The 59,793-nt window shown below is 32.9% G+C and overlaps 4 protein-coding genes across 5 annotated transcripts; 3 read left to right on the plus strand and 1 right to left on the minus strand.

The window, feature by feature from the left end:
• The first annotated feature begins 2,233 nt into the window (after nt 1-2,233).
• Nucleotides 2,234-5,802, plus strand: LOC132610535 (uncharacterized). The gene is made up of 4 exons (XM_060324855.1): nt 2,234-3,415; nt 3,497-3,643; nt 3,940-4,768; nt 5,103-5,802. The coding sequence occupies exons 1-3, from the start codon at nt 2,690-2,692 to the stop codon at nt 4,183-4,185; spliced, it is 1,119 nt and encodes a 372-aa protein (XP_060180838.1). The 5' UTR covers nt 2,234-2,689; the 3' UTR covers nt 4,186-4,768; nt 5,103-5,802.
• A 4,061-nt stretch (nt 5,803-9,863) lies between these two features.
• On the plus strand, nt 9,864-12,562 carry LOC132610766 (early light-induced protein 1, chloroplastic-like). Its single transcript, XM_060325130.1, has 3 exons — nt 9,864-10,172; nt 10,362-10,448; nt 12,087-12,562. The coding sequence occupies exons 1-3, from the start codon at nt 10,029-10,031 to the stop codon at nt 12,441-12,443; spliced, it is 588 nt and encodes a 195-aa protein (XP_060181113.1). The 5' UTR covers nt 9,864-10,028; the 3' UTR covers nt 12,444-12,562.
• Nucleotides 12,563-19,052: 6,490 nt separating this feature from the next.
• On the plus strand, nt 19,053-20,582 carry LOC132609817 (early light-induced protein 1, chloroplastic-like). Its single transcript, XM_060323977.1, has 3 exons — nt 19,053-19,374; nt 19,534-19,605; nt 20,131-20,582. The coding sequence occupies exons 1-3, from the start codon at nt 19,222-19,224 to the stop codon at nt 20,485-20,487; spliced, it is 582 nt and encodes a 193-aa protein (XP_060179960.1). The 5' UTR covers nt 19,053-19,221; the 3' UTR covers nt 20,488-20,582.
• Nucleotides 20,583-21,599: 1,017 nt separating this feature from the next.
• Nucleotides 21,600-31,254, minus strand: LOC132609814 (uncharacterized). 2 transcript variants are annotated; one of them, XM_060323973.1, is made up of 19 exons: nt 30,846-31,254; nt 28,291-28,530; nt 27,274-27,337; nt 27,063-27,192; nt 26,792-26,936; nt 26,257-26,496; nt 26,081-26,165; nt 25,125-25,227; nt 24,528-24,653; nt 24,343-24,456; nt 23,752-23,870; nt 23,579-23,666; nt 23,375-23,467; nt 23,195-23,284; nt 22,933-23,052; nt 22,742-22,833; nt 22,475-22,532; nt 21,966-22,007; nt 21,600-21,855 (listed from the first exon to the last, which is right to left on the minus strand). In XM_060323973.1, the coding sequence occupies exons 1-19, from the start codon at nt 31,030-31,032 to the stop codon at nt 21,775-21,777; spliced, it is 2,217 nt and encodes a 738-aa protein (XP_060179956.1). In that variant the 5' UTR covers nt 31,033-31,254; the 3' UTR covers nt 21,600-21,774. The 2 variants fall into 2 exon arrangements, with proteins under 2 accessions (XP_060179956.1, XP_060179957.1); XM_060323974.1 differs by lacking the exon at nt 21,966-22,007.
• Nucleotides 31,255-59,793: the final 28,539 nt, after the last annotated feature.

The raw sequence follows: 59,793 nt of genomic DNA on the forward strand, positions 1-59,793 counted from the left end.
GTGGCTAGAATTGCAAATCCACCAAAGCTACTTCGGATTGTTGCAAAATCACCAACTCCACCAACAATATTATAATTGCAAAATTAATAATTGAAACTATAATAAGACTTTGTAATATTTATTTGAGAGAAATATAAAGTGATTAATTATTGCAAAGTAACTATAATTGAGAGATTGAGATTTGAGAGAAAGAGAAGAGTGAATTGGTGTGGATTAAAATGAAAATGAATAAGGGTTTATATAGGGGTGGGGGATGGGTTAAAGTGTTAAAAAAAAGTTTGGGGGGTTGGGGGGGCCAAAAATTAAGTTTATGACCGTTTGGCAACGGCCATTTTTGCAAATGGACCGTTGCCAATGGTCCATTAACGGACAAAGCCCAGCCAGCAACGGCTATAATTTTTAAAAAAAATATATTTCACCGGTTTAACCGGTTTTATCTGTCCGGTTCTGATTTAACCGGTTTTACCGGTCCGGTTTCAAAAAAATCGGAACCGAAACCGGTAATATTAGACGATTAACTGGAACCGGTTAACCGGTTCTACCGATTCCGGTTCCGGTTTTACCGGTCTGGTTACCGGTTTGAACCGGTTAAACGGAACCGATTGACGGGTTTATCTATAGGTGTCGCTGCTGCTGCTTCTTCATTAATATCAAGGTAAAGTTTTTGTTTCACTTATTCCAAAAGTTATTTGGTAGAAATTAATGATTTTGGTTGTAGAAAAAGAAGAAGAAGAAGAACATGGGTTTGTCTTTAATGTTGTTTATTTTATTGTTCCTTGTTCGAGAAACCCTTATTTGGGGTACTTGTTTGACTTGTTGGGGGTTTTTGTGTTTGTAAATAGCGTACATTGTTCTCAAATTATGATTTTTTGTGATGTTTTTGTTCTTGTTCTCCTTAAGATTTTGAAAAAATGGCTTGCAATCTTATTGACTTTTTCGAACAGATGAGTAAGTTGCTGCAGCAACTTCAGCACTTGTTTGACAGTTGCAGACATTTGCTGAGGTTGCTTGCTTTAAAAACCTCTATTTAGTGTATTTTGTAGTGAAATATTGTTGTTGGTGTTGGTGTTAATGTTGGTGTTGGTGTTGGTGTTGATGTTGATGTTGGAGTTGGTGTTGGTGTTGGTGTTGATGTTGATGTTGATGTTGATGTTGGTGTTGGTGTTGTCCTGTTATGGTATGGTTTAGGGAAAGAAAGGATAAACAATTATTGCACATACATTTGGTATATTTTGTTTAACTTGTATGATTGTGTGTCTGTGGTAGACAATTTGGTTGTTGTCTTGGAAGTAGATACTTGTTGTTTTGGTTTGGTTAAGTGGAAAAGCTTGGATAAAATCCATCTTGTTGTTGTTATTGTTGTTTTTGTTGTTGTTGTTGTTGTTGTATGTTTGTAGTGAAATAAATGGTTTTTCTTGTTGTTTTCTTGGTATGGTTCAGGGTTTAGGAGTAGATATCCAATAGATGGTTTTTTTGTTCTTGTCCTAGTATTTATCTGGTTCTGTTTATAGAAGCTATGTCCAACAGATTTTTAGTTGTTGCAACTATTTCTACACTTGTGCCAACAAGTAGATAATATGTTGTAACAACTACAAATCTGTTGGACATAGCTTCAGTTTTTTGGTTCTGTTTGTAGAAGATATCCAACAGACTTTTAGTTGTTGCAACAAGTTATACACTTGTTGCAACAAGTATACAATATGTGGCAACAACTACAAATCTGTTGAACATAGCTTTAGTTTTTTGGTTCTATTTGTAGAAGATATCCAACAAATTTTTAGTTGTTGCAACAAGTTATACACTTGTTGCAACTAGTATACAATATGTTGCAACAACTACAAATTTGTTGGACTTAGCTTCAGTTTTTTGGTTCTGTTTGTAGAAGATGTCCAACAGATTTATAGTTGTTGCAACAAGTTATACACTTGTTGCAACAAGTATACAATATGTTACAACAACTATAAATCTGTTGGACATTGCTTCAGTTATTTGGTTGGGTTTGTAGAAGATATACAGCATCTTAATCACTTATTCAACAACTGAAGAATCTGTTGCAACAACCTATTCACTTGTTGCAACAGTTACATCATTTGTTGCAACAAATTCTTCAGTTGTTGGGGAATTCTGTTACTTGTTGTATTTTGTTCGATCAAATGTTGCACTTCTTATTATCTGTTTACTTTGAATGATGCACTAATCAGTTGAAGTTTTTTTTTCTCCTGTGTGTAGATAAATGTCTCCAGCCAAAAGAAAAGTTAAGAAATCAACTGAGGGTCATAGAGATAATAAAAAAGCTAGAGTGCAATCATCATTAGAGAATCTTGCTGATTTAGCAAAATCTATTGTTGAATAAGCAAATATAGAGGAAAGAGACAGCCAAACTGACAATCAATCCTCAGAAAGAGATGAAGTACAGAGCCAAGAAGCAGTAGATACAAATGAACAAAGTGAAGAAGAATTAGATGCTGAAGAACCTGCTGATGGATTAGATGAAGATGATGAAAAGGACAGTGCTTTCGAAAATACAGTTCACTTATCGACGTTCATAGCTGAATTAAGAACAAAGAAGAGAAATAGTGTGAATGCCAATTTAATTGCAGAATCTTCTAGTATATTGGACATAGATCATAACAGACCTTCCGCTGTTGAGGTCGTCAAGGTTTTCAGTATTGAAAAGTATGCCGTGAGGATGCCGTTGAATGAAAATAATGATTTGATCGTTGATCTTACGGTCAAATCAGGCATGGGCAAGAACTTTGATATGTTTAGGCTAATTCTTAAAAAGCAGGGGTTGGAGGATTTCTTTAGGAAAAGCTGTTTGGGGGTGTATCTAGATCTGCCTGAAGAGACCGGTGCACGGTTTCAAATAAAAATGGTATATGGGCTTATGAAGCGTAGAATTCTTTCGGATGCAAAGGATGAGCTTTGGATTAATTATTGTGGCATGCCGGTGTGCTTTGGCTTGAAAGAGTTTGTCATAGTTACTGTCCTTAGATGTCATCCTTGTGAGCTTCCTACTGTTGTATTGAATAAGCCAACCCGGACTAGCAAGACAGCCAAAGAAGCCAAGAAAGTAGGAAAGGGTGGAAAAGATAAGAATGAAACTGGTTTGGTGGAGTTAGTTGGAAAAATCTACAAAGGAGATAAGTTGCTTGTATATTTGCAGTCCAAAACCATGTCAAAAAACCATAAGCAGTCCTTGTGTTTAGTTTGGTTTGTGCACTGTGTTCTTATGGCAAAAGATACAAGTCTGAACATACCACTTGGTTTGGTTAAACTTGCGGAGGACTATGAGGCATTCAACAACCATGGATGGGGCCGGGAAAGCTTCAAGTTGACTGTTGACTATTTATCGAAAGAGCTTAATCCAACAGTGAAAACTGTCAATCTATATGGCTTCCCTTGGGCTTTCATGGTAAAGCATTTGCAATGTCAATTTCTTGTACTTTTTGTATTTCTATCATCATTCTGATTTTGCTGGTATCTTGTTTTCTAGGCTTGGGCATTTGAAGCCATTCCTCACCTCCGACAACAAGTGAAGGACTACCCTTCAGAAGTGTCTTTTCCAAGAATGCTTAGATGGCTGACTGCAAAGAACAACACAAGATTGAGTGTTGATCTTTTTAACCCTCCTTTGGAAGAGGTAAGCCTTAAGACATGTATATAGAATAAACTTGGTCGTCTGTTGGATAATGTCCAACAAGTATGACACCTGTTGCAACAGTTACTAACCTGTTGGACAATGTCCAACAAGTATGACACCTGTTGCAACAAGTTACTAATATGTTGGACAATGTCCAACAAATATGACACCTATTGCAACAAGTTACTAATCTGTTGGACAATGTCCAACAAGTATGACACCTGTTGTAACAACCTAGTCATCTGTTGCATTTCATGATTTAGGACCATTTTAATATATCTACTTTTTTGTTATAGGTTGTGCACCCGTGGCTTGTCCCGACAGTACGGGAGTTGGAGATGACATTCCTTGCTTCCTTTGAGCCCTTACAATCTGTTCCTGATAAAATGATTGAGGGGATGAAATTAGAATTGGCTGGAGTGACAGCCATCAAAAGGGAATCAGTTGTGGTAGATGTTGGTGGTGGTGGTGTTATTACTGGTGGTCAACCTGTTGTTGGTGAAGTTGCGGCAGAAATTGCCGGTGAAAAAAATAATAGATGATGATGTTGATTTTGGTAGACAAACTCCAATTGGTGATGTTGTTGGTGGACAAACTCCAATTGGTGGTGATGTTAGTGGACAAACTCCAATTAATGGAGATGTTAGTTGTGGCGGATTTGGTAGTAGATTTTCCTTTGATGGTGCCGACACATCGAAATGTGCTTGTGAATGCACCTATTGCAAGCGACGAATGGATGATTTGATAAAAAATGTTGAGGAGTTGGTGAACGCACAAAAAGACACAAATTCTGCTTTACAGAGTTTGTTATCCAAGAGGGGTGTCAATCCATCCAAGAAGCTGACCTTACCCTATACTCCTATTCGCATTCGCAAGAAGGGAAAAGCAATTTCCAGGGCATTTGCCGATGTTAGGTCAAAGAAATCTTCTACACCCCACAAGGCAGTTGTTGTTGTTGATCTTAAAAAGGTAAATGTGTATAAGTATGCAGATGCTCAAAAAATGAAAAAACTTGAAAAATTCGTCAATGCCAAGAAGGGCAAGGGTACGATGTATTCATTGCATGAATTTAAGGCCGATGACTTCAGGATAATGACAAGTATGGAAGATTGGCGGCTGGCCAGTGTAAGTTTGAAAACAATAATTATTTTTGTTGAAACAAGTCTTATTTTGGTTGTATTAGTTGCAACAAGTTATATATTTGTTGCAACGAGTGGAACACTTGTTGCAACAAGTATTGGTCTTGTTGCAACAACTCTCCTAGTTGTTGGAGATTGCTTACAGTAGTTGGGTGAAATATACCTAAATGATGTAAGCATTCTCCAACAACTAGGAGAGTTGTTGCAACAAGACTAGTACTTGTTGCAACAAGACCAGTACTTGTTGCAACAAGTGCAACTTGTTGCAACAACTCACTTAGTTGTTCAGGTGACTGACATTCCTTATACTTTTAATGCAGTATGTTGATGAAATTATGCTCTTAATGCGTGTGAGGCAAAGCAGTTTCACTGAGCACTATGCTTCCACAGACATAATCTTGGATCTCAACTTTTACAATATCATGCTCAAGCGATACACAGAGTTGTCGGATGAAAGCACACAGCCGGAAGTTATTCCATTCTATCAAATGCTTGATGATTTTATATGGGATGATGATGTTATCGCTTACTGTAGAGGTACTGTAGCAGCCAAAGGTGGTCGCGAGTGAGTTGTTTTTCCGCATAGCCCTCTTTGTCCACCTTCTTCCGTGTTTGCTAGAACTTAAAAGCTTCACGTCCCTTGGCCACCATTTGCACTTCAGATGTTCACATCTAAAGCAATACACATTTCGCGAATTGAATGACATTCCTTTATAAAAACCTGTTTCATCATCTTGAACATGGCTGGACTGTGAAGATTGTGCAGCACACGGTATATTACTCGCAAGTTCGGGTATAGGGATCGGCTCCCCCCCCCCCCCCCACTTCCATGGGGCTTCGCACTTCTATTATCTGTAATATCCATAATCCACCCCTTCCAATTTATCATTTAATACATCTTGTTGGTCTTGAGATAAATTATGGTTCTCGACCGGGCTTCCAACCACGTATACCCTTAAAATGGGCCTAGCTACATCTTTCAAATAAGTACTCAAACGACTCTGATCTGTTATCTTAAAAGGCAAGACCCTCTGGTTTTCAAAAGAGCTATGCATGTAGGTGATGATATTGTTCCCCTATTATGGTACCTATTATTAATGGTGCCTGAAGATATTTTGTTTTAAGAAAATCAGTCATGACCAGCGCAAGTCAAAGGACACTTAAATTTATGATTAAGTTAATTATTTAGTGATTTTTCTGAAATTTTGGCCCAAAGTAGTTAACTTAATCACAATTTTGAGCGGCCTTTGAGCTTGGATGTTCAAAGCTGTCACAACTAGTAATTACAATGCTTGAATGTCAAGTGTTGAAATTACTCTAGGTGACAGCTTTGACCACCCCAAGCCCAAAGGCCACTTAAATTTATGATTAAGTTCATAATTGAGTGGTTTTTTCCTGTAATTTTGGACCCAAATTAGTTAACTTAATCACAACTTTAAATGACTTCTTGGAACAAATAACTGACTTGTTGCAACAAGTAGGTTACTAGTTGCAACAGCTCGCTTATTTGTTGGAGACAGCTTCAGTTTTTGTCTCTGTCTCATATCAAAACGAAACAACTATATGACTTGTTGGAACAACTAACGTACTTGTTGCAACAAGTATGTAACTTGTTCCAACTACTTGGTAACTTGTTGGAGACAGCTTCAGTTTGTCTGTTTGATAACAAAATGCAACAACTAAGTGACTTGTTGGAACAAATAATTGACTCGTTGCAACAAGTAGGTTACTAGTTGCAACAACTCACTTATTTGTTAGAGACAGCTTCAGTCTCAGTCTCTGTTTCATAACAAAATGGAACAATTATATGAATTGTTAGAACAGCTAACATATTTGTTGCAACAAGTATGTAACCTGTTCCAACTACTTGATTACTTGTTGGAGACAGCTTCAGTTTTTGTCTGTTTCATAACAAAATGCAACAACTAAGTGACTTATTGAAACAAATAACATATTTGTTGCAACAAGTAGGTTACTAGTTACAACAGCTCACTCATTTGTTGGAAACAGCTTTAGTCTCTGTTTCATCCAACAACTGTAAAATATGTCCAACAGCTGCTGTAATTGATACAGCAAGTATCATACTTGTTGCAACAAGTAACTCAGTTATTGGAAAGAGTAGGAGCTCTCCAACAGATTTCACGGTTATTGAATAAAGTACAACATCTGTTGTAAATTATTTATTCACATTTTTTGTAATTGTTGTAACAGATTAGTAAATCTGTTGCAACAACTTCATAATTTATCAACTCTTGCAGAAACACTAGGACTACAACAGCTGATGCAAAAAGTTCAGAAGCTCTTACACAACAGCTTTAGAACTTGCTGCAACAACTATACTGTTTTAACTACGAATCTGGGAAAATCAGCAAATAAGGCAACTATACCCAGATGAACAATTGAAAGAAACAGTATTGTTTAACTTACCCATGGACCCGAAAACACTTATGAAGTAATGCCAGTGCTACACCAATGACATTCAATCAAAAAAATGTAAAATCAGATGTTTTTTTTTCTTGAGCAATGGCGGATGAAGAAGAAGAAGAAGAAGAAGAAGAAGAAGAAGAAGAAGAAGAAGAAGAAAGCAGCACGAAGAACAGATGGGAAGAACAAAAATGGAGGAAACGGCGCTGAAGAGGATTTTTTTTTCCCCGATTTTTGTATTTTAGGGTTTATAGTGATTGGGTCAAAGTGTTAAAAATAAAACTTTGGGGCAAAGTGTTAAAAGTAAAGTTTATGGTCAAAGTGTTAAAAATAAAACTTGAGGGAAAAGTATTAAAAATAAAACAGAGGGCCAAAGTGTCAAAAATGAAACTATTGGGCAAGCTCAAAGCCCCTTAATCACTAATCAAATTTAGTCACATCTACTCAATAATTAAAACTTGAATCACCTCCCTTCAATTTTAAAACTAAAACATCACCTATAATTAAATGGCCCGAGTTTTTTTGCAATTGGTTTACGTATTTGAACTATAAATTCAAATATGTAATTTCATCCTTTTTCCTGATCCATTCTAAATGAAGTTATTCGCACATAGTTTTGACATCAAATTTTTACCATTTAATTATGGTTAAGTAATTTTTTTTTTCACTTTAATTTATAACTTTAAAAGTTCAATTTCTGGATCTTAATCAAGGTAGGGATTTTCCTGATTAATCTTCAACCAATTATATTAGCCAATAAAACTACGCCAACTGTTGAATTCTTTACACGCTTTACATTGCTGGATGAACATTCAATTTCATTGTCCTACGCAAATTCAAATTTAATGTCGGCATGTAAGCATAACGTTTTTCACACTGCAAGAATTACATCCCAATACGTAAAGAACAAACAGTTACACTAGCTGATCATAAGGTTTCATGTCATTATGACAAATATAGTTTTTGCATGCGCATTTTCGAACCGTTAGCATATCGCAAGTTTCGTGCACCCTTATATTAGTGATGAAAGGTAGGATTTATTCTTGATTAAAGGAAAAAAAAATATCATTCGATTTTTTGGATGCTAGATTGCTTAAGAATCTAAGTTATTTATATTATATACACGAAATCAATATAGGTCAACAGTTTACGGGATATTAATTATCTTCTTTCATCAAATTACTAATTTACACTAAATAGAGTTACTGTAAACCGTTACTGATAATTGACTTTAAGCAATCTTACAATATCATCAAATAAACTCCAGAGATAAAGATTTCAAGCATAGCGGTAATTTATTGATTTACCAGACATTTTCCAACATATTGAAATAATATATAGCGCTCTTCGTCTAACGTGTAAGGGTGAATAGAAACCTAAATGCATTTTTAAAAGCTAGGACTAATCGAAGTGTCTTGTGACCAGGAGATCTCAGATTCGAACCGTGGAACTAGCCTATTGCATAAGCATACAATAGATCCTTGTGATCCGGCCCTTCCCTCGAGCACCTGCATAGCTGGAGCTTCTGTCCTTTTTTAGTACCAGTCGAGGTGGAGGCCATCTTTTAGCTATGAGTCCGACATAATTCAATAGCTTTAACTCAAATAATGTATTTGTATTAAATAAAATTTATTTAATATCGTATAAATAATAAATTCATCAGAAAACAAAAATAAATTATGAACCAACACCCATAAATTATAAATGCAGGCTCCACCCCAGCATTTTTATCACAAAATAATGATATATCAATATTTTGTATACAATAATTTAAATCTAAATTTTCTGCGTAGTTCATAATTTACATTGATAAGTGTTACTCACCGTCACAATATATGCATCATACTTTCCTTTTTAGAATGTCCTCAAGAAAATTGTTATACTTTTTTATTTAGAAATAATTTAACTTTAAATTTTTAATTATATTCTTAGTGAGCTAATCTATAGCCACTCAAATATCTACATATTATTTTTCATCCACAATTTTAAAAAATTCTTTATTAAATTTTCTACTTAGACACATATCGTTACATGAATTGAGATGGAGAGACTAGTATACTATAATATCACAACATGATGAATTTAAGAAAGAGGTTGTGGAGAAATAATGGTGGTGCATTACGTACCAAGTATTTACATTTCTAATGTAAGAAAGGACCAATGCCAAAAATCCGGTAAAACACTTACTCGCATTGGGTATTTACACTAAGTAATTAATGTATGATATATGTTTGAATATACAACTATTACGTAATCATAATTAATTAATGATAATATTCACTTCAATAAATTATTTAATCATGATAAATTGCATTAGTTTGTTATAAACACCCCGAGCAGATAAGCTTTACCCAAAAATCCTATAGTCACTTCCCCAATAACCCACATTACTTTTGTCATATACCCCCTTCTTTACCAATTTACCCCTACCCAAATCATGCAATACAAGTTCAAGTTCTAGGAGGTTCTAGACATATACGGGGTGAATTGGCAGGCCACATCACTCTGCTACTTTGGAAAAAGCCCAGTGAATCCACGTTACTTGGTTATCTTTACCGGCCGAAAACTGAATTACGTGGCTCAACAAATATCCACCCTTTTTGTATTCTCTTCTTACCCTTCCATCATGCACCCTATAAATGCCGACCAACCTCGTAGTGCAATTATTATCAAGTGAGTTAATTAGTTTGGTCACTAAAAAACACTACTACATTAGTCTTCCTTCACTTTCTTACTTCCTCAGTATTTTGCTAAGCCCTTAAGTCTCTGTTAAGAGAAGAGTAAAACATTCACTCTATATTTTGAGTTTTAGAGAGGTAAAAATGACAACTTCATTTGGCATGCAATCCATGATTTTGGGAAGTCCAGTCACAAGTTTTTGGCAAAGTAAAAATGGCTGTGTTCCTAGCTGTTACTTGCCACTCCTTCAGAAGAGTTCGCGTCTTCGTGTTAAGTGCATGTCTGAGGTCAGTTCACAAAACTTAAATGTCCTTTTATATTGACATGTACATACGTAGTAACCCATTGATTTTTATACCAAAAATCAATACTTTAGTATGGTTTGACTTTTAAATAATATGATACTGCAAATAAGTTTATTATGATGACTATGTACTCTTGAATAAAGAGATATTAAACGTTTGTTTAAAATCCAGGAGGGTGAGAAATCAGAGCAATCCACAAGCCCTAATTTGACAGATGCTGCTGCTACACCCAAGCCAACACCTCCTCCATCTGCAAAGGTTTGTATCCTTTTTTCAGAAGTTCACATATCTCACGTTAAGCATATTTTTAGGTGGATTTCAGATTTCCATTTCAACTTTTGACAAAACAATAAATTTAAATCTTGGTTATAAGTAAAGTTCGATTATGTAAATTAAATTCATAATAGTACTCCATTCTCAATTGTACATGAAGGAAGACAGATTGTTTACTACTTTTTTTTTCTTTTTTTAAAATGATTGTTTACTACTGTCTAGGAAACAAGTTAGAGAATTACTCCTTTAATTTCTTTAAAAGTTTCCTAAAGTATGTTTCTTATAAACATGAGGGGATGTTGAATCTTGCTAGTAACCTTGGCATGATATATATTTCTAGATTTCATTTTCAATGGAAATTGGATGTTGAGTTTGTATGAGGGGATGTTGAATCTTGCTAGTAACCTTGGCATGATATATATTTCTAGATTTCATTTTCAATGGGAATTGGATGTTGAGTTTGAACTTACTTGATGGACAGTGAATTTTAGCTTGTGATGGCTGGTTAAGCAACTATTTTTCCTAATTGTCTATTCATACTCATTAATAAAAAATAAAAAAAAATATTTAAATGAACTGATTGTGTAAATCATATAGAATTTGATTTTCACCCTCAACTTTACTTTAAAAATTAAACTCCCTCTTAACTCTGAACAATAGTCATTCTTTCCTCTTTATCCTAATTGACTTTTTTAAATTCTTATGTTACCCTTACATTATCAACTTATCTTTTGTACTTTCATTTTTTTTAAATCATGATTTTTTTTAATCTATGTAACAAATTTTGAATAAAAATTAAATATTAATTTCGAGATGGAAATAGTGAAAAATACTGGTTGAGTATATAACTTGTTGACGTTCTATAATGAAATAAATGAGAAGAAAAAGAGTTTTTTTATATTAGTAATAATTATCAAAACTCTGATATCTATTTAGAAAAGTGAAAATAATAGATAGTAATAACTTTATAGATATCTTTCAATGCAAGTAATACCAAAAAATTAATTAAAAAAAGAGGTATATTCTACAACAGATTCCTAAAAGATTATCTATTTATTATAAATAAATTTTAAATTATAAGTTAAAGTATTTCATTAATGACAATCAAAACTCATTTATATATTGACAATAGAAAATAAGAGAAGTGAAACTCAAATTTACAAATAATAGGTAATGTGTGCGTGTGTGTGTTTGTGTCTTAAAATATCAATCATAAAAGTAACATTAGATTTATACTTTTAGATTTTGTGATAAATTTATAAAAGGATTATTCTACTTATAATATGAATTTAAATAAAAATTTATAAATATCTATGTTAAAAATTTAAATTTTATCTAATATAACAAGGTATTACATAGATGGAAGATTAAAAATGTTAAGGATAAAATAAACATTACATAGGATAAAGGGGGAAGAATGTCTGTTGTGGAAAGTTTGATTTTTAAAATAAAGTTGGGAGTGAAAATGATTTTCACCCTATAAAACTTTAGCTCCAGAAAAAATAACTTTATCCATTTTTGTAGGAACTCCTACATTTCTCATTATGTAAGTAGCTGTGTTTAATTTTGATCGATGTGTACATTAATTTAACATTATTTTCTACTTGTGTATTTATGTAACAGCCAAAGCCTAGCACCAATTTCACCGATGTATTCTCATTCAGTGGGCCAGCACCTGAGAGGATCAACGGTAGGCTAGCAATGATCGGATTTGTAGCAGCTATGGGTGTAGAACTTGCCAACGGTGCAGATTTATCAGTTCAGTTATCAAGTGGTGGACTTTCATGGTTTTTGGGGACAAGTGCTTTGCTAACTTTGGCTTCACTTATCCCATTGTTCCAAGGAGTTAGTGCTGAATCCAAATCTGGTGGGATAATGAGTGCTAATGCTGAGATTTGGAATGGAAGATTTGCGATGTTGGGATTAGTTGCTTTAGCTTTTACTGAATATGTTAAAGGAGCTGGCCTCTTCCAAGTCTGAATGTATATAAATTTTGCTCGAGCTTATTTGTTGTTTTTGGATTTTTGATGTAAAGATTATATCAATGCAAGTATCTTCAGTAATGAGAATTATAATTCAGAAATATATTTTTGAGTGAATCTTCTGTTTCCTAGAATTATAATTATAATAGATAACGATGTCACAAACTGTTCTCTCTAGTCTATTCTTATGTCCTAGAGATCGAGAAACGTATGTTCACTTGTTATTGCATAAAATAAAATAAAAGGCAGTAGTGCATGGTGAAAAATTGTATAGTTGTTCCTTCGGATCAAAAAAAGAGTTCATTTTGTCATTTGTACATTCTTTAAGAAAATATTAACTTTTAGATAAAAATAGGTAATTTAATTAAATTATTTCTAATTAAATAGGCATTAGGATGTGATCATATAATAATTAATAGGGATAAATATAAAAAAAATAAGGTTAATTTTTTTTTATTTGCTAAGTGGATTTTTTTTTATCCATAAAAAAAAAAAGGCTAAGCGAATTTTATTTTTTTTAATCCGGAGGGAGTACTGTTTAAATCAAACAACAATAATTTCCGGGAACAATAATTTCCGGAAAAAAAGAATTGAAAAAGTTTTTTTTGTGGGGTATCAATTATAATCGTAGAAAATTGCATCAGGCATTCACTTTGAGTACTCCTAGACGCAATATATCCAAAATTTAAAATTATTTAAAGTTAAGTCAGAAAAAACATGTTACTACTTGAATGAAGATCCGAAATTGATGTGCTCTAAAATCTGAAAAGCTTCCTTTTAAATGGACCTTTGACAGCACTTAATAACAAAACAGAGTGAAGGCAAGTCCAGAAAAGAAACTTTGAGCCTTAATTTTGTTAAAATTGTTAAGTTAGGCAAGTCACTGTCAAAAAGTGTTCAATCTTAGCTAGTTCCTCGATCTAGCGGGGTTAATCTTTTTAAACACTCATACATAATGTTTAAACCAATTTTGTGAATATAAAATTAGAATTTTTATGTATAAACTTTTACCACTTAATTATGATTAAAGAATTATATTTTATTTTAGTTTATAACATTAAAGATTTAATTACTTGACGCTACTCCATCTAGCGGGGTTAATCTTTTTAAACACTCATACATAAATGTTTAAACCAATTTTGTGAATATAAATTAGAATTTTTATGTATAAAATTTTACCACTTAATTATGATTAAAGAATTATATTTACTTTAGTTTAAAACATTAAAGATTTAATTACTTGACTTGATGTAAGTACTTAATGCAAAATTAGGCAAGAAAACTGTGCCAAGTGTCGAGCTCATCGCACGGGGCTTGCTTAGTGCGGATTATCTCTCCTGTGCGGTTTGTCATCTATTGCACAGGAGCTGGGTGTACCTTGTGTGTACCCAAAGGATAGCGACTGCGGGTCTCCTATCATAAAAAAAAAAAAAAAAAAAAAAAAAAAAAAACTGTGCCAAGTGTCTGACTCTTATTATATGTACTGATCAATGGTAATGTTGCTGAAAGAACATTCAATTTCATTGTGTTACGCCAAACCATTAATAGAGCCAAACATGTTGGCATAACGTTTTACACTGCAACACGTAAATCCCGATATGTAAAGCGGACAAATATTTAGTCATAAGATTCCCTGTCATTCTAGTTCTTGCATGTTTGAACGGTTAGCTTAGCAAGTCTAGACCCATCCTTATATTTAGGGGTGGGCATTTCGGGCCGTGGGATTGGATATGAAAATTTCGATTTGAAGTTTCGATTTTTGGATTGAAGAAATTACAATCCAAATAAGCTCGGATTGGATTGGTTTTTTTAAATTCGATTTCGGGTTAATCGGTTTGGATATTTCGGATTTTTTGTTTTGACTTTTGAGCCTTTAGGGCAGGCTTATTAGAAATGAAATTAATGTGCGTCAGTTACCAAGTTACAAGTCTTAGCATAATGTAAAACTAAATATGTGGATCAATAGAGAGTTGTTATGACTAAACCAAAAGGTATCAAGTCACATGTTTCAGTTCTACATTATTCTCTCCGTTTCATTGGAAGTTTCCTTATGCTAAATGAATAAAATAAAAAATTTAAAAAAATACGAGCAATTACATGGAACCATAAGAAGTAAATGTTGGGAATGAGAAGAAAGGAAATGAAGTATAAATACTATAAAAAGAAAAATATATTTTAAAAAATAAAAATAATTAAAAAGTAAAAATAAAAAATAAATTAAATAATAGAAATAAAAAATAAATTAGAAAAGAAAAGAAATTAAAATAAAATTAAAAATAGAAATTAAAAATAAATTAAAAAAGAAAAGAAATTAAAATAAAATTAAAAAGAAATAAACTAAAAGGTAATCCTGTAATTACAGGGTATAATTACACCCAATTCTCAGCGCCCCTCCCCCCCCCCCCCCCCCCCCTCGAGAATTGGAGAATATAATTACACCCTCTCAATTACATTCAATTTCCATCTAACTGTGTAATTACCTGATCAAATAAACATGTTAAACTGTGTAATTACACTCAATTTCAATTACCTGGGTGGCTTTCCAAACTGGCCCTTAGTCATAAGGTTCCATGTCACTATAGCTTGCATTTATGAACCGTTAGCCTGTCAAGTCTAGACCACCTTATATTAGTGAAACGTGGTCTTTTTCTTCATTAAAGAGAAAGATCATTTGATTTATCTTGGATGATAGATTTCTTAAGAATCTATGTTATGTATTATAATGTAGCTTAACAGATTATAGCATATATTAATTATACTAACATACACTTGTGGAATTATTGTAAACCGTTAATAATTGGTTTTAAGTGATCTGGCAATATCATGAAATAAAATAAAAGATTACAAGTTTACAACATAGCGGTATTTTATTGATTTACACAACAGTTTCGAAATTGAAATTATACATCGTATAAGGGTGAATAGAACCTAACTATTGAACAAATGCATTTTTAACTTTTTAAAAGTTAGTACTCTCTCGGATTTAGGGTTTGATCTATTTGGGGAGTCAAACAATCTTTTTTTTTACTCAATTTAAAACATAGATTTTTTGACTATTTTATAATAAAATTTATATATTTAAAAAATATATAAAAAGTATTATGTCTTCATAATTAGTAATTCACAATGAAAAGGGTTGGAGAAAATTACAGTTAAAAAGAGTTGTTTGACTTCCTGATACGATTCGAATTGTGAAACACCGAATCAAACAATCAAAATGCGGAAATTAAGATAGATATAATTTAGAAACGAGAATAGAAGAAAAGGAGATGAGATTTAGAAGAAAGAAGGGAATTAATCAACTACAATTGTGACTAATCAACATAGGAAATGAAACCTACACCTATTAATCAACAATCTAAGATGAATTCATTCCAAGGAAGAAGAGACTTAAACTCATACATGAAAATCTAATCCTTGATTATCCAAGAGAGATTCAAGGTAAGAGTTAAGGAAATCCACCCACTAATCCTAGCTAAACCTAACTCCATCAAGGAGAAAACTACTCTCAATGAGTTTCTTCAACAACTAAGGAATGAAAATAGGCTAGGGCAAGCTTATATAGGTTTGTCTTTACATGCATAGCCACAATTATTAAACTACTAGCCACATTTGGCATTTAACTACTAAGCCCTATTACGACAAACGCCCAAAAGTGACCTTTGCAGAAATATCCTACATGGACCCTTCTTCACTTGAATTGCAATCCTAACCTCGAGTTTTTACTCCTAGCCAAAAATTGCACTTCTAGTCATGTTTGCACTTCTAACCACAAAATCAATGGGCCTTCATCTCCCTGTCTCTTCCAAGCAATCATCCATACCTTTGTGGATTCAATGGCCTCTAAAGGCCTCATCTTCCTCTTCCAAGGGTGTGTGGCATGGAATTGCACATCCAAAGCTCTAACACGGGTTTTAGTCTTCATAATCGTCCATGAGCTTCCTAGGATAATATCACTTCCCAAATAAGTCAATTGTCGTATAAATTAGGATGGAAGGAGTATATATTTATACCAAGTCAGTACTTAGTATTACAAATATGATGATATACTATCAATATTATATACAAAATAATTTAAAATTCTAAATTTTCCGCATAATCCCAATTCCCATAGTTTGCATTCATAGATGTTATACTTTATCATAACATGAAATGGTTGTGGAGAAATAATAGTGGTGTAGCATGTGTCAAGTACAGCCAGACCTTTCTATAACAACATTCGCATATAACAACACTTTTCTATAAAAGTCAAGTTTTTTCGAAACCGATTTTTTATGCTATATTTTAGTTCTCTATAATAACATTTTGCCTATAACAACAACATCTAATTTTATAACAGTATGCTCTTTATAAAATTATCCCTTATATAGCAGCTATATTCTTTTTTTGGTAATATAATAATTATCATCTTTATAAAAATAGAATATCTATGATTATCAAATAGAGATTTTGATCAAATATTTGATTCTTTAATAGATTATTTATGACAAAGAATATATATATATATATATATATATATATATATATATATATATATATATAGAGAGAGAGAGAGAGAGAGAGAGAGAGGGAGAGGCTAAAGGTGTACCTGTGACGTACATTAGGGTGATCAAGGACATGTATGAGGGAGCCAAAACTAGGGTAAGGACAGTAGGAGGAGACTCAGAGCACTTTCCAGTTGTAATGGGGTTGCATCAAGGATCAGCTCTTAGTCCGTTTTTATTTGCCTTGGTGATGGATGGATTGACGCGGCAAATTCAAGGTGAGGTGCCATGGTGTATGCTTTTCACGAATGACATAGTCCTGATCGACGAGACTCGTAGCGGAGTTAACGCTAAGCTGGAGGATTGGAGATAAACTCTGGAGTCTAAAGGGTTTAAGTTGAGTAGGACCAAGACAGAGTACTTAGAGTGTAAGTTTAGTGAAGCACCTCAGGAGGCTGGCTTGGAAGTGAGGCTTGGTACCCAAGCCATCTAGAAGAAAAGTAGTTTCAAGTATCTTAGGTCTATTATGCAAGGCAGCGGGGAGATTGATGATGATATCACACATCGTATTGGGGCAGGGTGGATGAAATGGAGGCTTGCTTCCGGAGTGCTATGTGACAAGAAGGTGCCACCACAACTTAAGGGCAAGTTCTACAAAATGGTGGTTAGACCGACTATGTTGTATGGGGCGGAGTGTTGGCCAGTTAAGATTTCTCACGTTCAAAAGCTGAAAGTTGCTGAGATGAGAATGTTGAGATGGATGTGTGGCCACACCATGAGTGACAGGATTAGGAATGAGGATATTCGGGACAAGGTGGGAGTGGCCTCGGTGGAAGACAAGACTCGAGAAGCGAGATTGAGATGGTTTGGGCATATGAAGAGGAGAGACACAGATGCCCCAGTGCGGAGGTGTGAGAGGTTGGCCATGGATGGTTTCAGACGAGGTAGGGGTAGGCCAAAGAAGTATTGGGGAGAGGTAATTAGACATGACATGGCGCAGTTACAGCTTACCGAGGACATGACCTTAGATAGGAGGGTTTGGAGGACCCACATTAGGGTAGAAGGCTAGTAGATAGTCTCATTATCCTGTCTTATTAGTAGTAGCATTATCGTAGTATAATTTCTTGTGCTCTGATTTATGCTATTATCTGTTATTTCATGTGCTTTGATTATTCTATGTTATTTGTGTCGCTTGCGTTACTTCATTTCCATATCGCTTTGAATCTCTTAGCCTTATCTGACCTCTTTTTATGTTTTTTATTGAGCCGAGGGTCTTTCGGAAACAGCCGTCCTACCATGGTAGGAGTAAGGTCTGCGTACACTCTACCCTCCTCAGACCCCACCTTGTGGGATTTCACTGGATTGTTGTTGTTGTTGTTGTGTGTGTGTATATATATATATATATATATATATATATATATATATATATATCATTAATAAATTTTCTTTCGTTATACAAAGATTAAGCTTAAAAGTTGACAATTTAAAATAAAAAATTAGATTTTATGTATCTTTTTTGCCTATAACAGCGAAATATTATTTAAATGTCAACGTTGTTATAAGTGTATAACAGTCATTCTCTATAACAGTAAAAAAAAGTCAGATCCAACAATGCTGTTATAGAGAAATTTGATTGTGTTACGTTTCTAATGTAAGAAGGGGACCAATGCCCAATTATTACACACAATTCCGTATTCAACTAAAACTAATTATACATTCTATATTTTCCGAAACGAATCGTGTCAAATATCTCACATTTTCTATAATTATCTCTATTTCTGATTATTAAATTTTATTTCTGCAATAAGAAGGTGATTATCTTTTGGCAAGACTCACAAATAGCGGTTATTATTCAATTACAAATTCGAAAAATGGATAGCCGTGCAATTTTTACATTCATTACTATTTACCCTTACCCCAAAACATTCTAGGAGGTTCTAGACATATATGGGGTGAATGGTTAGGCCACGTCACTCTGTTACTTTTGCAAAAAGCCCAATAAGTGCACGTGACTTGAGTATCTTTTAGAGGCCCAAAACTGAATTACGTGGCTCAACAAATATCCACCCCTTTTGTATTCTCCTTACCCTTCCACCATGCACACTATAAACGCCCGCCAACCTTGCACTGCAATTATATCAAGTGAATTAATTAGTTTGGTCACTATAACTCTACTCCACTAGTCTTGCTTCACTTTCGTACTTCCTCACCGTTTTGCTAAGCCCTTAGTCTCTGCTAAGAGAGGAGTAAAGCGTTTTCTCTATTTTTTGAGTTTTAGCTAGAGAGGTAAAAATGACAACTTCATTTGCCATGCAATCCACGATTTGGGGAAGTCCAGCCACAAGTTTTTCAAAAAGTAAAAATGGCTTGAGTCAGTATGTTCCTAGCTGTTACTTGCCACGCCTTGAGAAGAGTTCGCGTTTTCGTGTTAAGTGCATGTCTGAGGTCGGTGCAAAGAACTTAAAACTCTTTTTATATTGATTTGTACATACCTAAGTAGCCATTGTTTTTGTATGGTTTGACTTTTCTATGATACTTCAAATAGTTAATATTAAGATCATGTACTCTCTATAAAGAGATATTAAACTATGTTGAAAAATGCAGGAGGGTGAGAAATTAGAGCAATCCACAAGCCCTTTGACTGATGCTGCTCCAACACCTCCTCCTATTGCAAAGGTTGGTATCTTTTCAGAAGTACACATATCTCACATTAAGCATATATTTTAGGTGGATTTCAGATTTCCATTTCAACTTTTGACAAAAAAATAAATTTAGGTCTTGGTTATAAGTAAAGTTCGATTATGTAAAATAAATTTATGTAAAAGTACTCGATCCAATATGTAGTACATGAAGGAAGACAGATTGTTTACTACTCTCTTGGAAACAAATTAATGGATCACTCCTTTAATTCAACGGGAACAGGATGTTGAGTTTGAACTTACTTAGTGGTCAGTAAATTATAACTTATGATGGCGGGTTAGCTATAAGTTTATCAATAATGCTTATATATTAAGAGATTTTCTGTACTCTACCTAATAAGTGATATGATTGTGTAAATATATTTTGCACAACACCCGCGTAGAACTTTTAACTCTAAAAAATTAGAAAGAACTCTATCTAGTGGAAGATGTTGTGTTCTGAACTATTCGTGCATTAATTTAACATTCTTTTTTCCACTCGTGTGTTTATGATATGTAACAGCCAAAGCCAAGCACCAATTTCATCGACGTATTCTCATTCAGTGGGCCAGCACCTGAGAGGATCAACGGTAGGCTAGCAATGATCGGATTTGTAGCAGCTATGGGTGTAGAACTTGCCAACGGTGCAGATTTATCAGCTCAGTTATCCAGTGGTGGATTTTCATGGTTTTTGGGAACAAGTGCTTTGCTAACTTTGGCTTCACTTATCCCATTGTTCCAAGGAGTTAGTGCTGAATCAAAATCTGGTGGGATTATGAGTGCTAATGCTGAGATTTGGAATGGAAGATTTGCGATGTTGGGATTAGTTGCTTTAGCTTTTACTGAATATGTTAAAGGAGCTGGCCTCTTCCAAGTCTGAGTATACAAATCGACTAATATAACGCTAATGTTATTTTTTATGCTTATTTCTGATGTAAACAATATATTAAAATAGCAGACAAATTGATTCACGTATTTGTTGGTCTCTTATATTCGTTTTCTTAACTGTGCTTGTCGGTCTTATGAGTCGAGGAATGTTGATACTTATAAAAGTTCTCAAAATATTTTTTAAAAAAAATTGTTTAACATACAAAATTTTCGAAAATCAATTATGATTATTTTTGTGAGTTCACTGTTATGCAGCATAAGAAACATGGCAGCAACAATTCGCCCGGCCAGAAGGAGAAAAATAGGTGAAGCTTGTATGGGCAGGTATCAGTACATCTCTTCTGTTTACCTAATAAAAAATGAATACAAATATAATAATCTCTAACAAAGTACAGTGCGAACTTGGATCTTGGCATGCTGGTAGTAATATTCTAAATGCTCAACCAAAATAAACATTTTAAGGGACGTAAATAGTCCGGAACAGATTTGTAATTCAACTATAAGCAACAGATGAAGTGATAATGCCTGCTGTGCAGACACGAATTAAAAAGTTATTCGTATATTTGGCGAACGGAGAATGGTAGATAGGAGCAGAAAGTCTTTTGCCCTGCTCCAGCGCAGGCACACCTTGTCGATCCGAAAGAGAACCATTTTAACGAAGCACTAGAAGATATAAACGTGATTTTATGAGAATTTCTCTTGAGTACCAACTGCTGGATCGTGATGAAGCTTCACTTTATGAGGAGCCAATTACACAAGTCATATCTTCATGATGGAATGATCTTCAACTCTCACGTAAAATCTACTCGTCTCAATATCAGTTACTGGTCAGATCATCCAATATGTTCGGCAAAATGCAAAAGAAAATATCATATGCTTACATTTGTCACATATTTACATGCTTACATTTTCACATATTGAAGGGAAAAATATTCTGACTCCAGGGTACTATTGACAACCCCCAACTCTTTGATAGTAGTAAAAACTGCTTTCTTCAACAGGCAGTTCATATTGATCACTCGACCAAAAATGTAAGCAGATATCGTAGTTGCATCTTCAAAATTGACAAAAATGGGAGCTGTTTTAAGTAATAGAACTATATCATAAGCCTAAACTGGACCAAATACCTTTATTTATTATACTGGTGATACTTCAATTCACTCGGCTGTATGTAAAAGTCCTCTACTCTTAAGCTATGAACAAAAAAGAATAACAAGAATACATATCTATGGATACATGTATGTATATACACAACGTAGTCTTCTGGGATCACAATCCGTCAAACTGGTACCTCTATCTTTAGCTCATTTCCTTTCATGTCACCTTTCTGAAGCTTTTCAGCCGCCTCTTCTACATTATCCTGTTTCAGACACGGAACAATTCAGAGAATGATTCCTCAGAGACTACGATAATCAAAAACTAGTTACCAGTAAAACACACTTTAAAAACTTCAACCCTTCCAGAACTTACACAAGCATGCTCAACATTTGTGTCAAGTAAATTTGAATGATACTGAAAAGAAACCAAACAAATAATTTCAAAATGCAATCCTGAACAAACCCTCCAGGAATCATAAAAGGATCCTGAGGAAACATAAAATTTTACAGGTACCGTATATGTGAAATTCCACAACGACAAGCTTGTGTCGTCATTTGTGGACGTGGGATTTTAATCATGCTGACTGACAGTTTCTAAGAGCAGGAAAGCATACAAGAGTAGGCTTTAGACAGGTAGATTAACAACCACAAACAGAGAGAGAGACTTGGAAATACAAAAGAAAAGGCAACAAACAGAGAAAGTCGGTGCACATAAATCCAGGCCCAACAAACCATATTAATTCAGTCAAAAAATAAACCGTATTAAAGAAAACCTTCTAACTTAGTCAAGAAAATATCCTGACATCCATCAAAATCCCCCAACCCAATCATAGACCACACATAAGATTCGGTCGAATCAAGAACAGAAGCAAGCATACTTACTTGGAGAGGAAGGTCAACTGGGAAAAGATTTATGCTGCTAGGTGAAAAGTTGAGACCGCTGTCGAAAACAAAGAATACAAATGAATTACAGATTGGTGAATCTACATTCAGTACCACAAATAAAATAGGTATAACAGGATGATTCCACTTGTATGGTATAAGGTTCAATTGGCAAATGGTAGATTATTACATGTTCCAAAACTTGGAAAAGCACACGGCATTAAATGATACCTAACAAAGAGCATGTGTTTTACTATAAAAACCAACCTTCGAGACAACACCAGCTGCCACACATATGGAATGAAGAACTCCTCGGGATGGCTCTCTTGTTCATATGTGAAACGCAATTGGGTAAACATCTGGTCCCAACAAAATGTATGTCAGAATGTAATCATCAGATACAATCAATTCATCATAAGTTGTCATAACTACTAGATGAATTAGCATTCTACTTCTACCTTTAGTCCGTCAACTCTCCAAGCTCGGCAATTAACAATAATCACTTGCAGTACTTTCTCCACAGACCATTCCCCGTCCATCTTTTGGGAATCCATGCGACTGTTGAAGAAGTCCAAAACCTTGAAATAACATCAGAAAATCATAATGTCTTCCAGACTACACTACCGAACTGTTCACAATGAGTAGAAAGTAAGTTCCGCTTTCAGGGAACTCCTTTTCAAAAACATATGTACTGCAAAATGCACAAATGAATAGGCTCACCATAAATATGTTGTCAAGCAGTTCATTGAATCGCGGATGACTTTTGAACGGCTGAAAGACTTCCTGCCTATGCATAATTGCATAAACAACCTGCCAGTTTTGGAATGCAATTAATAAAAGCTGCAACAAGCAAATAATTCTCATGAACAAACAAAGATAGAAGATTGAAAGTACTCATACCTCCGGATTCCGCGGCAAGGAGTAGGTCAGAATTGCATTTAATATCTCAAGAACAATTCTTAAGAAGTCGGTATATATATGCAGCTCAGCTGCCTGCAAAAATATTTGAAGAACTTCAATGCTAACAAGTACCAATTATGCAAGATGAGAACAATTAATAAAGAGTCAATGATGCTGAAGGACTGAAGGCCAAGTGCGAAATACCATGTCTTCTTGGAGACTATCTACTTCCTTTGATTCACCATTGGGCACATGCATCTTATCATTTTTCATCTCTGCCAATTTGTTGTACCTAATTATAGATCAAGCTCAAAATAACAATCAATCGACCAGAAGACTCTAAACTCACTAGTAGACACAAGGAACAAGAAACTTACTTGCGTGCAAGCATATCAAATAGGCTGACCAAACGTTGCGATGCATAACCACTTAGGCGATGGACATGAGGTGCCATATTTGCTAAAGTTGCAAGGCAATTTGTATGAAGGTAGACATCCTGTTGAATGTATCAGAAAACACATGCTTGAAGTCGGATTTCAGGGTTTGATCAACTTCATCATGTAACATCAACAAATTACCAATCACAGGAAAAACTTTATTGGTAAACAGGAGCAACATTAATTATGCACCCCATGCTCAAACAGAAGTCTAAGGGTCCATTCCATGTTAGTTGTATTGCTCATTTGATGTACCCAAATTGCACATTATAGCAATTCAAGTTGATGTGTCAGTAGATCACTAAATATACAGCCTCATGACAGTATATTCTGATGAGGATATACGTCACAGTTAGACTTTTTCTGTAAAATAAATATATGGTGGAACTGCCAGAAAAATTAAAAGATAAACTTCCCGCCCAAGGAGAAAAAAAAGATATAAGGAACAGAAGAGAGAGAGAGAGAGAGAGAGAGAGAGAGCCCTAAATAGAAAAAGTGCAATAATGAACCAACAGACATTTTATATCATACCCGCAACTTAGATAGATTGTATTTCACTGTCCTCGTCAAAATTATGACCATAAGAGAACCAAGAGAGGTCTGATGAAGAACCCGTTCTTGGTACCATGGAACACTCGGCAGCACCTGCAGAAAGATGTGGAATCAAGATAGTCCATGGCTTACATATCAAAAAGCCAGAGATATTCATTATTTACCAGTTTATGAATGCTGGCGTTAAATGAGGAATCTTGGCTAAGTATAAGAAGGATAATCAGCACCATATATATCTGATTGGATGTCCTCCTTGGTGCATTATACAGTGTTTCGAGCAAAGGCATCAACTGTTGATTTATTCAAAAACAGACTGTAAGATTCTAAGTTGTAACCGAGGGGGAGAACCAAAGTACAAAGTTCAGAGGCAAGAACTTCTATTTATCAACGCGAGAAAGTTGGAAAGTGAAATTCTCAAAAATGAACAGTTGGAAACTAAATAAGAAAAAAAAAAGTGGAAAAATTTCAGTATCTGCTAAATGGATAACCAAGTATCTGCTAATGGATAACTAAGGATCATAGCTCCGATAATTATTGTTAAGACCTCAAATCCATAAATACAGCAACTTGTTGCGCAAGCAGTTGCAAGAGATCAAACTACATCTAGCTACACTTTTATTGCTTAATACTCTTCTTATCTATCGTGTCTTCTCTTGAGAACCTTGATTTCCTTACACAGTGATTGGTGGGGTTGATATCCACAAGCAACAGCCATTATTCAGTCAAGAAATAAGAATATAGCATAAACCATCACATCTTACCAGTGTATCCAGATCAGTCCGCACCAACACATACTCAAGAAAATCTGAGTTCCCGTGAATGAGTGAATAAAGCAGAAGTACAGAAGTCTCATCAGCCAAGCACCTGGAAACATAGTTACAAGCCCACTCACTCATTACCAACAATTGTATCATCAAATACACAACACATACTCTGTGCTATCAGATCATAATGTGGAAGTAGGCAAAATGCAAGTTTTAACACGGACAGATTTGCAACAAAGAGGGCTGATCATTTGTACTAGACGCCCTTCTGTGAAGAGAAGCCAGAAGACACAAATCTTCTTTTTGCATTGAGAAATTACTGCACAATTATGGGACATGTTTTTCAACATTTTGGGTTTAAAGTGGATAATGCCAACAGCCACATAGGAGCTTTTACAAGGTTGGCAAAAAAGAGGTCTGAGGGGTATACATTCCAGAGTTTGGAATGCAACATCTGCGACAATTTGGCGGATAATATGAAAGAGAAGAAACTCAAGAATTTTTTAAAACAAGGACGATGTATCTAGTCTTATGTAATTGTATTTCTTTCCTTATGTTTTGGACCAGCATGGCAGATGTATATGATTGTTACAATGTAAAGGTCATTATCGACTTTATTAGTTCTCTACATAATCTGTGAGACTATGTTTGTGCTACTCAATTGTTCATAGCAGCATACCCTTTATGCTGAAAAATTTATAAAAATTCACCTTACTTATCCAGAAAAAAAAACAAAGAGATCATAATGTGGAAGTAGTTTTAAGGGTATTTCACTATGAAGAGACCAAAAGCCAAACAACAAGACACCTTCTCTACCACGGGGATGGAAAAGGTCACAAATAAACTCCTCATGCGTAGCCAATTTTCGTAACAAAATAGGAGCTACTTTTTTTTTTTTTTGAGAACATTTAGTTTTCACCGTAGATCAACAAGTGAGATAGATTAACACTTACATGCCAAGGGTATCGAAAAGAGAAGCAAAGGATAATCTCACAACCGGACCACTAGGTGCATTCCCTTCAACATCAACACGATCAACTGCTTGAGAGAACACAAAGAAGCTTAGAATCATGAACGAAATTCATGAAGTAGCAAAAGGGACACCAGGATGAAAAAAAATAATTCTAACATTCAATATCCCGAGCATTCTCAAGGGCCTTGCAGTAAGGATTCTCAAAGATCGATTCTTCCTTTGGTAGCAAATCTGGACTGCTGTAATCTAATTTATCTTTCAAGTGGTCCACGCCAAGACTCTTGCGGTAATGAACAAGGATGAGTAAAATATTAAGACTGTTGTCTGCCAATGGGCTTCTGGAAGCTTCATTACTTGAACTGGCAAAGAAATTCAATGGCAGTAGCACGAGATTTGCTGCAAGTCAATGGAAAAGGCAGAAGTACCAATGAGAATAATAGAACAGCACAGTGACTAAACAAGAGGCAAAATAAGTGAATAAATTGGGAATGGAGGGATTCAATAATTCTAGGATCACCTTTTGACGACGAAATGCTGCATGCATGAGCAAAGGAACAAGGATAAAATTTTATAGAATGGATATTTGGAGATGCGGCAATACATAGCTATACACTAGAAAAACGGAAGAGAGAGAGAGTGTGTGTGTAAGGAGGGGAAGGGGGGGTTGATGCAATAAATCACTTCATCCTACCCGCAACAGAGCTAACTCTTTGTAGAACTCCAGGCTGATATCCTTCAGAAAATATATAATAAGATGAAGCCTTCAAAGGGAAACGTGGCCGTGTGATATAGTTAAGAAGCAGCTTACGAATAGCCAGATTGACCAAAGAAGTTGGCTGCAGACAAAAATACATTCAGAAGCGGCTCATGACTTGCCAAGGAATTTGGCAGCAAATACAAAAGAAAATTGATAAAATTCCAATAGTTTTAAGAGATATCTACTGAGAGAAACAGATGATGACCTGAGCCATTGCTGCATCAAAGAAAGGATGAATATCATCGGCTCCAAGTGATGGCCCAGAAAGAAGCTGAGTTGATAATGCGATGAGCATGAAATTAAGCAACTCATAGTGTAGAAGATATGTATCCGAGCTGTCAGAAGAAACAAACAGTATTAGGCAAACAACTGGCAAGCCATGTGATAAGATATGTATTACAAAGAGCTCAACATACCTCACATCTACCCTGCCAAGAAAATTAAGCACACTATTCACAACAAGATGCTCAATACTCTGTTCTGTAAAAGAAAATGAAAGAGGTAATGGCGGTAAGAGTTAGGAAGTAATGGACTTGGACTCCCAGACGGAGCTGAATATAAAGTTAAAGATTAAGTGAGAAGTTTAAACAACATAGATTTCCAAATGTTGTAGACCCAATCAGGACAAATCTTTAAAAGAATAACTTATGAAAGCTATCCCACAGATATAAGCTCTATAAGAGATACAACAACAACAACAACAACCCAGTGAAATCCCACATCTTGGGGTCTGGGGAGGGTATAATGTACGCAGACCTTACTCCTACCAAGGTAGGATGGCTGTTTCCGAGAGACCCTCTATAAGAGATACGAGTTAGAATCTAAAAGAATCCGTCGGTCATTACAAAGCTATGGCTCAATTTCAACAACTTGTGAAAGCTATCTCACTGAAGTCAGCTATACAAGAGATGTGAGTTAGAATCTCACAAGAATCATTTGGTCATTAGTCATTACAAATGATTACTCAATTTCATCCATAAATAAGTAACAGGAAATTTCTTAATTTACCGTAATGTTTGTCCAGAAGTGATTGTAATAACTTATTTTGAAACAGAAGTGATTGTAGTATGATCAGAGACAACCAATCAAGTTTCTCATAAATTAGACTACACACTGTCTTGAACTATGAAATGATGTTGAGGAGCAAGGACAAAGTTAGATCTACCTTACAAAATAAAATAAAAAGGGAATCCACAATTAGATCTTCGAACAAATAACATATACATTCACTTTGTTTCAGTCATAGTGGTCGAAACAGAGCAGTGATCACGTAAATGCTACGTACTCCAATCGCCCTCCCCACACAAAAGAAAAAAAGAAGAAGATTTATTTAAAAGAGAGAACGAAACTGTAAATGAAATAGGAATATAAATAAGAAAATCAGAAAAGTCCCACTAAACAAAAATGAATAAACCATGTTGTAAATGCATTACCTTTTGGGACATTACTTGGAATTTCCTCACTCTCATTCAGAGACATGTACAGATCTTCAAAGTTGTCAGTTTTGGCATTCTCAATGAGGTGCTTCAGAAAAACAGATGAGACGTACACTGCATTGAGAGCTTTCACATAAGCTGATGAAGATGCATCGGACGTAGAAACACACTCTTGCAAGCACCAAGACAGGTGAATTAAAATTTTGGCAAGATGCCTGGTGTAACAGTTGTTCTGAGCTGCAATAAACAACAGATCGTATTAGAAGATCATACCAGTGGGCTCATCATATCCCCAAAAGAAAAAAAAAAAGGAAAAAAAGATGGAATAAACATCAAAAATAAATTATTCCCATTCATGAGGTTCTAGAAAAATTAAACAGGGAAGTTACAGAAAGAAAAGATACAATAGGATGGTCAGATAAAGAGTTTATACGGATAGGGCCAATTGCCTGTTGACATGACATAAAAGAAGTAAGAGCAACATCTTGCAACCACTGCAGCTATGTCGTTATAACTAATAATTATATATCAGTAAGAAAATACTTGCAACCCAACATACATAGCACGAGGCTTAGAAACATGAAAAGTAGAACGAGTACCATGTTTCACCCTATGCTTTACCTAATTCTTTCATGATTGCATCACTTTATCAGAAACAAACATCTTAGCCTTAAATCATGTTACATGGAAATTAGTACTAAGTTCAATTTTTCCCCAAAGCAACCCTCCGCATAATAATGAAGCAGAAGAATGCATAAAAGAGAGTACAATTTTACTTACACAACATTCGCAGGAAGTTAACACTCTCCATAACTTGGGACCCAAGTAGCATTACCTAATTTTCGCACTACTCTTCAATAAGAAAAAGATTTATCAACTTAAATAATTAAGCAATTTGCATGAATCTGCTCAAAATTTCCGGAGTAGAAGTTCTTGTTTCATTAAATAACTCCAGGGGGAAAAAATTATGGGAAGCGCAAATGGACCAAAATCTCGGAACCGACAGACTATTGCGTTTAAAAAGCTCTACAAGATCAACTGAGGCGATCAACTTTTTTTTTTTAAGAACTAAGGGGATCAATTGAATAGAACATTTTTCTTTTGACATCTGCCATTGTGACTCTAGTTTTAGGATTGCGAGACAACTAGGCTAGTTTCGACATTAAATAGAGTATGCAGGAGCACAAGAATACTCGGTGTAGAGCTCCACCAAGTTGCAAATTTGATGGATGGCTTCAGACTTAACTGCCTAAACAAGTAGTATAGACACTAAACCTTTGCCAAATCGTTAAAAGGAGCCAACTACCACACAGCAGATAGTCTGCAAAAATCACATTTCTGTATGAGCCATATTTACTCATTTTATTCTAAATCTGTACCATTTTTTTGAAAGAATGTTTTTTAATCTGCACTTTGGAACACAAAACCATAACATTCAGCTAACGAGACAAATGAGAAGTCGGGCGAATTTGAAAAACAGTGGTATGAATCACATGTACACTGATTTTTCTCCTTTCCCATTTCTATTGGTTTAGGTATTCTCAAACCTGACAAAGTACCTCAACAACTGTGACAGCCACAATTCACTCGCTCAATTTCCCCAATCTACATACTTAACTAGCAGACTACCACGGAAGCTGCAGAACAACTCAACCTAACATGTGAATATTCTAGTATCTTCTTGAGATAATGGTCAAAATACACCTAAAGTATTACTTTTTTGCGTTTCTACCTGAACTATAAGGTGTTTGCGTTTCCTAACTACATTTCCTATCTGAACTATCACCAACTATTCATCAAAACACACCTCGACTAGTATCTGAAGGTGTGTGGCGTACACTCTTTTTTCTTCTAAAATGGTGCCAAATGGCACTCTACTCGGATAATTAAAGGATTAATTGGAAAAATAAATTAAAAACATTACTTCCTCCGTCCCAATTTATGTGATATAGTTTGACTAGGCACATAGTTTAAGAAAGAAGTGAAGACTTTTGAAACTTAGTGATCTAAAACAAGTCATAGATATTTGTGTGAGGTAAAAGGGGAAGTTTTAAGTTAAATTATTTCTCAATATAGAAATGTATCATTCTTTTTTGGACAGACTAAAAGGGAAAGTGTATCACATAAATAGGGAGAGAGGGAGTAAAAGATAATGGTCAAAAGAACACCTGAAGTTTTTGACCATTATCTCTGTCTTCTAATCATCAACTAGAATAATCAATAACAGTTTCTACACCACATTTCAGATACGACCTAACTTTACAATTTAACTACAGAACTTTTTTCTTTTCTTCAACAAAACTCGATTAATAATCAAGCAAATGAACAATTTAAGTATCTTCTAATCATCAACTAGAATAATCAATAACAGTTTCTACACAACTTTTCATAAACTCGTCGACACCAATTAACAGAACCTAACATATGCGAGCTAAATTTACAATTTGACAACATAACTAACAAAACTCCACAAATAATCAAGGAAATGAACAATTTAAGATATACCAAAAAGGCGTGTAAAGTAAAAACAAAATAGAGATAGTTAGGTTTACCAAAGTGGATGCAAGCTTGTTGAACACGATGAGAGGACCAATGAAGATTAAGAGGAAGTTCTAGAAGCTTCTGCCAGTAATCAGAAGCAACTGGAAACGATTTCTCTCCTATAAATGCTCCTATTAAATACTCCGCCGTTTCATGTGGCCGTGCCGCACCACCTTGCGTTGACGGTACTCCCCCCATTCAACACTACTACAATTAAACGGTAACGGCGTTATATATTATCGAGAATCTTCTAGTAGGACCTTCAGGAAGTGCGAATTTACGAGATCGTAGAGAGAGTATTATAGAGAAGTTTTTTGAATGGCATTTTGCGATGAGAAATTTGTTGGAGGTGTGGATCTGAGAGTGGCTTAGGAAGGAAGGAGAGAGACAATAATGAGGCCTTTTCATAGCAATCTCTTTGGTTTCATTATTCTTATTAGTTGGATGAAGAAAAAACTTGAAATTTCACCTGATTTTACAAAATTGCCCTCCACATTTCTCCATTCGACAAACGTCGATCAGAAATAGTTTAAATATTTTAACCATACCTCTCGTTATAATTTCGATCTAAGTATACCCCTCCTATTGTACTTTGACACAAATTTGCCTTTAATTTTAACGGAGATGCACATGTCAAGCTCAAAATCTAATGACCCACTTTCCATTTTAAGTATCCAATTTCTTTAGAAACCTACTTGTTTAACTCAATCAGATCCATTCTCTCCCCCAAATTTGTGTTAAAGTACAATGGGAGGGATATGTTTGGATCGAATGTATAACTGAAGGGGTATAATTAGAACTAAAGTGTAACGAGGGTGTATTTAAACTATTGTTGATAGTACAGGGGTATATATTTGACCCTTTACCGCTCTTTAATTTTAATAGTATTTTTCATTCAATGAATTTGTGTTTGGGAGACTTTGTTTCACAAGGGAAAGGTTTTGGAATGTTAATTTTTGTCAACATTAACTGAGCTTAGTTAAATGACACCGAGTCTATAAATCATTGTGTCACGAGTTTAAATTATTTAATTTTTTTCTCGTCTAGAAAAAACATGATGATACAAGGAGGATTAATGGATTAAAAATAAGTTGTAAAGCTTCTAGTTTTCAAATTTAATTATAACCCGTTGCATTTAAGCCTAAGTCAGAAAATATTTCCAAAATTAACAAGAAAATGCCATTATAGTTTTATTTTAATGTTCACTGTGAGAGAATATTGATTGATATTAAATATCTAGTTGCAAAAACTCATTTAGCATGAAATTTTTAATATTGGTAATAAATACAGATTAATCATGTTTGATCGCACGTGTTGTCATTTAGATTTTACGAAAATAGAAAGTCAAACGCAAAACTTTAATTTGTCCGAAGATAAATATGAAAATCTCTACCAGTATTTTACAATAACTTTTAGTTATATAACTATCTTCGCAGATATTCTCATTATTTTGGTGTATTCACTTCTCAAATGAAGAAAAAGAAGGTATTGGATGGATAAGATTTGTTAAGTCAATTTCAAACTCAAGTTAAAATTTGCTATCTAAATTTTCATTGACCTTTATAGCTCCATACCAAACTCATTATCATGTCGTCTTTTTTTTTTTTTTTTTTTGAAATATACAATTATCGGTACAAAACCATGCAATCAGATTGAAAATCTACATGAAGTAATTAAACAACATATGTTCCTTCCCCTTTGCCCCCTTTTGAATTCAAATAACTTTGAGTGTTTAACAATGAATCTAAACAAAACCTGCCAAGACAAAATCATTAAATTTTCTTCTTAGTTTAAAAACATGCCTACTTTTGTAACTTGACACTATCTACTTATAATTAAAATTTGCATCCAGCATTACTAATGCATTTCCCCCTTCAAACATCCCAACGCAAGCAAATTCTTTTAATCTAGTTTATTTCTCATTTGATTAACTTTACATTTTTCTTGTTTCCTTAAAATTATCAATATTTCCTTTTAGATAATAAACAACATTTTGTGCCTTTCCATTTCTCAAAAAAACATAATTTAATAATTGACTTGGCTAATAACTTTCATATTAAGGCTCATCTTTAATTTTAAAGTCAATAGATGAAAGTACTACTATTTACTAAACCTAAATATATGTTATTTCAATTTTAGCACTGCCTTAAAAGCAATAGTACCGTATCTCATACTTTCTTTGCCCATAGATGGTTCTAAGAAATGAGATTGATTTTGATGGTTTTTGACAAATTAAAGGACTTCATTAAGACAAAAGAAAAGGACAAATGAAAGGGCTAATTGGTCAATGCAATTAAGTAGGTGGAGTTTCACTTTGAGTTATATAGGAGAATTTGTGGGTTTTGTTGTCAGTTATAGGTTTGTAGCTGGTTTTAAATTTCGTCGGCGTGGTAGTCCACGTGGCTATATATGAGCTTATTCATAGACTTGATGCGATCAATTGGGGATTAATCCCTCCCTCCCATATTACTTGACTGCGTTATTAAAAATATATATTTCAAAGTATTTATTTATTTATAAAATTAAGATATAATTAATTATTTTTTACTTATTTTATTCTTAATATTAATTATTTTTCAAAATAATTAATATTAATTAGAGTGTAATTTGTTAGAAATAAAGATAATATAATAAAATATATTTTCATTTATGATTTTTAAAGGGCGTGTAAAAGCGAAAGTGGTCAATTAATATGAGACGGAGGGAGTATTAAAAACTTAAAAGAGCATTTTAGAAATTTGTTGAACTTGAAACACGCGTCCTAGATACATTTAATTAGGGTTTCAATATTCTCATATCGTGCTCTAGACTTTGAAAATAAAATACATCGTGCCCTTGACTTTGTCATAATTCATTTAGGTAAAAATTTGTCTACGTTCAATATTTATACTAAATGAAGTTATTTTATCATGATTAATTAATCAATAAAATAAAATACATTTAGATTAATTATGATAAGTGATTAAAAAAAAATATGCAGAATATACATGTCATGTAATCAGATTAGTGTAAACTCCATGAGGATAAATTTTTACTATTACTAATATTGGTGCCATGAATTTCACCCTGAAAACTCATAGCTCACACATTTTTTACTTACTAAGGGTTCCATATATATAATTTCTAGAACTAAATCGCACTTCATTATTTGTTTTTCTATATCAAAATTTAGATTTTGAAAAGTTATGTTAAAAGCACCATAAATCACAAGTTTTATATCAAAAAACAGTTTTTTAAGATGTCGTCAAAAAATCAGCAAATAGCAATATAATATGAAGATTGATAAATATTGTGAGGCTGCTAATATCTTTTTTTTTTTTTTTTTTTGCCTCAACAAATATTCTTTTTTTTTTTTTTTTTTTGGGGGGGGGGGGGGGGGGGGGGGGGGTTGGCATGACCCCTACCTTGTATATTCCTTCATATCGACAAGAGGGCTGGAGGAGGACAAGGGCCAAAGCCTCCACGATTACATGTGAAAGAGAGATCAACCTAAGATCACAACAAAAAGAAACATGAAGGGGACAGTGGTAGCTTGTACAAAAAAATATATATCCCTTCATGCTAGCTAATCAACTTCTAACTAACGAAAAAATTGGCTTTATCAACTCTACTCCTCAAACTTGGAAGTTGCCAGGAATCCATGGAGAATGGTCCTTTGATATTTCCAGGCAGTTGAGTATATGAGTTGTATTGTGAAGAAATATCAAAGTTAGCTGCAGATTTGGCCAGTAGATCAGCTACCTGGTTTGCCTCTCTGTAGCAGTGGGTGACTTTGACTTCAACGTGCTCCATCAATTTTGCGGTGTTGAGAATGATTCCTTTTAGCTTAAGATTGTTGGTGGTTCTAGCATTCAACATATCGACAATAATTTGTGAGTCCGATTCCAGATGGATTTCTTTGTATCCCAATCGTAAGCACTGTTGAATTCCCTCCATTGCGGTTGTGGCTTCAGCGATATTATGAGAGCTGCATTGAATGGATTTGGCAAAGGCAAAGATCATATTCCCTGAGCTTGTTCTAATAATTCCACCTATTTCAGCTTTGCCATTTTGGAGAAAACTGCCATCTGAGTTGATTTTCACCCAGCCCTCCTTTAGTTTGTCCCATTTAACGTGAAAAAATGTTGTTTTTGGTTTCCACCTCTCGACTTCATGGCAGAGATTGTACCATGGCCAATTGAACTTGGAATTTGGAAAAGCTTTAGCTAAAGCAGCATCAATGGTCCAGCTAACTTGGTGCCTCATTTTCCTAACGTAGAATCTGTCTTGCTCGCCATATTTGCAAGCTGTCCAGCTTCTCCAGATTTCCCAGCATATTGCCAAGGGGACAATGTTAACTAGTAGCTTTTGTACACTGTTGTGTGTCGTTGTATCTCGCCAGAGCTTGAAGATTCTTCTAATGGGCCATTTTCTGTGTCTAATACCAAGAGGCGACCCAAATGACACCCAAAGATATTTGGCAGCTTGTCCCTCTACCAAAGTGTGTTGCATGCTGTCTCTAATAGGCGTGTCGCAGCATCTACAATTGGAGTTGTCGACTATGCCCAATCTAGCCAGATTCTCGTTGAAAGGAAGTTTGGATAAACAAGCCCTCCAACGTAAGAAAGAGATCTTGAGGGGAATGCAATTATGCCATAGACTGCTGAGAGTTTCATCATCTTGTTTCCTGCATCTGTTAACCTGAAAAGCAGAAGAGTTAATGTATTGCCCATCACTGGTAGGTTTCCAAATAATGAAATCTTCTAGTGATGGGTCTCCAATATCAATGTTAGCAAATATGTTATGATTCCTATCCCCAAAACCAAGAGTAATCTTAGAGGAGTCCCAAGCACCATTAATAATGTAGCTACTAATCGTAGTATGCCTGTTATGGTGATGGTCTGGAAAAAGATTGGCTAAAGCCCCTTTATCCGACCAATTGTCCCACCACAGACTACAATTACCAACATTGATCTTCCAAAGCATATTATTCTCTACTTTATCTCTTATTTGTAGCATGTGTTTCCAAGCATGTGAATTACCAGAGACCCATTTTTTTGCAACCGGATGGGACCTGCTACAGTATTTAGCTCTCATAAAGGTACCCCACAAAATGGTATTAGTTCGGAACCTCCACCACCTTTTCATAGCAAGAGTATCATTTATCTCCCTCATACTCCTTATACCAAGTCCCCCCTCATTAGTAGGATAGCATAGGTTCTTCCAGGCACTCCAGTGATATTTATTTTTTTCATTTGAAGTGCCCCAAAAGAACCTAGCAAAATACTTCTCAATGAGAGTTAGAGTTCCTTTCGGGGGGCTCATAGCAGAATGGGTGTAAATGGGGAGTGATTGTAATACATTTTTTATCATAATCATTTTTCCACCAAAGGTGAGCATGTTGCCTTGCCAACTATTGAGTCTATTGGCCACTTTCATGGCCATATACTCAAAGTAGATTAACTTCTTTCTTCCAATATAAAGAGAGCAGCCAAGATAGGTGAAAGGAAAACTTTTTTCCATGAAGCCAGTACAATTTCTCATTCTATTGATTCTTTGTGCACTAGCTTTTGGATCTGTTATAAAGAAGCTTTTTTCTCCATTAATCTTTTGGCTAGAAGCATTTTCATACTTCCCAATGTGACTCATCACAAGATTGATAGAGCTTTGCTTGCCACTGCAAAAAATAATAATATCGTCAGCATAGGCAAGATGGTTAATTTGTGGGCCTCTTTTATCCATATGGAAAGGAATAAAATCAGGCTCATTGTTGAGGCTATTTAAAGATCTAGTTAGAACTTCAGCTGCAATAATGAAAAGAGAAGGGGATAGAGGATCCCCTTGTTTCAAACCTTGAGAAGAGGTGAAAAAACCTCTTCTTACGCCATTAATGACAATGGAGTACCAAACTTCCGAGATAAGACCCCATATTAGATCAATCCAAATTTCCGAGAATCCAAACTTCCTCAGGACCGAAATCAGAAAATCCCATGATAGCCTATCATAGGCTTTTGCCATATCCAATTTGATGACTATGTTCCCACCTCTGTTATCCTTTCTGATACCCTGAATGATTTCCTGAGCTAACATCACATTTTCAGTAATCAGTCTCCCCTGGACAAATCCACTCTGATTCTCTGAAATAATCAATGGTAGAAGAGTATTAAGTCTGCTGGATAGGATCTTGGAAATGATTTTTGTGGTAAAGTTTGTGAGGCTAATGGGTCTTATTTGAGAGAAGCTAGTCGGGGAAATGGTTTTAGGAATAAGAACGAGGCAGGTGTGATTGTAGAATTTGGTGAGGTTCCTTCCGTTGAAATATTCTTGAACGAAGTCTATAACTTCACTTTTAATGATATCCCAACACCTCTGGAAAAAAGTGCCATTGAAACCATCGGGCCCTGCAGTGCTCTCAGAACTAAGATTGAAAATGGCATCCTTGATCTCATCTTCCTCCGGGATTTTAGTCAACATGTTATTGTTTTCCTCAGTAATAAGGTGAGGGATATGGTTCAAGACTGTGCTATCTGTAGTGGGAATTTTTAGATTGAAAAGTTTCTCAAAGTGGTGAACAACAGCTTTCCCTATTTTATCCTCTCCTTGGATCCAGTTTCCTCTGTGATTCTTGATCCTAGATATGTGCAGTCTTCTCCTTTTATCCCTCATAACACTGTGAAAGTATCTGCTATTGTAATCCCCTTCTTGAAACCATTTTATTTGAGATTTTTGCCTAAGCAAATTGTCTTGGATGCCTAGCCACTTGACATATTCTGCATTGGCTTTGTTGAGTTCCTGTCTACTATGCTCATTATTGTTCTGCAGGTCCATTTCCTCGAGTACCTGGACTTTAGCCTCCCAGGAATTAAATTGTTCATTAATGTCTCCTATGCTTTCTTTAGACCACTGGCTGAGTTTTTTCCCTACTGCTTGGAGTTTACTTTTGAGCCTCCACATTGCATTCCCCTGCACATGTAAGTTCCAAGTATCCTGCACAATAGAAAGAAAATCAGGTTGTGTAGTCCAAAGATTTAGAAACTTGAAATACCTGATGATATCTTGTTGCTCATTATGGCACTTTAAGAGCAATGGCCTGTGATCCGACCCAGTTCTTGACAGATTTCTAACATAGTTGTGTTGATAGTGTTGAAGCCATTGGTCATTGACACATATTCTATCCAATCTCTTCCATATCCTTCTGCCCGGCCCTCTATTATTGCACCAAGTAAATTTAGGGCCTACAAAACCCAAATTTGTTAACCCACAGGCTTCCATTGAGCTGATGAAGTCGAGACTCTTGGATGCCCTGTGGGGTCTACCTCCTATTTTTTCCTCACTGTTCATGATAACATTAAAGTCACCACCAACACACCAAGGACCATTAATACTACTGGCAAGATCAATAAGACTATCCCACAGTTCTCTTCTATCGTTCGAGCAACATTTAGCATAAACAATAGAGACATATAAGACCTCATTTCTACAATTATCAGTGATCTCAAAGGTGATATGTTGATTATTACTCTCCAAAACAGTAGCTTGAATATGATTTTTCCAAAAACACCAAATTTGATCATTATTATTAGAAAGACAGTGATGGTAACCCAGAAATCTTTTATAGCCTTCAATCTTATTGTTATTTATAAAAGGTTCGGAAATTGCCACAAAGTCAGATTTGTTGATATTCGCTAATCTTTTAAGCCTATGAATAGCTTTTTTGGATCTTACCCCTCTGATATTCCATATGATTGCACTAATCATGGAAAACCAGTTTTTTATTGTCATTTTTGTTCCCCTTCCCGTCATGTTCAGGGGAGTTGTTGGATTTACCTTTCTTATTCTTGTTCTTCTGCTTGTTTTTACCTTTGAGACTCTACACTGACGGGGAAAATAAAACATTTTATTTTTAAAGTTAATTTATTTTTTATTTTTATATATTACTAATATTATAGACCAATGCCAGACACGTTATGTTATATTGTAGACCAGTGCCAAACTTGAATAAGAATATGCTTTCTTCATTAACCACTTGTTATTTGAACTACTTTGATTGTGATATTATTTCATAATCCGACAGGTGAAATTTAAAACACTTTAACCAAAAAAAGAAATTTAAAACACGCTCCTCAATTGAAATTTATAAAACTTGAGCGAGGTAACAAATTAAAAAGATCAAATAACGGATGAATTCACAAAGTTCCGTGCCAAGTTTTAAAATATCGACCATTCATATACGATACTTTAGTTTATATTTCCACAAAGGTAGCTTCCTAATTAATTAAGTTTTGATCCAAAATTATAAAGACAGAGATGACGCATCTAATTATTCGTAATGCACTGGGTCTTTGCTACCAACCGTTAACTAGTATTTGTTATCAAATTAACCCAATAGGAACGAACTACGATTCGATTTAAAAATAAAATAAAAACTCCAATCAGACGTGCAAATACACATGGTATGTTGAATTTGCCCTTAGATTTTGTTTGAACCTTAGCACTTAACTTGAGTTTACTCTCCTCGGTAATATGTACGCATCTGTAAAAAATTTGAGGGATTTGACCCCAAATATCTCAACTTCATATGCTAAAATCCTTTATCCTTCTGTATACCTAGGACTAGAAAAACAGATATCAAGTTGCAGTTTATTTTCACATTTTGTTTTCGATTCTTTTCAAGTGAAACATGAAAAGATATTCGTTGACAATTTTTTGAAATTTGAAACCGTCTACTGAACATGTCTCCATCCGAATGGTCCATCACGTAGGAGTAATATATAAAATCCTTGTGGTTAAAGTTACATTCTACTCCTTAACAACAACAAAAAAAAAATGAAATCGTTTATAAATAAATATTATCAAATGAATTATAAAAAAAAAAAACTTAATTATAGTAAGATACAATTATAAAGTTATTAGTCAATTCAAATGGAGGCTCCCTAGCAACATCAATAAGACTGGTCAGTGAAATAAATTTCTTATTATTCCTCAGCATCCAATTGAAAGAGAGAGTGAGAAGACCCCTTGGGGCAGTGGCGGAGCCAGGATTTTCATCCAGGGGGTTCAAAAATTCTAAAAAGTAAATACAGGAACAAGTCAGGGGGTTCAACATCTACTATATATATATATAGCAAAATAATTTTAACTTTAAAAATACACTGTAATTTTTCGCCAAAGGGGTTCGGATGAACCTCCTGAAGCTAACATGGCTTCGCCCCTGCCTTGGGGGGGGGGGGGGGGGAAGGAAATGAAAACAAACATTCAATATAATGAAGAATTTGGTCCATGAAGCCTATTTTTTCTTGGATGAAAAGCAAGTGAGAGAACGCTTATCTCCATTTGGGAAAAAGATAGAAGAGGAGGAGTTGCTAGGGGGTGAGCACGGTACGGTATATACCGATATTAAAAATTTTAATATCGCAGTTTCGGTATTATGGTATTTGGTACGGTATTTAGTATGCATTTTTAAAAAGTTTGGTATTTGATACGGTATTCGGTATTAATAAAGAAAATACCGAAATACCGAATATCATACCAAAGTATTCCATATAGTTACATATACAATTCATATATATATAATACTAACAAATATATAATTAGTATTAGTACAAACTAATTGTTTAGACGTTGGAATTGCTTGTACTTTCTTTTGAATATTTTTACATATGTAAGATTTTAGTATGATATGATAGAAATGCCCTTTTTGTGTACCAAAGTATATATATCTTGATTGAAATGCCCTTTTTGTGTAATTGATTAACGAAGGACATTGTTTATACTTTCTTTTAAATATTTTTATACGTGTAAGGTGTTAGTATAATATAATTGAGACGTTTCTTGAATAGCCGAAGTCATAATTCTTTATTATACATATATATGTAAGTCGTGGTCGAACAAACTATGGTTACCGAATTACCGTACTGCAAAATACCGAAACCGAACTTAAAAATACCGAACCATACCGAATTAATTTGGTATGGTAATGGTATAGTATTTTTAAATACCGAAAATCAAAATTACCGAACTGAAGTTTCAAATACCGTACCATGCCCACCCCTAGGAGTTGCTCTTCCTATTACTGCAACATTGTGGGCATGGGAAGAAGAGTTGATGTATAGAAAGAGATAAAGCTGAACTGGTTAGAGAAAGGAATTTGGGTGCAAAGGCATCGATGTGCCGATGTTTTCTCTAAGGGGTATTAGGTCGTGGGTCATGGGTCGAGTAGTAGTAGAAGAATTGGTAGGGAGGGGTGGGGTTTTATTATCGACCAATACGAAGGCGCCACATAATAAATAATAATAAAAAAAAGGAGAGGGTTGTTAAGTTTAAGGGTATAAGCGAGTCAAAATAGGTTGATGAAGGGTATTTTTAGATCAATAGATGGATGAAGGGTATTTTTAAACTTTTTGGGATAATCCAGGGGCATTTTTGGACGTTTTTCGTTAAATTTATACTATTAAATGCAAAGGATGTGGTACAAAAGATGACAGTATCTTGGGAAATAGATACCATCAGCGAGGATATATGGAGAATAATGAGTTTCTTTTGAAGAGATCAACTTTGTCTACATCTCTTGCGCATGGAATATGCTAGCCCATAGTATAGCTAAATTCTCACTTCCGCTTTCACGTAGGATTTCTTGGGATTCTGATTTTCCAAGTTGGATTACTAATGATGCGTTGGTATCTTATGAACATATAAAGCATTACGAGGTAATATAACGCAGTTGTTGACGGAAATAAAAAGATCACTAATTAACTTTTAGCCATCATTTCAAAATTATTTAGCTGCATTCTAATGTGAAAAGAAAATTTTGACAAAAGTACATTTAGTTAAAACACACAAAAAAAAAAAAACTTCAAAAAACTTTTGCTGAAGTTCAAATATTGATCGGTTCAAATTTCATGAATTATTTCTGGAGTTGCATTGAATAAATTTAAATTTCATGAATCGATCATAGAGTTCCATTTCAATCTTCGAACTCTGGCACCATGTGCTGGAGTTATTAGGTGTTTTAGCTCGAATATTTTTGTCCAAATTAATTTTCAATTTTAAAAGTATTTACTTTTCAATTAAATTTGAAACGGTTGCTAAATTTTGATTATTGTCGGCTCAAAAATTGATCATCCAACTTAATTCTTATCAAAATTGAAAAAATATGGGCCCATTATTGACGTGGGCTTGGGCTGTTTGAACCTCGAACTTCCAGAATCTTTTTGAGTATTGGCCCACTTGATGTTTTGCAAAATGGACTTTAATTTTGTAGTCGTCATGGTCAAGAGGCTGCATTTTGGTGAATCATGGCCTCAGCAATCAGACTCCTTGTTTATAGTAGTGAAAAAAATGAGGAGAGTAAAATTGCCATATCGATCCTGAAAGTATCATTTAAGTTGTGATAGCCACAGTAAAATATTTGGTAGATGAAACTGGGAGAAACATTCACATACTTATGCAAGGAATTAATAAATTAATAAATAATCAATTGGCGAAACAACCTTCTTATTCATACGTCAAACTCAGACCTGCCCTTGTTTAATTTAATATTTTAAGATTAAAAGCTTTGACCCGCCCATTCTACTTACCCTATTTATAGCTTGTTTGACCAAATTTATTTTTTCCCCAAAAGTATTTATTTTTTAATAAGTGCTTATTTTAAAAAAAGTAAAGTGTTTGACCAAGCTTTTGGAAGAAAATAAGTGTTTTTGGGGAGTAGCAGAAACATTTTTTTAGAAGCTAAAAAAAATAGTTTTTTGCTCAAAAGCACTTTTTTGAAAAATAATTTTGAAAAAAACACACATAGAAGCACTTTTTAAAAGCTTAGCCAAACACTAATTGCTGCTCAAAAGTACTTTTTAAATCAATTGGCCAAAAACAAATTTACTTTTAGCCAAAAAATACTTTTTAAAATAAGTTATTTTTAGAAGTTTGGCCAAACAGGCTATTACACCATTATCTTGTCCTGTTTAACCTTTGTCCTGCCCAGCCTTGTCCCGCCTCGTTTCTGCACATTTTCATCCCTAGATACATATCCATCAGGAAATGTTAGAACAGGATCGTGTACAACACAAGCAAGGAAAGACATCAATCTAAGTGCACTGCTACGCAAGCGCTAATGTGAGACTTTATTTGTAAGAGTCAAGACTTAGGAAAATCGTACTATCTTAGCCTAAAGTAGATAATTTCACAGCATATTTAAAGTAATTTTAACTTGTTTTAGCTCAATAAAATTCTAGGAGCATTTAGTGTAATTGATCCTTAATTCTATTTGTTTTTCAAACCTCTGGAGACAGCATATAAAGAGTAAAAGCAAAAATATCTTCAAATAATTGGACCCGTTAATTAATTCTAATAAAAAACCCAAGTGAATTCACTGAATAGTTATCCAATTATAAGTATGGAAAAATCTATTTGGCAAAATCACTTTTGGGCAAAACTGTCAAAAATGGGGGTATATTAGTCATTTCATAAGGAATTTTGAAGAATCTTTGCTTTTTAATATTTTATTGTAATGTGCTTTTACATCACTGCCCTTTCTGATAAAATGAGACTCTCTCTCGTATAGGCTAATCATGGGCTATGTTTTCCATGCTCTTTTCCATTTTTTTAATGTTTTTTTTATTATTATTATTTTTACATTAGCTGTATTGTATATACATAAGATAGGTGTAGGGTGTATTTCTTTTTTTATTCACTTATTGTGTATGCATATGGTGAGCCCAGGGTGTATTTCCTTTTTTCTTCTTTTTCTTTTTGTTTACTTATTGTGTATGCATACGGTGGGCCTAGGTGTACTCATTTCCTTTTTTCTTTTTTTTTTCTTTTTGTTTTGGCATTCGAATTTTTTTTCTTGTAAATAAAGTGTTATTTATTAGCTATATACGTACGGTATTTAGCCTAGAGTGTATTTTTTTATTCTTTTTCTTTTTTGTTTTGGAATCTGAAAGTGTTTTTATTTTTCCCGTAAATTTATTATATATTGTCTATATACATACGGTATTTGACCTGGAGTGTATTTTTTCTTCTTTTTCTAATTCTTTTTCATGTTTTTATTTTTGTTATGGTATGTGTGTGTGTGTGTGTGTATATATATATATATATATATATATATATATATATATATATATATATATATATATATATATATGGTATTTGGTTCCCGTTAGACGTTATATATTGAAGAGTGGAATAATTTGAGTGAATGATTAATTTCTATTGTTTAATTTATTTATTTTTTTGTTCATGTTGTTTAATTTTGTATTATTTTTTGTTGAGCTCAAATGTTGCTATTTCTTGTGAATGCAGTATCAAATCATTATTTATTAATATCATAAAGAATCAAGTCACTATTAGTGTTGAAATAACTATGAACTAAAATTACGTATGACCTTATTATAAAATGCTTCCAATTTGATTATGAAAATGCAACAAACCAATATTTTGCATTGAATTTCCTGTTAAATATTGAAAACTCATTTATTTTACCATTTTGCTCTATTAAAAAATGCAGATAAGTAATTTTCCGTTCAAAAAAATGTCGAGTGCTATTGCAGCGAAATTGGTCAAGGTCCGCGTTTAGAACCCTTAGGTCCCGAGTTCAAGTCTAGGTGCGCGCATTTAGCCTAATAGTTTTTTTTTTCATTTTTTGTTTCACTTATATGATCACCAAACTCAAAAAAATCAAGTATTAATGTACTTTAATCCTTCTAAACGCCAAAACTCACTTAGTATTGCTATTTGATTGAGAAAACACTAAGCCTTTGAACGAAATGTCATATCACATACTCGTTTGTTTGAAGATAGCACATTAACATATCTAATACTTTGAATGCAGTGGCAACTCATTATCTCTTAACATAATGCATCAAGTCACTTTTGGTGTTGAAACAACTATGAAATAATGAGTTATAACCTTGTTATAAATGAGCTCACAATTACCGATCTGTAATGTAAAATAACGACGAGAATCCTAACGATTGTCATGTACACAAATTCGTAACGTAAAAAACCCACACAAAACATGAATATCATTATTTACATTTCAATTTGATTGTGAGAGTGCAACAAACCTATATTTTGCATTGAATTTCCTATTAAATATTGAAAAGTCATTTATTTTACCATTTTACTCTATTAAAAAAGGCAGCTAAATAAATATTCGTTCCAATAAATGACGAATGTTATTGCAGCAAAATTGGTCAAGGTTCGCGTTTAGAACCCTTAGGTCTTATGTTCGAGTCTAGGTGCGCGCATACAGTGAAAAGTTTTTTTTTCCAATTTTTCTTTTACTTTGATATTGGGTTGCATTTCTCCTCTTCTGCTGAATATATGGATTGTGATTGTTTGGGCCCAACTTCTTTGAGCAGCCTAATGCCCATGCATCTTTATGTTCACAACAAACAGTCTACAAAATAAAATTTGTCCACTAAAATATAATGCTCCAATTCATACGATATAAATTTGTGATAAACAATGCACAAAGATCCATTTCATTGGTATTTTTACAACATGATTTTTTGGATATATCGAAAAAATTGGTAAAATGAATGACGTTTCAATATTTAATAGGAAATTCAATGCAAAATATTGGTTCGTTTCAATCAAATTCAACCATAGTGTCGACTACTTGTTAAATCCACTATTTTAGACAAAATGAATTTAATGGAATCAAAACTTGTTATTTTAACAAGTCTAAATCTATTTCTACAATTTAGCTAAGTATTATCTTTTGAATAGAGCAAAACGTAAAAAAAATAACTTTTCAATATTTAATAGAAAATTCAATGCAAAATATTGTTACCATAGTTAAATTTATATATTTATATAAGAATTTGATCCAATTGAATCAACACTTAGCGGACCTTTTACTGAATCTTAATTAATACTTAGCTAAACTGATTGCATTACCTGGAAGTTTTTTTATTTTTTTTGTAAATAGAGTGTTATATATTGGCTATTTACATATGATATTTGGCCTAAAGTGTTTTTTAGTTTTTTTTTTTTTTTTTTTTTTTGGGAATTTGATAGTGTTTTTAATTTTCCTGTAAATAGAGTATTATATATTGGCTATATACATACGGTATTTGGTTTCTATTGGATGTTATATATTGAAGAGTCGAATAATTTGAATGAATGGTTAATTTTTTTTATTTATATATTGGCTATATACATACAATATTATTTTTTGTTGAACTCCATATTGCTATTTCTTGTTAATGCAGTGTCAAATCATTATTTTTTAACATAACGAAGTAAGTCACTTTTAGTATTGAAGTAACTATAAGCTATAATTAGTTATAACCTTATTATAAATGAGCTCACAATTATCAATCATTAATGTAAAACAATGAGGAGAAGCGTTACCTCATAGCATTAGGCTACAGGATTGTTTCTACAATTTTTAATTCCAGGTTGTTCATATTTTGAAAATCTCAACAAAAAAAAATCCAAAAAAAAAAAAACGAAAATTGGTGTTGTTGTTTGATTTGTGTGAATTGGAGTGTAGATTTGAGTTCCTAGAGGTCAAATCTACCTAGATCTAAAGTTTCAAGTCATTTGGAGGAGTTTTAGATAGTTTCACCATTGTTGGCCTTCAAAACTTGAAAACAAGTTGATGAGTTTCAAAGATTAGGTCAAATTTGAAGGTTCAAACCAATTGGTCTTTTTTTTTTTTTTCTAGTGAAAGAGGTAAAGAATCCGAAGTTTGGAAGAATTTCAAGTTGATTTGAAGAGTTCACCATTGTTGGGTTTGAAGAACTTGAAGAACTAGCAATTTGGGGGTTGATTGATTTCAATTTGTATTGAGTTTTGTTCTCTATGACGAGGAAGAGCTAGATATAAAATTTGGAGTAATTGGACTTATTTTGAAGAAATTACAAATTTCAAGTTCATGGTGTTCTTGAAGATCTTCATATGTGTTTTTGGAAAAGCTTATAAACTAATAAATGGATTTAATTGATTTCTTATTTGTTTGACAAAATTGATGGGTGGGGATTGTTCTAGTTGGTATAGAGGAGCTTTGTTTCGAGTTTTGGGGTTGATTTGACTTAATTTGAAGAATTTATGACCAAAAAACTTTGAAGCAATTTTGAAGAACAATATGAAGGTGGTGAAGAAGATGATAAAAGTGTAGTTTTTTGCATAAATAGCCATTGATTTGTTGTTTTTCATAATTTTGCACAGAAATTGCAGAAATGACCAGATTTTGTAGAAATAAGTCTACCATAGTGTTGATTATTTGTTAAATTCACCATTTAAAAAAATGAATTTAATGGAATCAAAACAATTTAGCTAAGTATTATCTTTTGAATAGAGCAAAATGGTAGAACAAATGACTTTTCAATATTTAATAGGAAATTCAATGCAAAATAGTGTTATCATAGTTACATTCACATATTTATATAAAAATTTGTTGAAATTGAATGAGCACTTAGCAGACCTGTTACTAATCTTAACTAATACTTAGGTAAACTGATTGAATTAGATCTAAACTTGCTAATTGTTACTCAATACTAGTTAATACTTAATTAATTGAAGCAATTCAGGTTAAATTCACTATTTTCGTTTATATTGACTGAATTAGATTTAAACTTACTAATTGCTTCGCAATTATATCTAATTAGTGTTCACTTAGCTAAATTGAGACTATTCAATGTCTCATTTAAAGTCAACCATAAAGTTGACTACCTATTAAATACACTATTTTTGTTTAAATTGATTGAATTAGATCTAAACTTACATGTTAAAAATATACGCTTCTTCGTTTCTTAGTTATTTGTTTTGAAAATATGAATATAACCATTATAACTTTATTTTAGTTAGTTTACTATTGTTTAACATAATAAATTTGTTTTATTTATTTACAACTACACAAGAAAAACATAAATTGTTGTGTCAAGCTATTTGCATCACATATTTCAATTTGGGCAATTAGCAGTAATGCCCTTATTTTGGGGTGGTCTTTAAATTTTGCCCATCAAAATGAAAGTATTTAACTTTTGTCCTTCGCCTAAAACATCAAGGTCTCAGGTTCGAGCCCCTGCTCAGGCAAAAACTAAAACAAAATCACTAGGCAGAAGTTGGGTTCGCAAGGCAGAGTTTTGAAGGCAAAACTCTGTATTAAAGGCAAAATTTTGCAAGTTTTGCCCTTGCAAACTCTGCCTTAAAGGCAGAAGTTGCAAATTCTGCCCCTAATTTGCAAGGGCAGAATTTGCAACTTCTGCCTTGCAAACCCAAACTTTTGTCTTGCGAAAATTAATCTTTTTTTTTTACGTAATTGGGGTTCGAACCCAAAACCTCAGGGTGTCAGGCGAAGGGCAAAATTTAAAGATCACCAATTTGAAAGACAAAAGTTAAAGACCACCCCAAATGAAGGACAATCTGCGCAATTTTTTGTTTCAATTTCGACCACCTGGAAAAATTTATAAAACGTAATATTACATTCCATGACCTTTTCTGACTTATAAAGTCAATTAAAAGTCAGCTAAAAGAAAGGGAATGTTGCTTGGATCCAAATAATGAAATTATCACAGTAGCAATTAGTAAGTTTAGATCTAATTCGATTAATTTAAACAAAATTATTAGATTTAACAAGTAGTCAACATATGGTTGACTTTAATTGAAACATGAATTCCTTCAATTTAGCTAAGTACTATATAAGATTGAGTAACTGTTAGCAACTTTTATTTAATTTAATCATTTTAAAAGAAAAATAGATATATCAAGTAGTTAATTGTCACGCCCCGAACCATGGCCTGGGCGTAACACGGCACTCGGTGCCTTATTGCATGTGACCGAATGAACCACATGGCTTGCTGAATCATCATGAGGCATAACACGAGCGGAATACAACGTGAATGCATGATGAGCCTTTATAAAATGCAACAAGTCATAATACTTAATCAAAATACTTATTTAAACATGAGTGCGGAAAATAACATGAATGAGCCAAAATGGCTATACGACTCCGAAAGTGTGACATGACATAACTGACTTGTCCAGTCTATGAAACCTCTAACATAAGTCTGAACATGAAAAACATACTCGCTGGGACAAGGCCCCTAACATACCTTAGATGCATAGTTAATATAAAACAAAGAGTTGACTAAACCCCGAATTAGATGGGGCTCACCAATAAGCTGATACGAATGCTGTCCTACTGAGCAGATGCATCGTCCTGTAAATCAGTACCTGCATAGTGAAATGCAGGCCCCCGGGCAATAAAAGAGGACGTCAACATATTGAATGTACTGGTATGTAAAGCAACAGAATGAAATAACATGGGACATGAAATAACATGATAAGAACTGAAACTGAAAACCTGGACATGAACATGAGCATGAGCATGCGTACATATATATATATATAACATAAGTAAAACATGATAAATAGGGAGAGCATTTCATAAACCGACCATGTGATATCACCACGTGGGTACGTGGAGTTTGGTACCTTGCCGGACCAGCAGAGCCCCCATACCTTGCCAGGGTATAAGGTAGTAACGTGCCTGATGGATCCATTCAGTTTAAAATTAAAGAATCATTCTAACTGGGGGGAGCGAGCCTTGTCCTACGGTGGCTACTTAGTTTCGGGCTATCTAAGCCTCTCGGTAATTCGTGCAACTCCCAAAAACATGAACATGATATAATTGGCTAAGGAGCCCATGATTTTCGTGAATTAACTTGTACTTGACTTGTAATCATGATTTCATGAAATAACTTGTAAACATGGTTTCATGAAATAACTTGTATTTAGCATGTATGTATCTTGTATCATGGCTTGAAAGTAATTATATAATATAGTTGCATGAAAACTTGTAGACATGTAGGATATTCATGAAATAATCGTTTTAGCTAAAATATGCATGCAAGAACCCATGGAACACAAGATATGGGTTTTCATGGATTACAGACTGATTCTCAATAATCATATGGAGTTATTAAGAACACAATGATAGAATAATAGCAATTCATACATAATATAATCATGGACATGGACCTAGGGTTGTCATGAGCATGGTATAGAAAACCCTAGTATTCGTAGAGAATCATAATTTATGGATTATGAGGCGTGGGGAAGAACAATGATGTTCCCGCACGTAGATAGTAACTCTACATACCTGGTAATGCTCCAAAACTTGAATTAAAGAGTTGAACTTTGAAGAAGATTTCCAAAATCTTGAATCTTGAACCTTGAGATGGATTTTCTTGAAAACCCTAGTTTAGGAATGATGATTTCTTGTTTAGATTACAAGGATATGTATTAGAATTGACTTGGAATAATTAGAGTAGGCTTACCTTGGTGTTCTTGATGATGAAAGAGGGTAGGAGGTCGTTCTAGGGCTTGAAGAAATGAAAAATAATGATTTGAACTGATATGGACGAATATATACTGTTCTGGAAAATTAAATTTCCGCCCAGTTAAATACTGACCGTATTTTGAAAGACGGGCCGTATTTTGAAATACGGTCCGTATTCCGTATGGACTGCACTGCGTCTATTCAGTAAAATGGCCATAACTCTTTGCACAGATGTCCATTTGACCCCCATAATATACCGTTGGAAAGGTATTTTAAAGCTCTACAACTTTCATCAGGAAGTTTTCCCAAATTCCAAATAAGTTTTGAAATACGGGCCGTATTTAACAATGTAACATCCAAATGCTAAATTCCAGAATGCTCAGAAATCCTTGGTACCAGTTTACGACTTGAAATACGCCCGTATACTAAAATACGGTCACTGTTCATGGGCGTAAACCTCCATCTTACAACTGAAGAGGAAATTTGAAATTCCCACATTCTTTATCTGATTTTCTATGTCTAGGATCATGGTCAAAGCTTAGGTTAAAGGTACGGGGTGTTACATTAATATTATTATTGACTTTAATTGAAACATTGAATTATCTCAATTAGTTAAATATTAAATAAAATTGAGTAGCATTTACCAAGTTTAGTGTCATGACCCAATTTAGGACCATGACCGGCGCTATGGGGTAGGATTCCTAAAGCAAGCCTTAACGAGAATTTACAGAAAATCGGACAAAGTTTCCCCTATTTTTATGACTATCCAAAATTTTCCTGTCTCAAAATCAACAACAGAAACATTCAATCTCAACCAACTAAATGCAATCAACCCGTTTTCAACGTAATGATACTAAAACATCTCTGAAATTCGAGAAAAACATCTAATACTAGTCACCAGTCTATAATGAATAAAGAATACTCATGGAATAAATCAAATGACTATGGAGCAACTCTAAGAGTTCAAAAGAAAAGACCATCATAAATAATATAAATCTTGGCCCACGCGGACAAGTGCGGGGCTCACCAGGAACTTTCAACTCGTGCTCTCTAGTTACCGTAACCCTCACCAACGTCACTTGCGGTCTCTGTAAAAAAAATAGCGAGGAGTGAGACGCTTGCTCAGTGAGTAATAACACTTAACCACAACCGTTTTTATTGGGGACAAGTCAGAAAACATGCTTATATAATATTCATAAAATATCACGAAATAAATGCCCTTTTTGCAAAAAGGGTAGCAATAACCAATCTTGTCTATTTTCATGTAAGCAGACATCATTTAACAATTCAATAATAAAGTTTGTAAATACTGTCATATCAACTCTTATATTCGGGAGGTTTCCAAGAAAGGATCATGTAATCTATATCATATGGATCCCTTCGTAAAAGGAGTCAAATAAAACTGTAGGTCCCTACTCGAGGGAAAACTATGCATGTATGCTAGTTCTACCTTCCCACTAGCGAGGACTGTAACTGTAATCTGTAAATACAAGGTGCACCAGGTCTAACGAACCCGCCGTTAGCTACGAGATCCTTCAAAGTATCCTCCCATTAATACTTTTCTTTATAAATAATAAATACTCATATGAAAGCATTTTCAAACAATACAGGGCATTTCAATTCTTATCAAATCATGTAATTTCATTTCAGAAACGGTAATCATATCTCAAGTAACGGTAAAACATATCTAGTAAAGGTGAAAACAATTAGAATAACCGGTAACCATCTCAAGTAAACTGTTCGGTACTATATCAAGTAAAGGACTTGTCCCACATGCAATTTCAAAGAATCGGTAACACATTTTATTTTCAAAATCATGTATAAACCATGAAGGTTATGAAAATACAAATTGTGGTAAGATTACTACTCACAGTACTCGTGTCGAAACACCAGACTCGTCACTATGCAAATCCGTACCACTTCCTTCGATCAATCTATAATCACATCATATCAATCTCGTGTTAATTCCCTTATTTTGGCTAACTAGTAACTAAATTAGTATACCCCTCCCTCAGGATTCCTGTTAAAATTTCAGTCAATCTAATTATTTATATTTTCTCACGCTTTGAGTAATTCAATTAGGCCACGATCTACCAATTTTGGATTAACAACTAGAACAACCTTACTTTCCAACTTACTTTTCCTATGGTATATACTGAAATTCAAAATTTTCAGTCCAATTATATCTGTATTCACTCAATTCTTGAAAATTAATGAATTTCCCGGTTTCTTCGATTCCCGGTTTCTTCGACCTATGTCTCTTCAACTCTCAATCCCACTTCTTTAAAAATATGAATTAAATCTATAAACTAAGGTTAGAAATTTACCTTTCTCTTCTCCTCATATCTTTATTATTTATCTATGCTTGAATTCCCTTTGTGCTCCTTCACTTGAAAGTGGCAGAACCCTCACGTTTTTTTTCTCTAAAGTGGCTAGCAGAACCTATTTTCAGCCTATGGCTCTGCTTATTTACGTTCTACTGGGCTGAGGCCCAACATGCCCTTTATTCCTTTTTTTTTTTTAAGTTTAATTAATTAAATACCTACACTTAAATATGGGATATTACATTTAGATCTAATTTTATCAATTTAAATAAAATTGTAAATTTAACGAGCAATCAGCCCCATGGTTAATTTTAATTGAAACATTAAATTGGTGCAATTTATCTAAGTTTTATACAGGATTGAGTAACAATTAGCATCTTTTGATTTAATTCAATAATTTTTAAAAAGATGTAACAAGTAGTCAATACTATAGTTGACTTTAATTGAAACATGAAAGTATCTCAATTAGTTAAGTATTAAATATAATTGAGTAGTATTCAGTAAGTTTAGATCTAATTCAATTAGTTTAAACAAAAATAGTAGATTTAATAAGTAGTCAACACTATGATTGATTTTAATTGAAACATTGAATTGCTGCAATTTAGCTAAGTATTAATAGGATTGAATAATAATTAGCAACTTTTGATTTAATTCGATTAATTCAAAAAAAAAAAAAAATACAACAAGTAGTCAATACCATGGTTGATTTTAATTAAAACATGAAATTATCTCAATTAGTTAAGTATTAAATAGAATTGAGTAATATTTAGCAAGTTTAGATCTAATTTAACCAATTTAATTAAAAATGGTGGATATAACAAATAGTCAACTCCATGGTTGACTTTAATTGAAACATTGAATTCCTTTAATTTAGTTAAGTATTATATAAGATTGAATAACTATTATCAACCTTCAATTTAATTTAATCATTTTTTTTTAAAGGTAGATGCAACATGTAGTTAATACTATGGTTGACTTCAATTGAAACAAGAAAATATCTCAATTAGTTAGGTATTAAATATAATTGAGTAGTATTCAACAAGTTTATATCTAATTCAATCAGTTTAAACAAAAATAGTAGATTTAACAAGTAGTCAATACTATGATTGATTTTAATTGAAACATTGAATTACTGCAATTTAGCTAAGTATTATATAGGATTGAATAACAATTAGCAACATTTGATTTAATTCAATCAATTTTAAAAAAAAATATATGTGACAAATAGTCAGTACTATGGTTGATTTTAATTGAAACATGAAATTATCTCAATTAATTAAGTATTAAATAGAATGAAGTTGCATTTAGCAAGTTTAGATCTAATTCAATCAATATAAACAAAAATAGTGAATGTAACAAATAGTCAACACTATGGTTGACTTGAATTGAAACATTTGAATTCTTTCAATTTAGCTAAATATTATATACGATTGAGTAACAATTAATAACTTTTGATTTAATTCAATCAATTTTAAAAAACAATACGTGACAAGTAGTCAATACTATAGTTGACTTTAATTGAAACATGAAATTATCTGAATTAGTTAAGTATTAAATAGAATTGAGTTGCATTTAGTAAGTTTAGATCTAATTCAATCAACATGAATTAAAATAGTGAATGTAACAAATAGTCAACACGATGATTGACTTTAATTGAAACACTTGAATTCTTTCAATTTAGCTAAGTATTATATAGGATTGAGTAACAATTAGCAACTTTTGATTTAACTTTTTAAATAGATGTAACACAGAGTCAATACTATGATTGAGTTTAATTGAAACATGAAATTATCTCAATTAGTTAAGTATTAAATATAATTGAGTAGTATTCAACAAATTTAGATCTAATTCAATTAGGTTACACAAAATAGTAGATTTAACAGGTAGTCAACACTATGGTTGATTTTAATTAAAACATTGAATAGCCGCAATTTAGCTAAGTATTATATAGGATTGAATAATAATTAGCAGCTTTTGATTTAATTCAATCAATTTTTTAAAAAAATATATGCAACAAGTAGTCAATACTATGGTTTATTTTAATTAAAACATGAAATTATCTCAATTAGTTAAGTATTAAATAGAATTGAGTAACATTTAGCAAGTTTAGATCTAATTTAAACAAAAATAGTGGATATAACAAATAGTCAACACTATAGTTGACTTTAATTGAAACATTGAATTTCTTTAATTTAGCTAAGTATTATATAAGATTGAGTAACTATTAACAACTTTCAATTTAATTCAATGATTTTTTTTTTTTAAAGGTAGATGCAACATGTAGTCAATACTATGATTGACTTTAATTGAAACATGAAAGTATCTCAATTAGTTAAGTATTAAATATAACTGAGTAGTATTCAGTAAGTTTATATCTAGTTCAATTAGCTTAAACAAAATTAATAGATTTAACAAGTAGTCAACACTATAATTGATTTTAGTTGAAACATTGAATTGCTGCAATTTAGCTAAGCATTATATAGGATTGAGTAACAATTAGCAACGTTTGATTGAATTCAATCAATTTTTAAAACAATATATGTGACAAATAGTCAATTCTATGGTTGATTTTAATTGAAACATTGAATTATCTCAATTAATTAAGTATATAGAATTAAGTTCCATTTACCAAGTTTAGATCTAATTCAATCAATATAAACAACAATAGTGAATGTAGCAAATAGTCAACACTATGGTTGAATTGAAACATTCGAATTCCTTTAATTTAGCTAAGTATTACATAGGGTTGAGTAACAATTAGCAACATTTGATTTAATTCAATTAATTTTTAAAAACAATACGTGAAAAGTAGTCAATACTATAGTTGACTTTAATTGAAACATGAAATTATCTGAATTAGTTAAGTATTAAATATAATTGAGTTGCATTTAACAAGTTTAGATCTAATTTAATCAACATAAACAAAAATAGTGAATGTAACAAATAGTCAACACTATGGTTAACTTTAATTAAACATTTGAATTCTTTCAATTTAGCTATATATTATATAGGATTGAGTAACAATTAACAACTTTTAATTTAATTTTTTAAAGTAGATGTAACAAGTAGTCAATACTATGGTTGACTTTATTTGAAACATGAAATTATCTCAATTAGTTAAGTATCAAATATAATTGAGTAGTATTAAGCAAATTTAGATCTAATTCAATTAGTTTACACAAATATAAAAGATTTAACAAGTAGTCAACGCTATGGTTGATTTTAATTGAAACATTGAATTGTTGCAACTTTAGCTAAGTATTATATAGGATTGAATAATAATTAGCAACTTTTGATTTAATTCAAAATAAAAAAAAAAATGCAACAAGTTGTCAATACTATGGTTGATTTTAATTAAAACATGAAATTATCTAAATTAGTTAAGTATTAAATAGAATGGAGTAACATTTAGCAAGTTTAGATCTAATTTAATCAATCTAAACAAAAATAGTGGATATAACAAGTAGTCAACATTGAATTCTTTTAATTTAGCTAAGTATTATACAAGATTGAGTAACTATTAGAAACTTTCAATTTAATTTAATCATTTAAAAAAAAAAAGGTAGATGCAACATGTAGTCAATACCAAGGTTGACTTTAATTGAAACATTTGAATTCCTTCAATTTAGCTAAGTATTACATAGGATTGAGTAACAATTAACAACATTTGATTTAACTCAATCAATTTTAAAAAACAATACATGACAAGTAGTCAATACTATGATTGACGTTAATTGAAACATGAAATTATTTGAATTAGTTAAGTATTAAATAGAATTGAGTTGCATTTAGCAAGTTTAGATCTAATTCAATCAACATAAACAAAAATAGTGAATGTAACAAATAGTCAACACTATGGTTGACTTTAATTGAAACATTTGAATTCTTTCAATTTAGCTAAGTATATATAGATTGAGTAACAATTAGCAACTTTTGATTTAGTTTTTTTCAAATAGATGCAATATGTAGTCAATAATATGATTGACTTTAACTGAAACATGAAATTATCTCAATTAATTAAGTATTAAATATAATTGAGTAGTATTAAGCAAACTTAGATCTAATTCAATTAGTTTACACAAAAATAGTAGATTTAACAAGTAGTCAACACTATAGTTGATTTTAATTGAAACATTGAATTGCTGCAATTTAGCTAGATATTATATAGGATTGAATAATAATTAGCAACTTTTGATTTAATTCAATCATTTTTTTTAAAATGCAACAAGTAGTCAATGTTTTGATTGATTTTAATTAAAACATGAAATTATCAAATTAGTTAAGTATTAAATAGAATTGAGTAACATTTAGCAAGTTTAGATCTAATTTAATCAATTTAAACAAAAATAGTGGATATAACAAATGGTCAACACTATGGTTGACTTTAATTGAAACATTGGATTCCTTTAATTTAGCTAAGTATTATATAAGATTGAGTAACTATTAGCAACTTTAAATTTAATTTAATCATTTTTTAAAATAAAAAAGGTAGATGCAACATGTAGTCAATACTATGGTTGACTTTAACTGAAACATGAAAGTATCTCAATTAGTTAGGTATTGAATATAAGTGAGTAGCATTCAACAAGTTTAGATCTAATTCAATTAGTTTAAACAAAGTTAGTAGATTTAACAAGTAGTCAACACTATGATTGATTTTAATCGAAACATTGAATTGCTGCAATTTAGCTAAGTATTATATAGGATTGAGTAACAATTAGTAACGTTTAATTTAATTCAATCAATTTTTTTTTTTAAAAATCTGTGACAAATAGTCAATGCTATGGTTGATTTTAATTGAAACATGAAATTATCTCAATTAATTAAGTATATAAAATTAAGTTGCATTTACCAAGTTATATCTAATTCAATTAATATAAACAACAATAGTGAATATAACAAATAGTCAACACTATGGTTGACTATAATTGAAACATTTGAATTCCTTCAACTTAGCTAAGTATTGCATAGGATTGAGTAACAATTAATAACATTTGATTTAATTCAATCAATTTTAAAAAACAATACGTGACAAGTAGTCAATACTATCGTTGACTTTAATTGAAACATGAAATTATCTGAATTAGTTAAGTATTAAATAGAATTTAGTTGCATTTAGCAAGTAGATCTAATTCAATCAACATAAACAAAAATAGTGAATGTAACAAATAGTCAACACTATGGTTGACTTTAATTGAAACATTTGAATTCTTTCAATTTAGCTAAATATTATATAGGATTGAGTAACAATTAACAACTTTTGATTTAATTTTTTAAAGTAGATGTAACAAGTAGTCAATACTATGGTTGACTTTATTTGAAACATGAAATTATCTCAATTAGTTTAGGATTAAATATAATTGAGTAGTATTAAGCAATTTTAGATCTAATTCAATTAGTTTAAACAAAAATAATAGATTTAACAAGTAGTCAACACTATGGTTGATTTCAATTGAAGCATTAAATTGGGCAATTTAGCTAACTATTATATAGGATTGAGTAACAATTAGCAACGTTTGATTTAATTCAACCGATTCTTTCTCTCTCTATATGTGTGTGTGTGTGACAAGTAGTCAATACTTAATACCATGTCTTATAAATTAGCCGTATTTATCATAGCATGACTTAATGCTTTTTTATTATGATAATTTTCTATGCGATCTTATTACTTTTTTTGTTGTTGAATATTTTAGTACAACGTCATTTTTCATTTTACATTTTGTGTTATTTTCTTAAAAATATCTTAGTTAAATAATCGTATGTTAATAGGACTAAAGGAATATTTGGAGTACAAGTTATATGACACTACTTCCTAACTTTGGGCTGTTTGTTATGAACATAAAGATGCATAGACATTGGGTTGCTCAAAGAAGTTGGGCCTAAACAAATACAACCCATATATTCAGCAATATCTAATGCAACCCAATATCAAAAGTTTCCCAACATTGCATCAGATATACTTGATTAACAAGGAAAACTCACTTTTAATTACATTCTAAGGGAATTCAATTAATTATAAGGTAGGCAACAAAATTTGGACAAAATTGTATAAAGTACATTGATACTTGATCTGTTTGAGTTTGGTGATCATGTAAGTGAAAGAAAAAATGGGGAAAAAAATTTAGACTAAATACGCGCACCTAGAATCGAACTCGGGACCTAAGGTTTCTAAACGCGAACCTTGACCAATTTCGCTTTAATAGCATTCATCATTTGTTGGAACGGAAATGTACTTATCTGCATTTTTTGATAGAGCAAAATGGTAAAATAAATGACTTTTCAATATTTAATAGGAAATTCGATGTTTGTTGCACTCTCATAAATGTAAGTAATGACATTCATGCTTTGTGTGGGTTTTTTACGTTACGAACTTGTGTATGCAGCGATCGTTAGCGATTCTCGTCGTCGTTTTACATTACCGAACTTGTCTAGATTAACATTGTTTAATCCAATTTTTTTTTTCAGACAAGTCAATTTCATTCATTCACTTTTAGCGTCAATAAAAATAAAATAAGCCTAATATCATTTTCAAACATTTCATCGATTACACATCAAATTCTTAAATTATCTATTTAAATAATTTGTTCCTGTAATTTAAATTAGTGTTGATCATATTATTCGATTCATATATTCATGTAAAAATCTATTAAAGCAAAGGTGTCAATGGATGAGATTTTGATGCTGAGCAGTTAAAAATATACCGGCAGTTGATTAGTGAAATTGTATGGGAAGCAATGCTAAAACTCCAAGCACCAAATTATAAAGGCAAATATTGTTCTATAGTTAGTTACGGAATGAGGCCTGGGATGCACGAAAACTAAGTACGAATATGAATAATAGTAATAAAAACATCTTCTTCATTTTTCAAAAACTCTAGATCAATTTTATATCCTAATTAGTTCTTCTCAACATATAACGCTTCTTTCCTCGTTAATATTTTATTTTTATTTTATACGAGCTCCAAATTTCCTTTTGAAAGTAATAATAGCTGAGGATCTGAAATTGATTCATTACTTTTTTTTCTATTCATTTTATTCATCAATTAAGGGAACATGTTTTTTATTACTAAGTTACTTTACTAATTAAGAGAAATGTTAGTATCTTATTGGTAATTTATGTATGAGAGTGAGTCAAGAGATCACTTGCGGCAATTTAACTAAGTAGATATTAATACGAAGAATATTTGATGAGACTGCAAAAGTTAGTTCTCATTTGATTCCTTTTGATATACGCATGAATAATATCAATTTTAATATTTTTATATATATGTTTTATGTTCAAGAGGTTATTTAAAAGTTAGTTTAGAATAGAATAGTATAAGCTGGTTCACCATCTTCTATCATCTATAGCTTTGAGCATTGAATCTAA

Source organism: Lycium barbarum, chromosome 9, assembly GCF_019175385.1.
Source record: "Lycium barbarum isolate Lr01 chromosome 9, ASM1917538v2, whole genome shotgun sequence".
Classification (NCBI taxonomy): domain Eukaryota; kingdom Viridiplantae; phylum Streptophyta; class Magnoliopsida; order Solanales; family Solanaceae; genus Lycium; species Lycium barbarum.

Coding starts and splice junctions, on each gene's coding strand:
- LOC132610535 (XM_060324855.1), top strand. CDS start 2,690: ATGCCGTTGAATGAAAATAATGATTTGATCGTTGATCTTACGGTCAAA. Junction 3,416..3,496: donor GCTTCCCTTGGGCTTTCATG/GTAAAGCATTTG, acceptor CTTGTTTTCTAG/GCTTGGGCATTTGAAGCCAT. Junction 3,644..3,939: donor TTAACCCTCCTTTGGAAGAG/GTAAGCCTTAAG, acceptor TTTTTGTTATAG/GTTGTGCACCCGTGGCTTGT.
- LOC132610766 (XM_060325130.1), top strand. CDS start 10,029: ATGACAACTTCATTTGGCATGCAATCCATGATTTTGGGAAGTCCAGTC. Junction 10,173..10,361: donor GTGTTAAGTGCATGTCTGAG/GTCAGTTCACAA, acceptor TTTAAAATCCAG/GAGGGTGAGAAATCAGAGCA. Junction 10,449..12,086: donor CACCTCCTCCATCTGCAAAG/GTTTGTATCCTT, acceptor TTTATGTAACAG/CCAAAGCCTAGCACCAATTT.
- LOC132609817 (XM_060323977.1), top strand. CDS start 19,222: ATGACAACTTCATTTGCCATGCAATCCACGATTTGGGGAAGTCCAGCC. Junction 19,375..19,533: donor GTGTTAAGTGCATGTCTGAG/GTCGGTGCAAAG, acceptor TGAAAAATGCAG/GAGGGTGAGAAATTAGAGCA. Junction 19,606..20,130: donor CACCTCCTCCTATTGCAAAG/GTTGGTATCTTT, acceptor GATATGTAACAG/CCAAAGCCAAGCACCAATTT.
- LOC132609814 (XM_060323973.1), bottom strand. CDS start 31,032: ATGGGGGGAGTACCGTCAACGCAAGGTGGTGCGGCACGGCCACATGAA. Junction 23,468..23,578: donor ATAGTCTCCAAGAAGACATG/GTATTTCGCACT, acceptor ATATTTTTGCAG/GCAGCTGAGCTGCATATATA. Junction 21,856..21,965: donor CAAATGTTGAGCATGCTTGT/GTAAGTTCTGGA, acceptor TGTCTGAAACAG/GATAATGTAGAAGAGGCGGC.